Raw genomic sequence first — 60,000 nt, 5'->3', positions numbered from 1 at the left:
TATACATATATATATATATACATACTGTATAAACATATACATACACATATAGAGGACAAACTACTCCAACACAAAATACAAATAGCAAAGGACATAAAATAAACAAACTACTTTCCAGTCAAAAAAAAAAAAAAAAAAAAAAACATTCTAACGCCATCGCTGTGATCGAGCCCAAGAATAGGCTGTCGATTGACTACACTTCTTGCCCCTCCTGAGTTAGTAACGCAAAGAGTTTTATCGAAATGTGTATTTACTTAGACTTGGTTAAAAAAAAAATTTAGTCTGGAGGTTTGAGTTTTTACAAAACCTCTGACCCTCACCCAGCTGAAAACTTTTTAAGCCTCACTGACCCACTGCTGTTTCTGTCAGACTTTAAAGGCTGTCAGAAATTTCAGAGCAGTCATGGAAGCTTTTGCGGAGTCTGGCACTGCAGTAACCCATCCAAGAAGGCTGTGGTTGGTTGGTTTAGATTGTGCACGGTCCCAGCCTTAAGGCAGCATGAAAGTGTGGTAAAATGTGAAAGGAAGTGGCAGGGCTGTGTGGACATTCAAAACTCCGACCGACCAACAGCTAGGAATTATGTATCCAAGGCACTGGTCAAACACGTTGCTTTACTTCACTGACCGGCCTTTGGCTTTCATGTGACCATGATACTTGCAACCTGGCAGCTGAAGTCTTTCAATGTGTGTGTGTGTGTGTGTGAGTTGGAGGGGATGGATGGCCACTTTTAACCTTGGGTTTAACCCTCGTCACTTTCCTGGGGAACAATGAATTCCTCCACAGTATTACTATGAAAATAATTGCGATGATGATTCTAACTGTCAATGACGAAAACTCATTCATTAAATATAGAATATAACTTTATCTCTCGCAAAATATCTATCTAGTTTAGTTAAAAATTCTCGCGTCACTCACATTGTACGTTTACTTTTGTCCCCGACGCAATGTATACACATTTTCTATGTATTACATGTATTGTATCATAGAAAACGATCACTTTTCAAGTTATTGCTTCTCGATACTGAGACAGGAACCACATTGGGCTCGGCTGCAATTCACAGTTAAAAGTTTCTATCGAGAAGAAATAATATCTATATCATTCCGTACGTCTTATTCTGCATGAATAATGTTAATTATTTCACATCAAACAATAATCCATGACAACACATTCGTGGTAAGTTTATTTCCGATGTCGTTTATTTCCTAGTTTTTCTATCTTCCAGTTACTGTACTAGGGTCTGCTTAATTTCCAGTCCTGTTATGGACTATGACAAATAATGCATCACCAAATGGTACTATAGCCGGTACTGTCAAAGCTTTTACTTTTTAATTTATTTTTAATATTTACGACGCCGCTGTATTCCTCTATAACTAGGTCTGCACGATGAGCTCCGAATAATCGGTAAAACTGGGTGTATCCTTCAAGTTAGGCACGTCAGTCATTTACTTAGTTCGTTTCATCACTCGCGAATATACATACTTCATATTTTGATGAATATGATGTGTTACTGATTAAGCAAATGGTGAACAGCTACAAATTTCGACTTGATTTTTATGGGTGATAATCAATGCAGACAGGAAATAATAAAAAAAAAAAATAGTAAACTTAGCACACAGGACAACAATAATTTTTTGTCAAATTTACCTAACAATTGACATGTAATCAAGTAGGCTACAGAAAATAAAACCCGTCAAATTTACCACCGAACATAAGATCAGCAGCTCTCTCTCTCTCTCTCTCTCTCTCTCTCTCTCTCTCTCTCTCTCTCTCTCTCTCTCTCTCTCTCTCTCTCTCCGAGTTTAAATGAACCATCTAAGACATAAACGTATACTTAGTAAAGGTAAATTTTTGGTCACTGTTTATACTTTTATCAATGATTCCTTTGCTTTTAAATTAAATGTAAACAGAATTGAAAAATCCTATTTTGGAGCAGCATCGAGCAAGAAACCAGAAAGATGGAGTAATGAATGTTAGTTGGGATGGTGTAAAAATAGAGCTGGTTGATTAGTATGAGTATTTAAATGTAATAATGGATGGTTGCAGGAACGAGATAAGAAGTAAATCGCCAAGTAAATGGAGGAAGAGATATGCAATGGTTTGAAAGTGAAGACGCGTGTCTACGAAAACAAAAGCTGGAATAGATGAAGGAATTTATGAGCCCATTCTCCATCAAGGAAGTGAAATATGGATGTGAAAAGTGTTTACACGTTAAAAAGGTTCACATATGCAAAGATAAGTCAGCGCTTCTGGACAGGGTGGGGAGAATGGTTAGGCTACACCAGCACAATAATTTGGAATATTTGGAAGCAAAATGTATATGAAGGCCGAGAAAGTGTCATACACTTTGGAAATGCTGTGGTTAAACAGCAAAAGAATTGCACATGTTATTTCCGTGCATCACAGCCAGCTTAAAAGCGGATGGGAGACAAATTTTAACATGGATGCACCCTAACCTAACCTTCCCTTAGCCTAACCTTAACCTAAGGTCTTGTGTCCTAACCTGGTCATAGGGGGGGGGTGAAGGATGGAGGCGTTCCAATACCCCCTGGATCACCCCAACGAGACGCCATGCATAACAGTACAATATGTATGCAACTATTCAGCAATAATACAAATGATGGCCTTTAGTACACAGGAGGAGCGAGCGGCGTGCAAGAGAGATGGGAGTGTTGCAGTATGCGAAGGGGACATACACACTCCTGATCTTTCTTTCCAGTTATTTGGGATGGGATGCTATGGAAGCTTCTGCAAAGGGATTCATCCATGACTCAGGGTTTGAAGGATAGATGTGGCAGTGACTGCAGTCTCACTTTTTTCAGAGCCACATTCTTCTATGTGTAAGACACACAAACACTCTCTCTCACACACACACATACATATATTATATATATATATATATATATATATATATATATATATATATATATATATATAGAGAGAGAGAGAGAGAGAGAGAGAGAGAGAGAGAGAGAGAGAGAGAGAGAGAGAGAGAGAGAGAGAAACTACTGATCACTTTCACTAGATAAACCAGTACAGTATATGTATTTGCAACAACCACAGTGACCTCTTTCCTTCATGACCTACTCACATTTTTAACAATAGCTGATCACTGTAAGCCTTGGATCCAGACAGGAAACAAAGAAACTCTTTCCTTTTGTAGGGCACTTTACAACAGTCAAAAGTAACATACCTCTTCATTCACCCAGTTACAAAGTTTTTTCACTGATATACAGAAGATTCAAAGTAATGGGACTGGACAACACATCATATGTGGATAGTGAAAGAATGCAGTAGGTTAATTTATCAAAGATTCTGGGAGTACATATGACGGATGATGGTAGGATGAGAGAAGAGGTAAGTCACAGAATAGATGAAGCAAGAAAGGTTATATATTTGTAACGATCAATTTTCATATCTTGTCCTTAACTGAAGTGCATGCTTTTAAAAGGTCCCCAAGGGCAGCATTGTTAAAAATTATATTTTCATTCTATTACAGGGATCAAGATTATACTTGATAACTACTACGATTACCTGCTGATAATTCGGGAAGTTACAGCAGCAACAGATATTTTCCATTAGTTGAATTCTTACACAAAATTTACATTTATATATCAAGAAAATAATCTTATTATCTTTGCAGAAGGGCAGTTGTGAAATGCCCTTCTGCAGTAAATTAACCTATTGCATTCTTTCACCATCCACATATGATGTGTTGTGCAATCCCATAATTTTGAATCCACCATGATATATATATATATATATATATATATATATATATATATATATATATATATATATATATATATATATATATATATATGTACATATGCATATATATATATATATATATATTTCTTTCTCAATATATATATATGTGTGTGTGTATATATATATATATATTACACATATGTACACATATGCATAAATTGTTACTATTTTGACAACGTTGCCTGTGAATACTTATGTGGAAATTTCTTTCAATTCTTCATATATGTACATATATATAGGCCTATATATATATATATATCTATATATATATATATATATATATATATATATATATATATATATATATATCTATATATATATATCTATATCTATATATATATACATATACATATATATATGAATAACTGAATCACGAAAATATGGAACATGATGAATATATATAAATAAAGATATAAAACCCACAATATAGGAAAGAGAAACAATGGAGTGCAAGCATATATACATTCAACTTATAGTCCTGTACTTAGCAGTAAAGGACTCTAAGTCGAAAGGCCTTGCAGAACCCATTGTTTCTCTTTCCTTTGTGGATTTTGTCTATATATATATATATATATATATATATATATATATATATATATATATATATATATATGAGGAATTGCAAGAAATTTCCACCTAAGTATTCACAAACGTGTAATATATATATATATATATATATATATATATATATATATATATATATATATATATATATATATATACATAAATATATATATATATATATATATATATATATATATATATATATATGTATGTATATATATATATATGTATGTAATTTATATACATGCATACATTCATTTAATTGCCAGTTACATAAGCCCACGTACGTATTCAAAATACTAAGATCCACAAGCACAAAGCATTACCGACCCTGCCACTGTAGAAAACTCTTGCTCGCTACCCGCCGCCGGAAGCAAGCATGCTTTCATGCAAAATCTCTCGATGACAATGTAAATCACATTTTCACGTGATATGCTGCCAGATTTTAATTCTTATGTATTTTGGATACAGAAAACTGTTTCATAATTTACTTGCCAGTTACATTAACATCAATAACATATATATATATAAATATAATCAGCCATCCCAGTGTTGCCAAACGCTTGAGACGCAAACCTATTACAATTGCACATTATCACTCTTGGCATACGCCTAGGGTAAACGATCGTTACCAATACTCACGTTGACACCTTGCAACGTTGCTGATGAACACGTGGCGTCTTCCCACGTTCTCCCATGTTCCCTAAGTTTTGCAGGCTAGCCTGAGCTCAAATGGTGGACATTTTCTTGTGACTCATCAAAAACGAGGAATATTGATTTTTCAAAAGTCATAGGAGTATGGAGCCATTACCTTCCAGAATTAGCTTTGCATTACGTTCTTGAGGGATGGCCAATGTGAGAAATGAGCCCGCCTAGGGCTAGGTGTTGTTGTCAAGGTAGCCGTAGCCATCAGTCTTTGCTTTAAACACGAAATATGCCAACCCACAATAGCTAAAAGCAATTCATGGTCTTATTTCTTCTAATTCTTAATCATTAAAATATAGCTGAAATGTTTACGCACTTGATTCAATCTTGAATGGCTTCGTTTAGTTTAGACATTCGTTGGGACGAAACACTTTTACCATGGCTTTTATTCACATTATCTTCTGTTCAGCACTCGTTTCTTCATTCATAGGTTAGGCCTTGTGGCTGAACCATCAGTTTCTTCATTCATATATATGGAAGTCGTTGGGAAATGAGTACGACTGTGTAGGTTTGAAAATCATAAACCACCTTTAGGCTAACCGTGCTACCACCATGACGACCAGTTAGGCTACACCAATATGTCTTGTCTTTTTCGTTTGCTCATTTTCCACTTATAGCATGATAATTCCATAAACAACTGTTGGCCTTGGGCAAGAACATAAACCGATACACACGAGAAACTATGAAGCAGTACACGAGCAAGATTCGAAATACAACCTTTCTCGCACAAGTATCAGTTACAACTGATAGTGACAGTCAACGTATAAGTGACCGACCAAACGTTTTGATGCCAAGGTGTTCTTTAGTGAAAGCTATTTAATTGCCCACCCGCCCCAAAATGACAATAAATAATCGTCTTGTTTTTCCTTGAATTATCATAAATTAATTACGTTAATTTTTTATTCATAATGTAAATGACAATACATATTTCATATTTAAGAGCACGTTGTTTTCGCTCTAAGAAAGCGCCCTCTCGTTGAATTTGAGACGGTGTCAATAACCTATAAGTTTCAGCGCTAGTTTTAGTAACCATAAATCAGTCAGTCATTGAATCTGAGTTTCATTTCTATAGTATAAAATCGATTTCTTGAAGATTAATTCATTAGGAATTGCCCGTATGAGCAATTTTGAAATTCTAAAGTGATTCATTGTTGGTTTGGTAAGGAGATAAATGTTCTCTTGCTCGGAATTGTAATTTACATTGATCTTATCATCAGCCTACGTGTGCAGATAGATGATGAAGCCTGATAACATTCATACCTTCGAACCCCTCCTCATTAGTGGAAATATTTCGCACACACACACACACATACAAAGTTGCTATGACAGCCCTTCGACTAATTATCTCAAACTGAAATGTTGATGCAATTATCTGAATCCTTTTGGGGTTACATGGAATTCTAAGAGGTTCTGAGAGTTTGCGGCTAATGCAGCACAAGCATAGTATCTTTCATATTTCGGGAGACGATCAAAATTGTTCGAATGACAATATTGTTACATAAAAATTTTTTCATCACCAATATATGTTACGTTAAAAATCAAGTGAAACGTACAAGTCAACACTCTCGGATGCCAGAATTAACACCCCTTGGGAGAACCCATAAAATCCTTAGAAAATTCTTAGGATCTATAAACAGTAACAGTAAGTCTATTATAGAAAATTCTTAGGATCTATAAACAGTAACAGTAAGTCTATTATATATTAAGTGTTCGAAATACTATGTGCTGTTCATCACTCATTCACGCATGTGAATGTAATCTAACACTGAAGGACATTTACACATCACATTTTGTCCTTTGTTTACCGAGGTGTTTATTTGTATTTTCAGTTGCTCATACTTTAATCCATCATTCTCGAAACGATTGATAAGCAATAAATTCTGAACACTGTAATTAATAAACCGCTTATGTTTGTGTATACTTTCGTAGGCAATTTAAATGAGGAGAAATCTGTATAATTTATGGGCATTCCGTTTAGGTTGACGTGTAGACATATGTGATTATACACCAGTGCATAAGAATAAGGAACATCTCAGAATTGGCTACGTTATACCTAATACATATTGAGTTTTTGCCTGATAGCTGGTCTTCGGAAGTCACTCGAAAGCAAAGTAAAATGAATGAATATGCTATATTATTCTCTTTTAAATTATATGATCAAGCCTGTAAATAATAATAATAATAACAATAATAATAATAATAATAATAATAATAATAATAATAATAATAATAATAATAATAATAATAATAACATATTGTGATCAGAATCAAAGTGAATATTACGGGCAAATAGGCCAGCACTGACATAACATGATGTGAACTCTTAAAAGTGCTTGTCTAGCACTGACTCAAAATAATAATAATAATAATAATAATAATAATAATAATAATAATAATAATAATAATAATAACGTACTGTGATCAGAATCAAAGTGAATATTACGAGCAAATAGGCCAGCACTGACATAACAAGATGTGAACTCTTAAAAGCGCCTGTCTACCACTGACTCAAAACCTTCGTTCTGCGCAGTCTTTCCCTTGTCGCCTTGCGATGCCGATGGCTCCTGCCCAGCTAGACCTTCCTCTTGGGCAATCTTCCCAAGGAGATCCTGGGCCATATACATATATGTATATAAATATAAACAGACACACACACACACACACACACACACACATATATATATATATATATATATATATATATATATATATATATATATATATATATATATATATTATATATATACATATATATATATATATATATATATATATATATATATATATCTTTTAGAGAGATACGGAGTGTATAAAAAGTATTTCAGATACCGTTTAGCGATAGTTTCCAGATGATTTCCTGATTTATGAGAAAGGATTATACGGTACAATGTATAATTAAGGCCACCGAAAATAGATCTATCCTTCGGAGGTCTCGGTATAATGCTGTATAAGCCGCGAGCCATGAAAATTTAGCCACGGCACGGTGGTGACCTATCCTATATCGTTGCCAGAAGGACGATTATATCTAACTTTAACATTAAATAAAATATGTTCATAAGTATATGCATATACCGGTGTGTATATGTATATATGCATAGGTATAAGTATGTATGCATAAGTGTACATATGTGTATTTATGTATACACATATAAACTTTGTTTCCAAACAATGTTTCCTAGAGTGGAGAGGCCTCTGGAGCCACATCTGACAACATGTTACCTCGTTGATGGTCGAGGGATCACTGAGATTCTTGCTGACAATCTAATTTATCAGTCTCGGTTGCTGAGTTAATCTTATTAATATCAGGAATAGAGAACGTTCAGGTGTTTAGTGCGCGTCAGGTTGTGTTAAAAGAAAGTTATAGCATTATTTGTATGTTTAATTGGTATACACTCACGCACACACACACACACACACACACACACACACACATTATGCACGTGACTTCAGTTTAAAGCGAATCCCACAGGAAAAAGACAGGCAGAAGTTCAGTAGTACCAAGCGCTTTCACGTTTATTGACGCATCGTCGGGGTACGAATGAGACAAAATATGAAGAAGGTTACAAAGTAAACAGAAAAGAACAAGAATACCAGATGGTCAGTTGTCAAAGGGTAATAAACAGAAAGTTAATCCAGGATAATCCCGGATCGAGCTGTCACAAACTGAACCTAAGACCACACAAAAAGAAATACTAAAGTTTAGGCTTACAAAATCCAAAAACGTGCATAACCTTGAATACCAGATGGTTAATTGCCAGGGGTTAAACAGAAAAGGTTAATCCACGGTAAATCCGGGATCACGCTGTCAAAAACTAATCCAAATATATACTTAACAATAAGGCAAGCGACTTCTTACACATTCAAATTGCAGAAACATATATATTAATTTTGCTTATATTTATCAACAACTTTTTTAATTATTAAAGCATCAAGTTTAAATAAACCAAGACTTAAATTTAGAACACTTTCATTATTTGACTTAATAAGACAAGATTCGATGATATTCCTTTTAACCGTGTCATTGCACGGGACTAAAGGTCTTGCTTTACTCAAGTTAATAGGATGATCAAAATCTCTCATATGTATGAATTTATCGGCATTATGGTACACAGCTTTTATATGTATTGATACTTAAATAAATCCAATGCCACTAGCAGTATTTAATGAAAAATAAGATTAACTTATAAAGAATATTACTGCTTGGAAAAATGAAAGAAAATTGATGTTTTCGGTACATATTTGATAACAAGGCTTGCATTATGTATCATCATCACCTGAGGAATGAACAATGGAAGCAGTATGCAGTTTATCAGCGATATTATAATTTACCATTTCTGCTGTTGGCTCCCATTCAAAACATGGAGCGTTTCCTCCATTTTCTTTTGTTAATAGAAGTCCATTAATAGTAACCGTGTTTAGCCTGTTTCTTATTCTTGTTTTTATGAGATTGACTTTAGAAAAAATATGCTCAACTGCTGGTGCTGAATGAGGAAGGGTCAACAAGTTGATCATAAATTTTGAAACTAAAGGGAATACATAATTTCCATCTGCACTTTTCTCTCTTAACCTTAAAACCAAAACTCCACTGGGTCTTTTGAAAAGTCTAATTATAAAAAATGGCAGTGCCCTCCACTCATTAATGATGGCATCATAATCAGCATCATTCACTAAGTTTGGAAATTTTCTCATTCAAGGAATAAGATTTGTTATGACCTTGCCACAAGCAACTGATGGATTGCATGCCGTGAATAATGGCAAAATTTCACTAAATGAACTAAAGCGATTTTGCATTTGCGAACACAATTCAATATAAAAGTCCAAACATTTTTTCTTCAAGTATTTAAGTTCTTCCACAGAAATCCTCTTTTCCTCTCTCACTATAGCATCAAATTTGCTTCCAAAATACCACTGACTTTCATCTAAATGGGATGAAATATTAGCACAATCAATAGTAAATACATCAGAAGATGACAATATGACTTCAATTTTGATGAAATTCCCTAAAATTGTTTTGTAGTATCTACTTAGATTTTCATACAAGACATGAATCCTAACACTTTCACTTTGAAACTCTAAGTTCATTTTGGAAACAGTGGGAAGGATATAGCTTAGAAAACTTATATACAACTTGTATATGGGGTTACCAAGGGCATTAAGAATTGTTGAAGCTGACTGTATATGGTCTTCCAAAGAGGCAGCTTGGAAAAATAAAACGAGCTGGCCATTGTTCCAGAATTCTCTCCACAACATCTTGTTTGTGATGGGTGCAGTAACCTATGTGGCTCAACTTCTGCAAACTTTTGCATTTCCCTGAATTGTGAAATGCGTTTGGGGCTGTGAAATATATAATTGTATATATCTCGGCAAAGATTTATTGGAATTTTTAAACAAGCATTAGAAGAGCACAAGCGTAGGGAGTGACAAATACAACCCATTACAAATAGATTCGGAACTTTGTCCTCTAACTTTCTCTTCAGCCCACCAACATTTCCCATCATAACTGCACCATTATCTGCAGCGTAACCAATCATATTAGCAAAAGGTATATTATGTTTTGTAAAGAAATCAACCAGTGAATTATATATACCATCAGCTGTTGCATCAGTAACATCAATTAGTTGTAAAAATAAGTCCTTAACCTTTTGAATTTCCTCATCTACTGTTCTGACCACCACAGCTAGTTGTTTAGTAACAGAAACATCTGTGCTCTCGCCAAGGATCACGGAATATTTATTTGATCTTAAATGCTCAACAACTTGATTAAAATTCTCTAGGTCTATCTTTTTCGTAATAAGCTCAGTGCCGTTAGTTCTGCTGCAGTGAATTTCCTTTGCAATTTTTGAATCTGGAGCTACAGAAGCAATGAATTTTGGGAGAAGTTCATAATATATATATGTATATATATACATAGGCTATATACATGTATACATACATACATACGTCATTCATGCACGCAATCAACACATTCATGCAAACTGAACTTTACTAAAAATCTAAACTAGGCCTATTAGGAATACAGTAAACGAAAACTTATTTATTTTAACAAATTTAGGCCTATCACTGATCTTATTTTACTGTCATAAAAGGAAGCCTGGTTTACTTACCTTTTCCTTTCTTTAGCCAGTTCAGTACAGACATTTCAGCTTTATGAAGTAATCAACACAACCTGTTAACAACCTTGACTGTGAGTTGGAGTCTTAAAATTGATTTAATTTCTGTCACAAGTGACGACACCATCACATCACTACTAATTTCACGGAACCAATGAGTCCAATTTCAATACAAATTATAAAAGTCCCGTGACTTGTGAGGCCGTGACTGTCAAAAAGATTACAAACAAAGGCCACTGACGATCCATATCTGTAGAGACCGTACAGATATGTAATAAGTTTGAAACAGCTCTGCCTAATACTATCCAGAAACCGACCGTTACCATGTTCACAGTTCAAGTGACCATGTCAAATACTCAAAGCACAAAAAACTAACCCATATATTACCTCACCACAAAGACCAAAACTGCTTCTCATATCTCATACTGAGCATAGTAAGCGGGCAAGTCATGCCATTTAGTGCATTATGGTATAGTACCACAACGGCTATAATTGTAAAATAGTCCTCACTCAGAGAGAACTCTATCGGAATTTCGGAAACCGAAATGTTCAACTGACATGGATGATTCAGGTTAATGGACATTACTAAATACTGGCAGAATCTAACAGATACTAAAATACAGGCCTTGATTTTTTTTATAATTCAGTAAACAATTGCAAATTTTGATAGATTAACTTTGAAAACAAAATATTCAGAAAAAATATGTTATAAATATTTATTTTATGAAATACAGGAATGTATTTAGAAGAGACATTGCGTATGTACCAAGATGTACCAACTTTTCTTTAAATGTACCAAAAATCTGAAAGGCGTACCATGTACCAGAAAAAGGCAAATTGTACCAAAATGGTACAAATGTACCACCTCCGGCAACCCTGTCCCTGGCGACTCTGCCCGGCTCTCTCTCTCTCTCTCTCTCTCTCTCTCTCTCTCTCTCTCTCTCTCTCTCTCTCTCTCTCTCTCTCTCTTTGACTGTTGCAGTTTTACATAAGATTTCTACATATTTATAAATCTTTGACAGGTATGATTTTGTATTATGGCCATTCATGTTTGCTTATTTCCTGTATAGTCCAACAATAACTTTTCCGTTTCTTGATTTTCGTTATGCGACTAACTGGAAAGCATACATTATTATTATTATTATTATTATTATTATTATTATTATTATTATTATTATTATTATTATTATTATTATTATTCATGAGATGAACCTCATTCATATGGGACAGGCCCGCAGCGGTCACTGACTTGAAAATGAAGCTTCCAAAGGTGTTCAATTGAAAGAAGTAACAGAAAGTGGTGGGAAATAAAGAAAGAAGATCAGTCATTAGGAAAGATAAAATTAACAGGTTAATAACGACATGGCTAAAAAAAAATATCAGTAAATTATCCAAATGCAAGGGCAATTGTTTTAGGGTAGCAATGCGTTGCATCTTCGCTTGAACTTTTGAAGTTTCTACGGAGAGTGGTGGTAACAGAATTTTTCCAAATTTTGCAAAAAAAAAAAAGACTATTGACAGTTTTTTTTTTATAAAAACAATAGTACGTCTGATAAAACGACTAGCGGAACGAAACGGTGTAGACGAATTTATAGAAGGGAAACGAGCCAAAAACAAAATAAGGACAATGTGATGACGCCGTTAAAAGATATAAATGAAAATATCTTATTCGAATCTCTAATTTGAATGCCAAAAATTTAGGGTATTTCAGCAAAAAATTAACAATTTTAGCTCTTATCTTTTATTGGAAGCTGTCAAAGAATGTAGCTGCTAAGAGTTGTCAGATATAATTTAACACAATCATTATTTAGCTTTCACAAACTAAACTTTACAGCTAATGTGCTGTTACTTATTTGATAATTAATATTGCATACGAAAAACAGGACCTTCACACAGATCTGTTAAACTCGTAGGTAATATCTTACCTATTTGCAAATAGGTAAGATATACCTACAGGACATTGTCTGTTTAATTATTTTTCAATGGCTTGTCGGGTTTTACTCTATCCTCACGTTAACGTGTAAAATTCTTCTGACGTCTTGTATTACCAGACATTCTTAATAAAACACCTTTTAAGATTTCTTGCCTTAAATACAACACGCAATTACTAGTGTTTATTTGTACTTAATATTGATGTATGCTGAAATATAAAAAGTTTGTTGGCGTCTTTATGAAAATAAAATATTTTTATATCCAGAATTGAAAAAAAATAAGCAATAGTTGTTTTTTGGAAGCCATGTTGTGATAGATGCTTGTTAATGTTTATTAATAGATTTATTTCAGCATGTTTTTGATGACCAATACTTCTAATTTTTTAATTCAAGATAATATAAATTTACTTTATATTCATAATGCATATTAATTTTTATGAAATTTCGAATATCTTACATAAAATCAGAGCCTACATCCTCGTGTAAACAAAGGAAGTTGTTAGTTGATTTGAATTTTTCTAATAGTTACTTTACCTGTCAAAAGATGTCTATAGTAGCGGTTAATCGAAATGCCATAAGGATAACAAGCCAATATAGATATATATGGTAGCGTTGAGAAAAAGCCAAATATATTTAATAATTAATGCACTTAAATTTGAATATTTTATAGATAAAATTTAAATACATCATGTATGGGGTGCAGTATTTCAGAATGATGGGGATGCCTTTGCTGTAGTTTCTTTCTCATTTATTGATTGTCTAATTTGTCTGCTTGAAACGCAGAAGATTTGTGAGTTTTCAGCAAAATCTAACCTTATTTCTGCTAAAAGTTTGTGTGATATTTATCCTGCTGCAATCTAAGGTCACTATATGTTAATTTAAAGTTTGTTGTTTTTGCTTTGCTTGAAACGCAGAAGATTTGTGTTTTCAGCAAAATCTAACCTTATTTCTGCCAAAATTTTGTGTGATATTTAAAGTTTGTTGTTTTTGTTTTATTTTATTGGTTGACATATCAGCTGGTCACGAAGGGGGTTTCAGATATTCTTGCCGTACATGAACCATATCAACCCCTTAAAGCCAGCAACACAGAAAGAACAACTAATACCGTCTTGTCTGTGCTACATAGAAAAATTTTAATACCGTCAGGTCTTTCTATGGGATCTCTAAAATGCATTAAAATCACCGAGAAATTATCTGAAAGTGTTCCAATCTGTTGGGACGATATTGGAACTTGAGTCACGTCATTGACTTTCCTTGCTGATGTGATGACTGGTTAGTGAGATTGACTGTGGACCGAATCTGTGATAACCGATCCGTTTCCCCTAGTTACGTAAGACACCAGGTACGCTAAACGTATATTATCTCGTATATTGGCCAGATGAAAGTGTTAAATAAACTTAAAACGCAAGATCAAATGGGAAAGTGTAGGCAAGGCGCCTGACAACTTTGAACCCACTGTGGTAGGTCAATGTATTCGACTTGGGTATGTGGGTCAGTGGGTGTTAGTTTCTGTTTATACATGTGCCCATGGCTACAGCTTGCTGTTGACAGAAAAACGTGTCAGAAACACATTTCACCACAGGTATATCTTATCACAGCCGTCAGCTAACCCAAGGCGCCATGTCCTAATCTGGCCAGGGGACCAAAGGACGCCCCCACACCCATGCGGTGACTGTGAAATTATTAATGAAGGTGGTTGATGTATGGGAGTTTGCATTTGAACGAGTGAACTGGCCAAGGCTACCCCTTACCGACATATTTTCAAAGTCCAGGCAGCACTGTGATCTATCTGAAACAAAATGTGCAATCTTTATTCTGGTCTGACTTGAGACCGAGGCTGTGAGCTATCTCAGATATGGCCACAAGTGTCAAAGTTGGGGTAATTCTAAGCCGGCTGTCCGCGGTGAGCTAGACTATGGCAGTTGACGTTTTCCTATGTTATTTTACTTGTTTTACAAGAATTTAAAGTCATATTTCTAATTCTAAGCCGGCTGTCCGCGGTGAGCTAGACTGTGGCAATTGGAGTTTTCTATGTTATTTTACTTGCGTTACAAGAATTTAAAGTCATATTTTGTCGGCCGGTTGTAACTAAACTGTAATTGACCTTTGAAGACTACACGACTTGAATTACCTAATGCAGAGTAGGTCTAAGCCGGCATTCCGCGGCAAGCCCCCCCCACCTCCATAGCTAATACGGCAAAACTGTAACCAGTAAACACCTCTGGGGTACGTTATGTTGCTATTTTTGGGGTGTTTACTGGTTACAATTTTGCCAAATAGCTATGGAGGGGTGGGGGCTTGCCGAATGCTGGCTTAGACCTACCCTGCGTTAGGCAATTCAAGCCGCGTGTCTTCAAAGGTCAATGACAGCTTAGTTACAGCCGGCCGACAAAATATTACTTTAAATTCTTTGTAAAACAAGTAAAATAACATAGGAAAACGTCAACTGCCATAGTCTAGCTCACCGCGGACAGCCGGCTTAGAATTACCCCTCTAGGGTACATTATGTTGGTATTTTTTAGGGGTGTTCACTGGTTACAATTTTGCCCTATGAGCTATGGAGGGGTGGGGGGGCTTGCCGCGGAATGCCAGCTTAGACCTACCCTGCGTTAGGTAATTCAAGTTGTGTAGTCTTCAACTGTCAATTACAGTTTAGTTACAACCGGCCGACAAAATATTACTTTAAATTCTTGTAAAGCAAGTAAAATAACATAGAAAACGCCAATTGCCACAGTCTAGCTCACCATGCACAGCCTTAGAATTAGCAAATCGGTACAAAACATAGTCAAAGCCACACCTGGCCAAATTTATGTGCAGTGTCCTATGTTAGGTTAGGATGTGTTAGCCTAAGTTTGCAGGGCATTTTTAGCAAAAAATGCATACTTAGCCTATACCCCATTGTCTGCAGTTGCTCCCTAATTTGATGTTACGGTAATTCTAAGCTGGCTGTCCGCGGTGAGGTAGCCTGTGGCAGTTGACGTTTTTCTATAGAATTTTACCTGTTGAACAAGAATTTCAAGTAAAATTTTGTCGGTCGGCTGTAACTAAAGCACAATTGACCCTTGACTGCACGCCAGTACTGTGGGTCCCCTGCACTGGTGCATGCAGCTCAAGGGTAAGTTACAGTTTGGCTGCAGCCGACAGGCAAAATGTTACCCCAAACTCACGTAAAGCAAGCAAAACAACACTGAAAAACGTCAACTGATACAGGCTACCACATCTGTACACCAACCGTTGCTTGTGATCGGGGCGAAGAAACGTAAACGGTAAACAAAGCCGCCATATTGGGTTACGTAACCACTAGAGAGCCATATGTTCAGCAGGGGGAAGGTGGGGTACTGCACAAAAGGTACGAGTTGGTAAAGTGACGTAGGACTGTTATGTAGAAACATGGCGGTAAATAAGTTACCCAAAATATAATAACACTCCTACATGAAAAGCACTAAAACTCGATAACACCAAAACACAGGTGACCTAAGTAACTAATAATAAAGAAGGATTGTTTAGGAACCTTACCTTAAAGGGGTGGAGGGTACAATTCAGCTGCCGCCTTTACAAACGCTTGGAGCCTTGTCTTGGGTCATCAAAGTGTATTTGTTCGGACACAATATACAAACCCTCGGTCCTTTACATTAGGGATTACTTTCAGGCGTAGGCTGGAAGCAGCCATTGAACTTCAAACAAGGTGGTTAGGCAGTTAACTACTGTCCAGGAGGCGGGAGTACCGCCTGCCCAGACGTAAACATCCCAATTTGCTTTTGGCCGTCATGGAATGCGGACGTTGTTTCTTCGCTCTCTGCGTGACTGCCTTTTTTCTCCTTTTTGGTGGGAAATTTCCTTGTTTTTCTAGTATGAATGTGGATAAACCTTCTACGCCCTCCTGTCCCCAGCGTGTGTGTCCTGGGGTAGGAGGCAAGAAATGTAACTCCTTTAGATCCAGCATCGACATGGACCCACGTGCTCTCTGCCCATCTTGCAGGGGGTGTGTGCGCGTTCGCACGACACTCCTTGTTGTGAGTGTTGTTTTTGGTCTCCCGAGCAGTGGAAGAGGTTTGAAGGGAGGAGACGCTACTGTCGTAAGCTAGCCAAGGAATCGTCTGAGGGTAACACACCCCCGACAACTCCAGTGGTGGCTAATGTGTCGGGTTCGTTTCTCCCTCCCTGCGAACTTCCCCTGCTTCCTCCGTCTCCCTCGGGTGAGGACTCCCCCTCCCCTTCCTCATTTGTTTCATCGGTTGTGGAAGGGCGCAGGGGGGCGGTTTGACTGGGACATCCTCTCAGGGGTCTCTTCTCGTTCTGGGGGGGAGTTTTTTCCCCCTGGAACAAGCAGAGACTTCCCAGCCTAACCTGACTTTTTCCTCAGGTTTTGGGTTGGATAGCCAGGCGTCAGACCTATCCTTGGCCTGGCTACACCTGGGCCGTCCTGGCATTTCGTCACTGGAGGGTCTGGTATTGCATCTGTCTGGCACTCCAGTGACAACACGCGGCAGCCACAATCACCACCACCTCGGTTACCATGTCGGGATTTGCTAAGCTACCCGTGTCGGTGGCTTCTCATCTGGATACCTAGGTTTCGGCTGCCCCTGCCATACACCATTCAGTACCGCTGCCTCCTGGGTTCCTGGCCCCGTTCTCATGACCGGGTCCTTCCTACATGGTGACGTCTACAATGCCGTATGTAACTGTTCCTGCCCCTGTTGCTGACCCTGGCTCGATGATGACAATGATTCTGGCTCCTCGCTTCCCTGTCTCCCAGCCCGGCACATCATCTGACTCTCTCCCCATACCTTCAACCCTGGCTCAGCCCGGCGTGACTGCTGGCACCACCCGTGCCTGCATTCCTGGCCCCGCCTCTGTATGTTCCTGGCTGCTGTGCGGATGCTCCCGTCCCAGTAACTGCTGGCCCGAGCACCGCGTAGGCTGCCCGGGTTGCGCCTACTGCTGTGGCCCCCCTGGTTGCTCCTGCTTCATCGGCTGCGCCTGCATGGTTTGGGGACTTAACCGCGATCCTGAGGAAGATGGCGAAGAAGAAGTCTAAGAAGAGATCAAGAAAGGTGTCGTCGTCTTCGTCTTTGTCATCATCATCATCATCGTCTTCGTCTGCTACCTCTTCTTCTTCTCCTTCCGAGGCTTCGCGGCCAAAGAAGTAGTCTGCCTCTCCCCCCCTAAGAAGTCTCGCACCGAGACTTCTAAGGGACTGCCTCCTTCCACAGGGAAGGCAGTGGGATCTCTCGCTGGCTCTTCCCGATCCACGGATCAGGGAACCGCTGCTCTGACCCCTGGGTCAGTCGCATCGGGAGCCAAGGGCGTGCAGACCACGGTCCGCACCCCCCCACTGTGCCTAAGAAACCTGCTTCTAAGGCCAGCGGGTCCACGTCGGACACTCGTGCGCGAGTTGCTCCGAGTACCCGGGTTTTCAAGGAGACCCGGGTACCCCAGGCTGATACGGGAAAAACTCGCCGTACAGACCCGGGTGTGGGGCGAGAGAAAGAGTTTGGGCATGCAGGTGCCCCGACTCTTCCTGCTGGTATTTCTGCGAGTGCCAAGCCAGGTTCCCAGGAAAGTGCTTCAGTCCCTCGGGTCCGAACGCCAGGAGAAGCAGAGAAGAGGTCCCCAGCTCAGTCTTCCCGAGAGGCTACGGCCTCGAAGAAGACTGGGGCACGTCTAGAGGACAGCGTGGGCTCGCGCCAGTCAGCCGCGTGCTCAACTCCTCCCAGTCCCTGGCCATGTCCGCGCTGCCAGCCTGGCTCGGGGGAGGTGAGCACGCGGCTCAGCTCGCGCAAGCCACTCCGCTCTCCTCGGGAGACTGCTTCGCCTAGGCGAAAGCACTCTCCTCGACCCGGGCTGCCGTCACCACCGCGGGTTGGTGACCGCTCCCGGCCTGCTGCCCCTGTTGGTTCTGCCAGTAAGGGCAATGGGAGTGCCCGATCCTCCTCGCCTGTCCCCTCTACCTCTTGGGCTCCTTCCAAGGGGCACGAGTCGGACAGGAAGAATTCTGGCGAGTTTTCTCCCCAGAGTTCTACCTCGGGGGTGTATGAACCTGGCTCGGTCCTCGGCTTGACCAGGTCTTACGCCCACGTGGTGCAGGAAGGATCACAGGGGTCTGCCGAGGTTCTCCCTCCTGCAGGGAGAGTAGATCGGGAGGACCGCACACTGGAAGGACTTGAGGGTCCCCTTCCCCAGAATGCGGACACCCCTTAGATACAGAGGACGTTTGCAGAGGTTATGGCACTGATTTGTCAGCACAATGACCTCGGGGAAGGTACCACGGCCTCAACCGTGGATTGTCCGTTGCGCCTCGAATCCTTTTGCGGATCCAAGAAGGAACCCAAGGCTTCGGTGGGGCTGCCATGGTCCACACTTCCCGAAGGGGTCCTCGACCAGGTGAATAGTCTTTTGTCTAGGCAAGACAGTTCGCTTAGATCGAGCCGCTCTGATAAGCTTCTTCCCCCCCCCCCCCCTCTGCTTCATCAGAAACACTTCTACACTCCAGTGGAGAGGGCTTTGCCGACTAAACAGGTTGACCCAGACCTGGCACGTCTAGATCCGGGTCTTACGTTGCAGTAGCTTACTGCAGAGAGCATCTCCCTCTCTCAGTAAGAAGCCGCAACCCTGGAAGCCACCACCATGGCGACCTTCCAGGCAGTCTCCTGGCTCGATCTGTGGTCTTTCACAGTATCAAAGGTAGCTACTTCCTCGGGCGCTATCGTGCCTGGGGAGGACTCCGCCTTTGGGAAACTTTGCCAGTCTAGGGGTAGGGCTATTTCCTACCTCGCCCACCAGATGGCAAACCTGTGGGCAAGCCTGGTCCTGAAGTGGAGAGACGCTGTTCTCTCTCGCTTCTCCAGGTCTGTAGGACCTGAGTCGGCAATGACCCTAAGGAATGGACCGTTGCTGGGTTCCGCCTCTCTCTTCCCTAGGAAGTTGGTGGACGCTGCAGTAGACAAACGCCGAGCCCATGATAGCGACCGGTTTGTCCAACAGGCAGTGGCCAAGACCTCTGGGTCTTCGCATCCCACTGCGGCCAGGCCCTCGGGCCAGGCTGGCACTTCCTCGGTCCCTAAGAAGTCCCAGTCTTCGAAGGGGACCCATGGAAACACCCAGCCGCCGCCTTCCTCTAGAAAGGGTGGTCCTTTCCGCCCCTTTCAGCCCACTTTCCAATCCGGTAAAGGGGGCAAAGGGAAGAAGAAGGGGAAACGCTTGAGGCGGCGTTTCCCCCCAAAAGCTGCAGAAGGTTGGGGGGTGCCTGTCGAGCCATTGGGCAACATGGCAGCAACACGGAGCCGAGACCTGGGTAATGGTTGTCCTTCAGGAGGGATATCTACTACCCTTCGAGCCTCGGCCTCCCCTCACTTACACTTCGGTCCATCTCCGCACGTACGTCCAAGGATCTCCGAAGGACACCGCACTACAGCAAGAAGTGCAAGCCATGCTGAGCAAGGGTTCTGTAGAAGTCGTGTCGGACCAGTCTCCAGGCTTTTACAGCTGTGTCTTTCTCGTAGAGGAAGCCTCAGGGGGATGGAGACCAGTCATAGACCTCTCTCCTTTGAACCATTTCGTTCGCCAGACTCGATTCACGATGGAAACAGCGCAATCCGTGCTTGCTTCCATCAGGGAGAACGACTTCATGCTTACGGTGGACTTGAAGGATGCATATTTCCAAATACCCATTCATCCATCCTCACGCAAGTACCTCCGCTCTGTCCTCAGGGAGACGGTCTTCCAATTCAGGGCACTTTGTTTTGGGCTCTCTACCGCTCCCCAGGTGTTCATGAGTCTCCTCGCTCGTGTCAGCTTGGGCCCACTCGCACAGGATATGTCTACTGAGGTATCTCGACGACTGGCTGGTCCTGGCGAGCTCCCGCTCGCAGTTACTACAGGACAGGGATTGGCTTCTCGAGTTTTGCCGCGATCTTGGGATCGTGGTGAATCTCGAGAAGTCAGATTTCACCCCCAAGCAGAGGATAAAGTACCCAGGCATGCTGATAGACTCGGTGGCAGCAAAAGTCTTTCCCTCGGACTCTCGTATCAGCAGACTCAGGCAGGCAGCACAGCTGTTCCTGTCCGACAGGAGCAGCCAGCCCGGCAATGGCAAGTCGTCATCGGTCACCTGTCATCGCTGGAGAAGCTAGTACCTCATGGGCGTCTTCACCTGCGGTCTCTACAGTGGAGACTAAAGGAGTATTGGTCCCAGTCCCGAGACCCCCAGTCCTTCCCCATTCCTCTTTCTGAGGAGATGAGGGAGGACTTTAGCTGGTGGATGGACAAGAACCTCTTGATAGGAGTATCCCTGCATACTCCCCCTCCGGACATGCTACTGTTCTCAGATGCATCGACCGAGGGATGGGGTGCACACCTGGAGGTGTTGCTGACTTCGGGAGTGTGGCACCGAGACGACAAGCGCCTTCACATCAACATCCTGGAACTCAAGGCAGCCTTCCTGGCTCTCCAAGAGTTCCGGGATCGAGTGATGGGACACTCCGTGGTACTGATGAGCGATAATACCACGGTAGTGGTATACGTCAACAAGCAGGGGGGCCTAGTGTCCTTCTCGCTCCACCAGTTGACAGTGCAGGTGCATGAGTGGGCCATGGCTCACTCGGTAGAGCTCTCAGCCAGGTACATTCCAGGCAAGAGGAATGTCGTGGCAGACAAGCTCAGCCACCAGAATCAAGTGATAGGGACCGAATGGTCCCTCCACTTGGAAGTAACGGAAAGGCTGTTCAACCTGTGGGGGCATCCAGCCATCGATCTGTTCGCCACCCGGCACAACAGAAAACTCCAGGTCTTCTGTTTGGTCGTGCCAGACCCATGGGCCGCTGCGGAGGATGCGTTCCAGCACCTGTGGGACAACCTCGACGTATACTGAATCTCAGGATGATTCTGGTGGCACCCAAATGGCTACAGGCCATTTGGTATCTGGACCTGCTAGCTCTCGTCTCCGAGGCGCCGAGAGAGATCCCCCACTGGCCCAACCTGCTGTGTCAACCCCACGTAGAGCGGTACCACCAGGCAGTGCAGTCCCTGTGTCTTCACGGCTGGAGGTTATCCACCATCTCTTGCGAGCGCGAGGCTTTTTGCGTCGCGCAGCAACAGAGATGGCAGGATACCTCAGACAATCCTCTGCAGCGGTATACCAGGGAAAGTGGTATGTCTTCTGTGGTTGGTGTCGTCGAAAGGGTATCTCTCCGGTCGGAGCTAGTATTTGTTGTCTTCCTTCGCCAAGAGAAGCTCTCCGTTTCAGCTGTGAAAGGCTACTGCGCCTCACTCAGCCTAGTCTTACGGCTAAAAGGAGTAGACATCTCTTCCTCTTTCGAGATCTCTCTACTAATGAGAAGCTTCGAAAGGTCTTGCCCACCCAGGGATCTCAGGCCCCCTGCGTGGGATGTGACTCTCGTTCTAAGGAGCCTGACTTATGCACCGTGCGAGCCTTTACGAGAGTCGTCAGACAGGGATCTGACCCTCAAGACCATCTTCCTGCTGGCCCTGGCATCGGCAAAGAGAGTTGGCGAACTTCACGGACTTTCCTTCAATGTTAAACACTCGAGGGGATGGGGATCAGTTACGCTCGATTTCATCCTGGATTTCATAGTGAAGACTCAGAATCCTTCGGTCCCTGACGCACGGTTCGAGTCCTTCACGATCCCCTCCCTAGAAGACTTTGTAGGTAATGAACCAGACGAGATGCTACTGTGTCCTGTTAGAGTGCTACGGCGCTATCTGAAGAGGACTTGACGTCTCCGGCCTGAGTGTCGACGACTCTTCGTTAGTACTGGCTCGACCAAGAAAGAAGTGTCCAAGAACACCATCTCCTTCTGGCCTCTAACAGGACAGGTTGCATCTCGCCTAAGATGTACGGTTGTGATTGGGAGAATGAATGTGGAGTGACTGGCATCTCTTCTTTCTCCCCATCCTGGCAGTCGATGCAGGTAAACACCCAACGGGAGCTCCCGCTCTATTTTCCGTTCAGGTTGATAGCAGCAACCCCACTCCTTCCTCTTGCAAGGCAGGGAAGGAGACCATGACTATAAGACAAGCCCAATGCTTGTGATTGCCTTTATGTCATCTGACTCCAAGTTCTTCCTATCCTACTTTGCACGAACTGACGTTTCGTCTTTCTTGCAAAGGGACCCAGAAGTCTGACAACTGATCCCATGTTTCTTACAACCCGATCATTTTGTCAGAGGCATTTTTTCCCGTCCTCACACTCTCAGCCAGGAAGGGAAAACAAGGTGGTGAACTCCAGTCAGTTCATAGAGACTCGCTCAGATTCCTCCCTCCAACCAGTGAGTCTCCTAATATAGAGGACCGAGGGTTTGTATATTGTGTCGGAACAAATCACAGTTTTTTAAAGTAAATTGTATATTACAATACACTCCCTGAACACCTGAATTAGCCCTGGTCACCTACCAGCCCGAACTACATCCCCTTAGTTTTTACCCACTAAGTGGGTAATTAACTGTCAGCGTTACCAACGCTTACAGGAAATCTTGACAGATGAGTTACCTGAAGTACCGTTGGCAACAATGCTGCAAGTCCCGGCCGAGTGAGGCCGAGATCCCCAATTGCTTTTTGTTCGCCATGCTGTGTGGGTGTGTCCCACATCAGGCGAACTTTTGGTCATGTAGCCCGACCCCCATTCAAGATTTTGGACATCAGATCACGATTTGGACTGTTTTCAACGCATTTTCTCCTGGATGGATACTTTATTGATGGGATTTGGAACTTCTCTCCCTATTTTGACTGGACTCGTTTGGATAAGTCAAACAAGAAGACGTCGCTGTCTGCTAGCGCTGATGCTTCCACTTTGTTTACATCTTCGACGACAGAGCCTTTTTCTGCTGGAGATGCTGATGCTCATCAGCCCTACACGTCCTGCAAGCGTAGGATGAAGTACCCTCAAACACGATCGACATTCTGTTTGTGTTTTATGTAGGAAGATACAGTGTAGTATCAGTCAGATAGGCGGCAAGTCTTGGTCGGTAGATCAGCTGGAAGAATTATTCAGAAAGTTAGAGGACAAGTTACTAGCCGAGTATGTCTAGTCTATTTTTCTAGCTTTATGACTAAATTAACGGAACTAGAGATAAGGATAGTAGTAATAGTGTTGTAGATACTAATTGTTCTTTTACAGCCCCCCTGCCTGTTCCAGAACCAGCTCCCTAACGGTGCCGGGGTCATGGAGAATTGCAAACCTCGAAGGTAGGATCTGTCGCAGTGGAGCAGGCAGTGTTGGCAGCAGTTTTCCTTCCCTCTAAAAGTGTAAGTTCTAAGGTGAATTTAGAATTAGGAATCACTCAGAAGGGTAGGAATTCTAATTTAGGAAGTATTCAGAAAAAGTAGTTGAACATGGTCTTCTTTGCGTTTAGGTCTCTCATTTAGATCAATCGTCGGTTTTATTTCCTGCTTTGTGCTCTGTGCAACAAAGGTTTCCAAATCCGTGGAGGGTCATTCAGATTTGGTTTCTGAGGTATCTGGTTCTGAATTTTTGTTTTTCCTTGAATACTCCTTCGAAGGTTTCTTTTCCTTTGGGGGTTTAAAATTTCTTTCGTCTTGCGACGGTGGTAATTCTGGCGATTGAATTTTTCCAATATTCATGATCTTGTCTTATAGAATTTTCTCATTTGATAATGTTTATCAGGATTATCGGGGGCGGGGGGAACAGAACCAGTCTATTTTTTTTAAATCTATGGCCTCTTCGGCCTCTACGGAATTTACCTGTTTTTCCCCATTTTCTTCTAAGCCTTCTTCCATTGCCCTTCTCAATCTTCTTTTCAGTCCGCTCTTCGGAGGGCTCCTCGGGGTCTTTGTTGCTCATCCTGTTTTCTTGGCTTTTAACTCAGCAGAGCAAGGCTTTCTTACTTCAACCCTGTATATTAGAGCTTCACTGGCTCCCTCTCTCTCTTTGGGGTTAAAGGAAGGGGTACTTTTTACGGATCCGTCGTTTTTATCACCTTTTGCAAATCCTGTAGAGTCTCAGGCATCCAGTCTAGTTGCTCCTCAGGTGTTTGCGGAGGTGTCAGCAACTCCTTATTTCATTCTTTACGGGTTCCTAACCGTAATGTATCCTCCCCGATTCTTGCGAATGCTATGGCAGTCGGCGATTTGCCTGCGCCAGCGTTCAGTGTATCAGCGCCAATAGTTTCCGTAGCCTTTCCATTCTCCAGGATAGTTGGTAATTTACCTTCCTCTGTTACCTTCGGTTCGGTATCTCGTAACTTCCCCTTCGATACTCCTTTGAGTTCGGTCCAGTTGGGACCTTCTCCATCTGTCCAACATTGGCGTTGAGCGCTCTGGTGGTTACTCCGCGTGTGGCTTCTTCCTTGTTCCCTCCTTCGGCTTCTTCTTTCTCAACTTTCCAGTAGGTTTTCTCTGTCCCTCCGTCTAGGCATCCATGTTGGTTCGGGGGATTCCTGGTCTTCGGTTCCGGATTCCCATTCTCATGCGGTTTTGATACATCCAGATTTGAGTGGTTCGGGTGTTGCGGCCTCTTCGCTCTCAGGAGTGGGCGTGGTCCGCCCAGGTGTGGCTGGCCCAGGTATTGCGTCATCCCCGTTGGGTGGTGCGGGGTTTGCAACCTACTTTGGTGCCTCCAGTATGTTTCACGATTGATACGTCAGGTGTCTGTCTCACACACCCAGGTGTAGCAAGTTCCGGGGTTTCGAGTTCAGCATATTCTAGGGGTCGGCCTGCCTCTTTCCTCTTCCGGCTCGGTTGGACCAGTCCGACAATCCTCCGGCTCGGATGGACCAGTCCGACTGGATTGTTCATTTGAAGAAGAGGATCCGGCACCGGATATTAGTTCTCCTTCAGCCAATGAGAAGGAGTATAAGTGGATGGTAGACTTCATCCTCACTTATCCTCAATCCAAGGTTCCGGTGGAGCCTACACTACTGAATCAAACGATGTGCGAGTTGCTATATGCGACAGAACCGGTAGTTGCTTAATCATCAAAGAATCTGGTCTGCTTTGGCCTTGTCGGGCAGGCATTGAGGGAGGCAGACGTAGGTTAGTGGCTTTGATAGGGTCTAGTAAGCAGGATTCAACCGTGCTTCGTATTCAGGAGGGGTTTTAACAAGGTAGCGGTTAACCCTTCTGCGGGTGTCAGGGTTCCTCTCAATGTATCTGTTGAGGCTCTTCTCTCTCGGGTTCCTTCGTCAATTGTTTGGTCTCAGTTTCATCTAGGGAGGCTTGTATCTTGGAGGATACCTTTGCAGCCATTCGGAGGCCTTGTCCCACTCTATGTGGATGTGTCCGGGTTGATAGGGTTCTCTCAAACAAGATGGATATACCTCCTCCAGCCCAGTGCTGCCTGACACCTCATCACTTCGGTGTCAATAGAGCTGGCATACCAGGTTAACATGTCGCCTGACTGTACAACGTTCTTTGGCAGAAGAGAAGGGACTTCTTTTAAAGCTTCCGCCTCACTATCCGTCCATTCGGAGAGGGTTCTGTTGAGAGCGCCTTTTGCGCTCTGCAACAGTCCTCTAGGAAGGAGGATATCTCCTCCATGGTCAATTTCGTGTAGTTGTCGTCAGCAGTAAAGTCACAGCAAGCTATGAATAGTGTGGCTGCTCTGGGTTCAAGGGATGTGGCCAGTATAATGAACTTGTTGCTTCTAACTCATGTCTCCAGTGTCGGCAATTATGCATCGTTGAGGGTACAAAATGTCGAAGTAGAGGGTTCCTGTCTAACAGGGAACAGCCGGTACCCTCTTGAAGAAGCCTCTTAGGGAGAATGACATCTCTCTCTCTCTCTCTCTCTCTCTCTCTCTCTCTCTCTCTCTCTCTCTCTCTCTCTCTCTCTCTCTCTCTCTCTCTCTCTCTCTCTCTCTCTCCAGGGTCGGCATGCTTTCTCTTCAGGTATGTCTCAGGAATCGCTAGGACTTCCACATCGAGAATGTGCAGGTATAATCTGGAATGATTCTCGCTTGTCGGATCGTCTGTGATAGTCAGAAGAAGCGCATCTGACATCCGGAAGGTTTATAGTACCCCCCTCTTCCCGACGTTCATCTGTACTCAGATGCCTCATATCAAGGTTGGGGAGTAACCTTGGAGGAACCCAGGCTTCGGGTCTTTGGAGGGGTCGGGAACGAAAGGAGTCATAACCTTCGGGAACCTCAGGGCTGTAAAGGAAGCCCTCAGGTGTTTCTCAGTCCTAGTGCGCAACACAGTAGTGGGTCTGCTTTGCGACATCGTAACTGCCGTGTCGTATCTGAGCACTCGGGGGGGATAGATTAGCTCAGTGGTCTGGTTAAACTGCATACCATTAGTAATACTGATTATCCACCTTTCATCTCTCATTTAAGTAAAAATATTAATAATAATGGGTTTCTAGGTATTCATGCCTCTTAAGTCATAACTGGGAATCTGTTTGAACATGGTATCATTAATGTACATACAGTAATACTGTATGTACCCTCTCCATGGCTGAAAGAACTTTTCCTTTTTGTAAGTAAATAATGCTGCTAAACTACATATTGTATTCACATTATTATGATTATTTTTTTGCTATGCTACCATTTTATATAATACATTTTTAAAATAATTCTTTTAAATTGAATGTTGAATCTAAAGTACTGTACTGGTTACCTTAGGTTAGGAACTATTGTATGTAGAATTGCTGTTCTATACAAGATATCTAGAAAATATTAAGTGCGGGCTATACCATAGGATTTTCATTACTTCATATACTTTGCTACTTAACAGTAAGCCAGACCTCTAAAGTGTCTGTTAAGTTTAGGTGCCACCACTGGGAAATCCTTTGTACTGGTGTTACATCACTGAAGGAAAAGAAATAGGCATGAAGATAAATTTAAGGAAGGTAGAATAGCTAAGTTTAAAACTGTTACTGTAAGTTTGTTTCTTTATGTGAGTGTCTCTCTTCCAGGTGAACACATTTCTTGGTGCCAGGAAGCAGAAAAGCATCTGCAAACAATTGCTGAGAACAGAGTTTTGCTAATTTATCACCTACAGCAACCATTCATGAACAGTTACCTCAGTATGCATTATGAATACCACAGGTGAGGAATTTGAAATTTTATAATATTGTGAACGTGAGTGTGGAGGAACATGTTTTACAGTACTCTTTCTTGTGTTTCTTTATCACTTTTGGTATATGCTAGCTGATTTAAGACAAAACTTGTTTTTATCTATATTTTGCTCTGGTCTCAAAAATACAATTTTGAAGTTTCCTGATATTTTGGAAACTTTATATGACTGAGTTTCAGAAAGTGGGTCGGCTAATGCCTTTCTTTTTTGTTATCCAAGGAAGTAATCAAGATAATTAAGGAAAAGCTCTGAAGTGCTCTTGAAATTAGCTTGTTTGTTTTACAGAGATTTGTTAACTTTAGTGGAAGACCTCATTGAAATTCTCAGTAAAACTGAAGCCTACCTACAGTTGATAGAAAATCAAGTGCAAGACTCTGTGCTTCAGCAAGCAGTAAGTATTGCATATGCAGCATACTGGCATGTCTCTGTAGTTTATAAGTTGCAAATTGAATGACAACTAACTTAAAGGCTGTGTAGCTTGAGTAAGGTCTGTCTGTATCTTTTAGTATTTATTACCACTAAAGGCACCAAAATGTATGTTGTCATACTAACCATATTGTTTACTACCATAAAAGATCTTTTAATCTTTCATAAAGTTTATGACCTTAACACTCAACACAGAGGTTAATCAGACACATTCCAGGATGTTGGATGAATGACAGACGAGTTCGGTTTTGCATCCATGAATCAAGCCTGTTGCTTGCAACTTCCTGTCATTTTGCCTGATTTGCCAGGAGATCAACAATACCTCCAAACTAAGTTGGTTCTTACTTAGTCAAGAGTTGGTGTCTAGGAGCTCCATTTCTTTTGACTTGATGTTGTTACACCCTCTTGTGAGGAGTGAGGGTTGTAAGCAGTAGCTGCTGCTGCTGTAATTACCAGTTGATCCACAACCTGAGGGAGTATTATGTGAATCTTAAGACGGTTGCAGGATTCTGTGTCCAAATAGGCACTCCTTTGCTAGCAACAACACCAAGGTAGTGCCATGGTTACACTGTCCTCCTCCAGAGACTTTTCGTTCATAGGAACGTTGACCAGGATGGCAGTCTCCTACACTTCCTTTCTTGGGACTTAAACACAGTTCTTTTTAGACTTTCAGGAGACTCAAGATCTAAGATAGACACTCCTTGATGCGACAGCAACACCACAGTAGTGCCATGATCAACAAAAGGTCCTAGTGTCCTTTCATCTGCTCTGTTGCAGTGCAGATACATGAGCAGGCAGAAGAACAATCGGTGCAGTGGCCAACCATACATCCCAAGCAAGAAGGATGTCATTGCAACATTTATTCACTGAAGTCAGGACTTCCAGATTCATTCAACCTCTAAAGAAGCTTGATCATGGTCCTTCTTTCTCGACTTGCTGATGTTGGCACTATCCTGTTCTGTCTTCTTGCACCTTTGGTACCCATGTACATCTGGAAGCTTACGCCTTTCACCTTTCTACATGTTTTGATAGTGTTCAGTGAGATGGATCATTCCACTTCCTTGGTCCTGTGGTGCCAATGACAGTATAACATCTGTGTTGCCTCCATAAAGACTAGACTTTCAACCCAATTCTAATGACTCGTTTGTTACCTTGGAGTTGGCCGAGAAACGGTCTCCAAATTGTCATTTCTCTGATTACAGAGGTGATCAAATAGGTATACCCTGCAACTTCTTGGTGGACATCGTGCTTTTCAGACCAGATCTTTCGAGGCCAGGGGCATCAGTCTGTCCATCGCATTGAGGAAGAACCTGTCGGTCGAGTGCTAGGATGAAATGTAATTGTGCAGATCACATTCATCTCCTTTTACATTGGGATGTTGCCCATAGGCCCATAGACTCCTTTTCCTTGGATCCTATGGTGGATGCTCAACAAATCATTTAGTTCACCTAGCTCTTGAGGGACAGGTTGCATCTCGCCAAAGGTGTGCAGCTACTAGGAGAAGGTGTGTGTGGGACTGGCCTCTCTTTCTCCTGTCTTCCTTCCTCTTCCAGTGAGGAGAGGAACAGTGTGATGTAGATGACTGAGTATCATATCTATAATCTAACTATTTGGATCAGTAGATGCAAGTCCTTCCTTCTCTCTAGCAAGGGGAGAGAGGGGCTGACTATAAGCAAACCAAACCGAATGTATGCTGACTGGGTGGGCGGTGCTTCTGCCCCTACCATCAGTAACTGTTACCTTAACCAGCCTTGCAAAAGTTTAAGGGCTGGACTTCCAGCTTGCTGAAAGTTAATCCCACATCTAAAGACCTCAGGTTTGTATGTTAGGAAAAATACAAAGTACTTAAAAAATCTGTCATATTTGCTGTCATCTGAGGAATGTACGGGACACTTTTCTTACCTCCCTTCCCCTTAGTGCTTTCTATTTTTCCATATTTCATTACAAGGGCTGCAATTTCACATGGCTCTGATCAGAGTGCTTTCATTACATTTATCTCTCTTGACTTTGCTAATATGTCCGAAGGGATCTAGAAAACTATGAAATGCAGTTGAGGGTTTAGTCTTATGCTTAACTTATGATATGCCACTCCAAAACCCCAGCCTTGCCTAGCATTTTACACGCACACATACACACTTTGCCTCTATATCAATGAAAATAATAAGAATAATTCAGCATAATTCACTTACTTTAGGCTAGTTCATAGCCTAGGCCATCCCAGCTAGCCTGGGCTATTTTACCAAGTCTAGACTTGGTGGTATTTGTTTACTATAAGACTGATATGGTCTGCAACAGTGAAATATTATACTGTACATTGATTTAGCAAAGGATGTCTTTTGTATGTGGCAAGGTCAAATTTGTTTTGAAGTTTTTCACCAATGTAAACATTTTTCATGAGAAAGTCTTTGAGGAAGCTCTTCCAATACCCACTAGGAAGTGCATTTGGCCATTTGCTGCTGGTGTTCATCTGTTGATGAAGCATGTCTTGATATTTAGAGAAGTATTGTATGTGAATATTTTAACAGGAAGCTATACTACAAAGGAATAAAAACACCAAAATATTTTAGCAGGAAACTACACTACAAAGGAATAAAAATATAAATATTAAAACAGGAAACTATACAGTATGTACTAGAAAGGAATAAAAACATAAATATTTTAATAGGAAAATGAACTACAAAGGAATAAGGATATAAACACTTTAATAGGAAAACTATACTGTTGTACAAAGGAATAAAAATATACAGTAGAAAAGTATGCATTTAATTTATCTAAAGTTGATGGATGTCTATAGAAGGAGTAGGCTAGTCTATAAACTTGATTTTTAATAGCAAGTTGGTAGGCACCTAGCATAGTAGAATGATTATTTCACAGATCAAGTTACTAAAGTGATATGTATTAGCATATATAATGAATTGGAACAATTACTTGATGAATCAGGGAACTGTAGTGATGTTTTGCGACGTTTTGGCAGAAAACATCATGATTAATAATCTAGCATCATCAATTAACATTTGTTACACTTACAGGCAGTCCCCGGTTTACGACGGGTCCGGCTTACGACGTTCCGAGGTTACGACGCTTTTCAAATATATTCATCAGAAATTATTTCCCGGTTTATGACGCATGTTCCGGGGTTACGACGCGTCGTACGCCGATCCGACAGAAGAAATATGGCTCCAAAACGGCAGAATAATAATAATTTGGAGGTTTTTTTTTTATGAAAAACTCAATAAATATGCAGTTTACATTGTTTTCAATGCACCCAAAGCATTAAAAGTAAGGTTTTCTTATGATTTTTGACGATTTTCGATGATTTTTTGGTTTACGACGCGGCGTAAAAACGGAACCCCCGTCGTAAACCGGGGACTACCTGTATTAAGAAATGTATGTAATGCTGTAGTATACCGCATCTATTTTGTGAAATAAATATTCCAATTCATCGCATGATTTAGGAACAAGCTGAATGCCTAGGAGGGTTTACTCTTTCCACAAATATCTTTCACTTTAGGTTCAATGAAATTTACCTAATCATTTCTTTGGTTACTTTTGTTCTTTTATTTTGTCAAAATGACAGAAGGCTAGGCTAGGTGTGACAGCTTTGTCTGTCTCGCCTAGCTAACATAGCTTAGTCTACTTTAAATTCATAAGGTGCTTCTAGAGGCAAAGTCCATTTAGGGAAAAGCAGATAAGGGAGGTATTACTGTGCATCTCTTGAGTTCTGCATTTCTGTTTTTTCACATATTTATTGATATATATTCTGTGAGAGTTTGTTACCAAGTTAATGGACCTTTCTCTTGATCTGTATGTGCATTCACTCACCTAAAGTTTGCTGTGCACAGCACATTGTACAATATCTGGTACAGGTATTTAAAGTTCTTTTGTAGTGATACTTTGGCCATGAGCTGCATTGTTTTCATTTTCATATGTTCATTTTGGTCTCTTCCCACCTAGCTGTTCAGCTGCTTAAATTGTATCCTGTTTCAGTTTTTACTCCTCAATAACAAACCTTTAGGCCAGCAGTATGAATGTTAGTAAGTGGTCTTGTTAAACTTGAAAAGTTTCATTCCTGCCCCATGACTTGTCATTGGAGTTTGCAGTAGTTGTAACATTTTGGAATATCTTGTATGTTTGCTCACCCATTTTATTTGAGTAAAAGCTGGCTGGTATAGCTGCTAATTGTCTAACTGGTTAGGCAGTTATCTCTGATTTAGTTTTCTTTATTTAGCCCAATTCCCAAACAGCATTTTTCACTGAAAACATTTGTGAAAATGTCAATTATGTGAGGGGAAAAGTTATGTGTTGGTTCACTGTAATGGATACCAAAAATTTTCAATTTGGACAAAATTACAAGTGCATTAATAAAATCTCATTCAAAATATTTATGAAGACTGTTAAAAAATAATACCCTTTCACTTAATATCATATTTTCATTTAATATAATATCTTGTTTTTAATTATAGTGTTAAGTTTAGTACATAAATTGTATTATACAATTGTGTAACTGTTTATAAACACATTTCTACAACTCTTTTAGAGTATGAACTGCCTTGCCAGTAATCTGCGTACACATGATATGTTTTCAATTGCAGTTGCCAGTTCTGGATTACTTACTTCCAACTGCTTTTTATTTTTTAGTTTAAGATTTTTTCTCATTTACATTTTATTCTCTAGATGATTTATATCTGGAAAAGGAGAGGGAATGTTCCCTTTTGAAAGCTAGTAAAAGAATCTTCATTCTTGCAATTTTTTAGTGGGCTATCATTATTATTAAAAATACAAGAATTGTTTATCTTGTTGATATTTATTCTTAAGGTTAAATTTAACTTGATAAAATTAATTATAGACTTTTCATTAGAGCATTGAAAAGTAATTAATAGAGCATTTGGTTTTTTCCATTATCTCTAGAATTTTTGGTTCTTGACGTAAGATTTGATTTAAGCAAATTTTACTGTTGTCATCTCTGATTTTGGTATATTTCTTGAGGCCCCTGGAACAGTGCATTAAATTATGTCTTTAAACTAGAAAACTGTCTCACAGACTTATTTGAAACTCATTAGAATAAAAGTCCATAATGTAATTCATGTATTGAGGGTTGTCATGAATGTGAAGTCAACATCTCATACATTTACTAGTTTGTAAAGCAAACAGTTTGTTCTTTATTTCTCTGTGTAGTTCATTCCACTAATTACATTTTAGGATGTCATCATGAGTATTGCTCAGACAATGAGTGAACTGAAGAAGATCCTAGATAATGTTTTTGCTCTCAAGACTATCATATCAAAAATGATTGGAGATCAACATGCAGAGGATGTCTCCACAGAGTAGCAGTAGAAGAGGTAAAGTAAGAAATACATTTCATAGTTGAAATTGTGAAAACACAACATCAGGCTAAATACGTATGTGAGGTAGCAATTTACTGGTAATTTAATAAATTGAAATTTCAGTGCGATGTCAGTGATAAATTGTAGCATTAAATGTAGATATTTCGGTAAACTCATGAATAGCTGAGGTTTTGAATGTTATGAACATTATTTTGAAGAGGGAAACCATTGAAAGCAGGTCTGTACTAGGATTTTTACTGATACACAGAACAGACCGTAAACCTTCTCTAGGAATCCAGTTTTTCTTGAAATCAAGAATTTAGTGAATTATTTAATTTGTATGAATATAGCAGGTTAGAAATTCAAATCGTGAGAATTTATGTTTGAATAAATAATGTCCTTTGGAAATCATCCATTCCATCATAAACGTAAACCATTTTGTGAACAGGAAATTCAGTTTTTAAGGAAATTAGTTGGTGTTCAATTGAACAAGATGCTATTTGAAGTGAAAGTTTGATATTTGAAGTAATGGCATAGTATTTAAAGTAGTGAGTATATTTTAGTAAAAAAAGCAATCTTTACTGAAATAAGTTAGAAGTACAGCACTTTATTTGATATTTTAGGTGAGCTGGTATGTGATGAAAAGTTGACAAGTTAGATGAATGTATATTGAGTGCTGTGAGATATCATATAAATTAATGAGTTGGTATTTATGGTACTTAGCTGGTATCTGCATGCAAATAAAAAATTGTACGCTTGTTTGACATTCTCATTTTAATCTCATCTTATCATGTGCTTCAGAAAACAAGGCTGCTAATTAGAAGTAAACTCTGTTAAAACACATTTAGACCCTATAATATAGTATGCGCTCAAAGATTCAAGGATATCGAATAGCCAACAGTAATTCTATAGCATTCCTAGCCTAGGTTAAAGTACACTTTACACTTATTATTCACTTTGAGATTTTTCAGCAAAATACATAACTTCTAAAAGGTTTCCCTATTAGGAAACCTTCACAATACTATAGACAATTAAAAATCTTATAATTCAAGGTCTGATAAGCTAAGTTATTATCATTACTAAGGTTAAATAGAATAGCTGCACAAATTCAGTTAATTTTATATTGAGTCTTCTCAGTCCTCCTTATAATTGGACAATAATTGGCCAACGCTCATGTTTTGGTAGAGAAATACATTAGCAGCATATTAAAGCAGATCTTATTCTCTGTACAGTACAAGTGAAGGTAGTGAAATGGGATAAAACCTGTAAAGATCAACAGCAGGTTACTGGGAGAAGCTCTACTGATGTCATACTTCAGAAGAGAATTCAGCGCTGTTCTCGCCCGCTATGCTGGCCCTCTATGGATACTGTACCTCCATTCACACCCCTTGTCTCCAGAATTATCTCACGCATTCTGAAATTACCATCAGGCTAGTCGTAACATCAACAACAAATTTCTGAAGTATAACACCGGTATAACATCTCCCGGCAGCATATTCAGGAGGCATCTCATGGTAAACAGATGTTGAACTCTATGGGTTTATCCCTCATGTTTCACTGTCTTCTCTTGTACAGTGCTGTACTGCACTGGAGAAAATTGGCCAAGTATTATCCAGTACTGACAAGAAAGTCAAAAGAATTATAAGGAAGACTGAGAAGACTCAAAATGAAATTAACTCAAATTGTGCAGTCATTCTATTTAACAGGATTTGTTTTAAAAAAGGGGTCTACTTCATTATTATTATTATTATTATTATTATTATTATTATTATTATTATTATTATTATTATTATTATTATTATTATTATTATTATTATTATTATTAATCTCTTTTCAGAGCTGGCTTTTCCCCTTTTGAAAGGAAACCTGTCAAGTGGTATTTCTGCTTTTGATAATCTGCCTGGGAAAAAAATTAATATTAAAGTAAGTTTGTGTATTGCATGTGGGTCAACAAAAGGTATACAGTATAGTACTTAAAATATTCCTACTTCTAAAGAGTTTTCCAAGTATCCCATGAGTTTCACTAAGGTTTATTCAACTTGATATTTGCACTCAAAACTGTCCCGTACATTGGTTTTTCTATGCTTGAGGCATAGTAAAAGTTCCCTGCAGCATCCCTTCTGCAGTAGACTATGTTTCCTCTTATACTTTTTATTGTTATGTTTGGAGAACAAATCCTTTGGGCCAGTCCTTTAAGAGCCTAGGAACACTGCTCAAGAATGAGATGAAATTACTTTTGTTGTAATGATAGATTCAGTCTCTGTTTTTACTGGAGTAATATCCTTAAAATCTTATTTATTTATGACAGTATTCTTTTTCATTGCTTTTTAGTACTGTATTTCAGTAACAAGTCGAATATTATATGAAACGTGTGCCAAAATGTAAGTGAATTTAGTGTTTAAATAAAACATAAATTTGATATATATTGGAGGTTATGGTTGCATTAACCATAAATGCCAACTTCCAAAATGCTGTAATACAACACCACGTCCATTTAACTGCTAGCCAAGTTTCAGTTGTTATTACTCTTGGGCTGATTATAAAAAAAAAGTACAAGTTCAGTGATTACCCATGACTTTTCTTTTGACTCAGTAATTTCCTTATTTTCAATCCATGTTTCTGTATTGCAAACAAGAGCATTTTGTATTCTTTAAAATTCTGTTAATCTCGTAACTATCTGCTCTTTCTTCTATAATCTTTCAACCATCTTAAAGTCAGAAAATCATAAGATGAAATGTAAAGCAAGGAGCATCTGTAAGTATCCATAGTGAAGGTATAGTAATATTTTGAAAGGGTTGGTTATAGGAATAAATGAAGTTGGGGGGAAATTCCACATCTTGAATGTGCAGAGGAAGAAACGAGACTTGCTAATCTGTGGAGGCTGCTAATAGAACAGTCACAACCAAGCACTCAGGTGACAGCTAACTTTGAATCAGAACATGTTGGAGGAGTCTGGCGATGTACATATAGAGTACTGTATACTGTATATTTTTGTATTTAGCTGGATGTTTTCTGTATAAGACTGCAAAAAGTGAACTAGTGTCTGTATTTATTTGTTGGTGTATGTTATAGAACTATCTTTACAATAGGTCTTTAGCCTGATGGAAAATAAATCCAAAGTGGAGTACAATGCTTTCAAATTTCTCTAGTACCCTTATGTATTTCTTACATCCTTTCATATCTGTTCAGAAATAGTATATAATCTTTTTATTGTACTTATCCTCATTTTGAAAATTAACCATTTTGAATTAATACCTGGATTAAGGAGTTGGATTAGCAAGACCTAACTTTTGGTTTTTTAACATGTAAGCCCTTCTTTCCTTCCATATTCAAGGAACCTTCTCATGTTTTCAGTCCTTTGTAAAAACTTTTGAATTGAAATATATTTCTTTTCCTCCATCTCTTACCCTCCTTAGCTACCTATAGTGCCTTCATAATATCTTCCATAGACATTTAATTAATAACCTCTGAAAGATATTCCATTAATGCATTATTTATTTTTCATCCTCATGTATAACTTCATTCACAATGTAGTGTGTCCATTTTCATTGTTTATGTAAACATTAATGAAAGTTTCCTCAAGGCAGGATCCATGATAGAGTATGTGCTCATCTGAGAAACAAATTTAACCCCTTGGACGTAGTGAAACATATTTCATTTGTAAGACATTTACATACATTAAGTATAAGTACAGTATAGTATTACATTAAATATTCAAACAAAGCAGATTTTTCATTTCTGATTTAAATCAGAAGTATTGTATTTTTATACCTTTCTTGTCATCACTCTCACTCATATGAAAATCTGTAGATTTTTCTGCAAAAATATTCACACAAAATATTAATTATTTGACCTCTTGTGTGTGTTATGTTCTGTTTATTGAAGGCTACAATTATAGTTTTTATTTTGCCATTATAGTAGTTTTATAAATAAATACATGTGCTGTATATGTGAATATCGTTTGGGGTTGTTTTGCTGGAAATAGACTTGGAAAAATTTGCTTAAACCTCTGGGTTATTAAATACCTGAAATTAATTCTGCTACTACTAATATCAGTGTACACTACTCACTGGACAGTGCTCGGTGTCTGATTCAAACCGTCTAAACAGATTGTAACGCTCACTAATTATGATGGCAGAAAAATAAAATAGAAAGACAGTGTCTATTACTACACCGAGGACTAGACCTAATCTATCCAAGTTCATGGCCGAAAGTTTCACAGATCTCCTGTCAGGTTTAAGTGCCATTTCCACGTCATCTTCCCAAGCACTACGAAGAGGCAGCTGGACCTCTCCTTTCATAGAACCTTTAAGATTCTTTGTGTTTGCATATGAAAGTGACAATTTTCTCTTAAACTCCAGAAATTCATGATTCTTTTGGTTGCTTTCTTCAAGTTTTTTCCTTTTTTTGTATGCAATGACTAGAACTGAGTGAATAATGAAGATCATGAACAGACGAGCAATGTAAAAGAAGAAAAAGATGTCCACCAACTTCGGGGATGCTGAGTTTGGAGTTACGGAGGTGGTTGTTGAAAATAGCGATGCTATCACAATTAGGCATGTGAGTGTCACCATGATCCGGTCACTGATCAAAGAAGAAAAACCTTTTAGTGATGATAATGATGTAATCAAAATAATGAAATCCTAATTGCTTATTTATCATAGTTTTCTTTTCCTTTATTTTCAAAGGGATGATTTGTCTTACTTGTCTACTGCTTCTTGGTTTAAACAATAAATTCATACCCTTTAAAAAGTTACTAGGTAAAATTTGTTCTCATTGGAAATTTTACTTATGAGAAACCAGTACTAAATTTTTGTGTTCCAACACAGTGACTTCTAACCTGAAAGCCTTTTCATCGAGTGTGTGAGTGAAGCAGCCAATAATGCCTAGGATCATAGAGGGTAAAAAGGTCGTCAGAATGAAGGCACCAGCATTCCTCGATACCATGAACTGAAAGAGAGGAGCTGATTACTAAGGTAATTTTATGATATTTTTCTTCAATGTTTAAGAAGCATTTTTGAATTATTCTTGTTTGAATTATGATGTCATCATGTTTGCAAATGGAAATTGCTATTTTTTGTTTTATATTTTAAGAAATATTATTTAGTGTTGGCGACTACTCTTGAAGTATTTCAATATCAAATAACAATAATTCAGCACTTTCAACATCACTTCACCATGTAGTAATATATTCTGCTGGTACGGTATAATTTTCTTAAGCAACACTTAGAGTGTACTACTTCCATGAAAGAAATATCTCTAGGTTTTACCTTCATTAGTTTTTACCTTCATTACTATCCTGGATACATAAGTCTCATTCACAACTGAGCAGAGTTTTAGCTTAGAGACATAGAAGAGTGTGGTTGGTGATTCTGCCGATTCTATCTGAAGCCTCTGAGAAAATAAAGATTTGAGGAAAGAAGTGTACTGGAAATATAACGACTGGAGAAACAAATCCTCACTTATGTAGGGGTACAAATATTTAAAAATAAATCTCTACAGAGAGCTTTCGGGAATCTGTTCGATTCCGCTTTTGAAAAGGGGAATCAAACAGATTCCCAAAAGCTCTCTGTAGAGATTTACCTTTAAATATATGTACCCATACATAACTATGGATTTTTTTCTCTATTTCAGTACTCATGCTACTATGAGTATTTTTTAACATAGGACTATGATAACAAGAGAGATATGAGTCACTTAGTATAGTATTTATAGTAATGATTAGGTGTGGCAAAAATGATTCATATAAGTATCTTAGTAATAATTAATTTAGGTAATAATTATTAAAATATGAATCAAGACTTAGTAATGATTCATTCAGGCAGCGATGATTAAAATAGGAATCTTATTACTGTAATGGGCTAAGGCAGTAACCATGAAAATAGGAATCTTAGAAATGATTTGCTTAAGAGATTGACTAGTCTTTAAAGAGCCATAACAAATAGGGTTGTCAAAGAAACTAAATCTAAAGAATTCACAATTACCAACATTGATAACTAAGAACAGGCAGATTTGTAAAGATATCTTTGCAATCTGTTACCATTACTTAATCTGAGGTTACAACAACTCTGTAAAAGCAGAAACCTTACATCCATGTCAAAATGGGAAGTGAAGGAACCATGATTAACGATGACTATTTCAATGTAGCACTCGTGGCAGTCGAAGGGAAAGTAGTCCAGTTCAAAATCACACAGATAACTGACTAGAAAGTCGTCATCCTTCTCTAATTCAGCGTCTTTGCCCCCATTGTATTCATACACTGAAAGATCAGGATGTTAATGTTTCTCTCTCTCTCTCTCTCTCTCTCTCTCTCTCTCTCTCTCTCTCTCTCTCTCTCTCTCTCTCTCTCTCTCTCTCTCTCTCTCTCTCTCTCTCTCTTTCCTTCCTGATGCTTAGGACTAGCAGAGAAGTTGATAAGCTAGAAAAAAATATAAAAGCAAAAATTCTGGGCTATTATTTGTCTATATTTGTGAGTTTAAGTATTTAGTGAATACTGTGTATGAGGAAATTAATGAAAACCTTATAGGATTACACTTTTCAGGTTATACAGCCAGTGACCAGATAAATAATTTAGGAGGTCAATTAGTAAATGTAAAATAAAATGAATACAGTATGTAAATAAGCTCTTGAAGTTACAAAAGCACCCTCATTTTTGTGTCCATTATGAACATTGAACATACCAATAAGTTAGATTATTAATGTGATAAATTGATTGTGCAAATAAAGTTAAAAAAAAGAAACTTTACCCTCATATCCATTGTGGATGTCAAACTCGCCATTTCTCAGACGATGGATGAATACAGTGGATCTCAGATTCAGGTCGTTTCGATAGTTTTCGTCATCTTTGAAAAGAGCATTAGGGAGCGAGTACTTCGGTAGCCAGATTCTGTCAGGATTCCTGATGATATTATCCCTGGCTATGTCACTCAGGTGAGTGAATTTCAATCTGCTGTCTTGCCATTTGGTGATTGTCTGTCAGACCAGTAGCAAAAATGTCATAATTGCCATAATATATCCAGCAGTAAATTTGAGTTATGTGAAGCAAGTGGTGGCAGTGATCACTATAACACCAGTGAAAGAGTCTGTGATTCCTATCAGTAAGTGCTAAGATAGCAAGCAGTGGTGGTGTTTTCTGAAAATCTTAGAAAAAAATTATTTTTTTTATATGAGTGTCAAGAAGTAATATATGAAGGGTTGTTATGTAGGAGCACCTGAGGAAACCAAGAAAAAAGGAAGAAATGAAAACGAGAAATAGTGGAAAAAAATAGCCATGAAGACTTGCTGATTGAAAAAGAAATATTAAAGAATGAAAAGTGAGATGGCTGTAAACAAGGGAGAAGTAGAGTGATTATATTGATTGCTGTTTATGAATTTTTGCTCCAACCAATATTAATAAGAAGAATGTTTTTGTGCTTTCAAGTAGTACAGCACTAACAAGAGGCTCAAGTACTCTTGATGTTTCTTACCCGGAGCCAAATCTGCACAAGTCCCTCTTCAACACTGACTTCGTGGACCCGCACCATCTTGACAGAAATGACCAAGGGTGTGTGGGTCATTGGAGGTCTGTCTTTGTTATAAGATTCAGGAGGTTTGTGGACATTGTCACAGTGGGTTTCATCAGAGTCATCACCCTCTGCAGGACAATCGTTCACCCCATTGCACCGAAGGTCAAGGTGGATGCAGCTTCCATTATCACATGTAAATTCATTCTGTGCAGAAAACTAGATACAGTATTTGTAAAAAGAAGGATATACAGTACTGCAATGGTGTGCTAGCATATATCTAAACAGATCCAGCTTTTAATTTAAAATAGATGGAAAAATGTGATAAACTTTACCTCAGTGTTGACTGAAAGAAAGATGAACAATCAGTTTTCTCTTGATGATGATTACAAATGGACACTGCCCTTGACAATATAGATCTATATTTACAGAAGTGGAAAGTTCAGTACATACACTGATACACGACAGCTGATATCATTCTCCAAATAGTGTACATAGACAGAGATACTCCCAGATAAGCTCTTCAGCAGATATGAAAAAATTACATGAGATTGTCCATACCTGAACATAAGTGTGAAGAAACTCAAACACTTTACCTCATTGCAGGTAGAAAGAGTGATTGTGGAAGTAGTGTTTGATTTCCTGTTCACCAGATTTACCATACGACCAAGATGAACGTAGTCCGCTTCATAAATATCCTCATGTATTCGAATAGTGTGTGAATCTATCAGAACAGCATTGTCATATGAAATGAAGTATATGGCTGACTCGTCACCAACCAGTTGGAGGTAAATTACATCCTTTAGGTTCCTCCAGCGAAGTTGGAATTTTTTGTTCCAGTCCAGCTGAAAAGTTGTTCACAGGTTAGCTTAATATTTTTTAGTTTTTGTTTCAGTGTATTATGTTATTTTTTATATATATTGTTTTTATAATTGTTTCTTTTTGGACTATACCTGATTTTGCCAACTAAGGATTAAACCACTGGCCATCTTTTTTTTTTAGTTTTAATTAAAAGTCTCTTTCAAACCTGCGTGTAAACCCTGATTTTAATGGAGAGTAAACAGAATTAGTGAAATGTATTTGAGTTACCCTTTTAAGAACATTTCTGTAGACCTCCTGTAATGCCTTCCATAAATTATTTTTAGGGAAAGATCTGTATTACAATGTGTAGTTTCGTACTACTGTACAGGATTCACTATGTAAAGGTATGGTCTTTCATGTACTTTGCATTCAGATTCTTCCTTTTCTAAACTTACACTGTTCATCCAATGTCATTCCTTCTGTCATCTGCCTAACTTTCTCAAAAAATCGTACCATACACCTTCCCTAGTTTACTAAGTAATATGCCAGAGTAGTTGTTAAGTACTACTCGTATCACCTTTACCTTTATACAGTGAAATATACAGTATGCAGTATATTCCTCTTCCCTATCCCTTGGGAAAGTTTCCTTCACCCAGTAATACCTTCCACAACCTTGTCAACCACTGTTACACTATCACCACTACATACCATATCCCAGGTTTTGCATGTAATCCAGCCAACTACCTAGTAACTGTCTCTTGCATCTTCCACAGTCATTCCACAAGCACCCTCCAACTTACACTAACCTGTTTTACTGTCACATATTCATTTCAGCCTCTCTTCTGTTGCACACAGCCAAAAATCTGTGAAATATGCACTCCATTGACTTTAGATGTATATATATATATATATATATATATATATATATATATATATATATATATATATATATATATATATATATATATATATATATATATATATATATATATATATATATATATATATATACAGTAAACCCACTTTTTGTATTCTATGATCTCATGATTCATAGGACTCACCTATTTGAGGATTTCTCTGTGGAACGTTTATATACATATTATTCGCGGAAAATGCGCCCATTCGTAGTATTTTTCACTGAGAAATATTCACTGATTACTGTAGTTTCATATCATTTTCATAACTAAATGCACTTTTTGTGATAAAACTATTAAAATACTCAGGTATAAGCATTTTTAGAGTTTTTTATTCCGGAGGGTAACTTTTTTTTTAACTATCAAAATAGGCAGTTCTAAGTGTTTTTAGAGGGGTTTTAAGTATTCACGGATTTTAGCTATTCGCGGAGGGGGGTGTGGTACACATCCCCCGCAAAGATGGGGGTTTACTGTATATTATATATATGTATATGTTTATGTATGTATGGATATACCGGGTGTTTCGAAATTAGAGCCCCCCCTCCACAGAACAAATGGAAAGTTATGAAGTTTTCTCCTATAGCCTATCTCCAAGTACATTATTTTAAGTTTCTATTAAGCTGGTTTTCATTTTACATTTCTTGTATTTTCAGACTGAATGACGGAGTTAGATACATCCATGGCTAACGACTCGGAGGAAATCAGATGGATTGACCGAATCCAGGCTATAACCTTCAGAGAGGCCAGGGATGCTGGCACATCCTTCATTTCACGTTCCTGGATAGGTAAATACATTAAAAGAGATGAATCCTTTGTTAAAAGAAACTGGAACAAAAATCCATATGACTGTCATAGCGAAAAGAGTGAGAATCTTTGAAGGCCTGAAGTCCTTTCTCAGGAGTCAAAAGACATCATAGCTGAGGCAGTGGGTACACCAAGAAAGTCTTTATGTAAATTGGCACTTGAACTAGAAACAAAAAGGGGAAAGAAGAGAAGTTATAGTGCTGTACATCGTGAGTTGAAAAAATCTGGTATCAAGCCATTTCATGTTATCAGCAAGCCCAACATCACTCAGCAACAGAGAGAAGACCGTGCATGGTTTTGTGGTTCATTTCTTAAAGATTGGGATGAAGCTGACTTTCTCCATGTTGCCGCATCAGATGAATTCTTCATTTACACAAGCAGGAAGCCAAATCATAAAAATGACATCATTTGGGCTGCAAAGTTGGATGATATCAGTGGTGACGTGCTCTATCGCCAAGTTGTGAAATTTCCTGAATGTTTGGGAATTTTTCTCTGTTTCACAGCCAAACGGTTAATGTGGATCATCAAAGAAAAAGGACAGTCATGGAATGGTGAATACTTCAGAGAAACTGTGCTTACTGGTGGAGTATTTCCTTTCCTTAAAGATCCTGAAAATGTGTTATCTGTTGAAGAAGGCACATTTTTGCATGATAAGGCACCATGTTTCAAGGCTCTTCAGACACAGGAGCTGCTTCCTTAAACAGTGGTATCGATTTCTTCTCGTCAAGTGAATTTCCAGGTAGCTCCCTGACCTTAATGTGTAGAAAACATTGGTAGGATCTTAAAGGATCGTGTTGAAGTGCACACAGTGAACTATGATGGTATACCAAGCCTCGACGACCTGCGAAGAGAGGTGACCGAAGTGCTCAGGGAAATGGAGTTTGAGTCTCGCTTTTTTGCGATTTGCTGAAATCATATCCTCAAGAATGCAGGCTTTGGTACAGGCAGATGAAGGCCACACAAAATATTAAATACTCAGAGAGAAACTTAAATAAATACCTGTTCTGAATTACTTTTGTTTTTGTCCATATCAATTTTAGTTTATGCTGTAGAGGGGGAGTTCTAATTTCAAAACACCCTGTGTGTGTGTATATATATATATATATATATATATATATATATATATATATATATATATATATATATATATATATAATATATATATATATATATATATATATATATATATATATATATATATATATATATATATATATAGATAGATAGATATAGATATAGATATGTGTGTGTGTGTGTGTGTGTGTGTGTGTGTGTGTATAATAGTTTAATAGCTGTCAGTCTATTTTTTGTAGGTAAAAAATCAATCAATGCACAAAATTCGTATAGAAGTACTTATGTTTCAATTTCTCAGGTGATTAATTCTAGGGACTTTTAGAACAGAGAAAAGAAGCTCCTCAGTGAACTATTTTTTGTGAGAATTACTGTGTTTTTTAATGATAACCTTACTGAAGTAAGTGGAGATTTGAAACACCAAGCACATGATTGATGTACAGAAAACGAGTGTAACAGAGAGAAAAGTAATATGGTGTATGAATGTATAAACATTTTATGTTGTAATTACCGATAGTATGTATGATAAATCCTGTTTACAATAATTACAGATAGTATGTATGATAAATCCTGTTTACAATATTTATCATGGCCTACAATTAAAATATGTACATGCAGTTACCGTGATAATACCACTTGTCCTAATTCAGTGGCAGTCTCCTTACCTCACACAACACGTAGAATGAGGTGTTGCTGCACGAAACATTTGCAGGAAGCCCATTCTTCATTACAACACACTGGCCTGGTGCCTCAGATTTTATCCACGGCACCCCGTTAGCTATTAGCGATGTCTAGGGGAAAACCAAGCGAAATCTATGAAAATTTTATACCGTGAGAAACGTACAGTAGATAGTGAGGAAGGACTCAAAAGAAACACGGTTTAAGCATTTAGGTCATGAAACTGACAATCTAGATTTACTACATTTATGCAAGACCAATAAGAACTTAATAGGTAAATACATCACGTATGGAAAGAAAAGTGATTTTGATTATATTTTCTAACATTCGTCTGGAATTAAAATTGGCAACACAATGTGTGTGATACATTGTCCACAAAAAAAAAAAAATAATATTTTGGTGCAATTAGTAAACGTGAGTTTTAGATATATCTGCATTATACTCGCACTTTCTCTGTAGCAAGGTATGTTACTTGCTGTGTTAATGTTTTTACAGCAATGGTTTGACATCACATTTACAGATTGCTGAAGGAACTCGTATATGGCTAGCTTTTTCTGAAACCAGATGTTTTGAGCTCTTTTGTTAAGCTCTAAGTCTCAGTTTTTATATGCAGTGGCTACTGCCTAGAAATTACATTTTAGTTCATTGGGTAGATTTTTAGTTGTCTGTAAAAGGAAACTATTGTGATGGCTTTTTCTGTCCGTCCACACTTTTCCTGTCCGGCCTCAGACCTTAAAAACTGCTGAGGCTAGAGGGCTGCAAACTGGTATGTTGATCATCCACCCCAAGGTCTAAGAAGGAAGGTCTGTTCATAATTAACCCAAAATTCTACCATTTTCGCACATGATGTCACGCGGCAAGCAGATGGGCTATTTACGTCAGTCAGGTTAAAGAAGTATAGCAGAAAGGAGGAGGTGTAAATGCGACTGTGATTTTATATTGTGTATTCACGTGTATTTTGGTCATTGTCACTGTAGAACTATGCTTAATATTTGTGCACTGTATGGATGTAACTCCAATTAAGATCGAAATACTGATCTTACTTTTCATAAATTTCCTAAAAATGAAGAAATACGAAAGAAATGGATTCATCTGTGCAATAGAAAAGACAATTTAATGCGGATTCTTTGAGGATTTGTGGCTTGCATTTTGAATCAACTGATTATGCAAGGAACCTTAAATATGAATTATTTGGAATCTCAATACCAAGGCATCTTGTACAATTAAAGAATGATGCAGTACCAACAGTGCATCTTCCAATACATTTTAAAAATCAAACTATTCCAATTTGCTTAATCACATTTTTGCAAAAATACTAGGTAAATCCCGTTATTAAAATTAGAATCTTATGGTTTCTAAACATATCTAAGAAACTTTCTCTACCCACTCTGCGTGGCATAGGTGTAGCTCCTCCCACCTGTGCGTGATCAGACCTCCTCTTTCCTAGACCATGATCCACCCTCCAATCATCAGACATAACAAATTGCAACCCTCTAGTTTTAATTTTATTTAAGGTTAAAGTTATCCATAATCATACTTCTGGCACCGACATAGGTACCAACAACACAGGCCACCACCAGACCGTGGCCGAGTTTTATAGACAACGGCTAAGAATTTCATGGGCTGTGGCTGAGGCCACCACCAGACCGTGGCTGAGTTTCATGGGCTGCAGCTGAAAGTTTCATATAGTATTATACACCGTACATAGGCTTGCCAACTACCTGGTCTAGAAATCCAGTAGATTGCGCGCGCGCATGCACACACTCACCCACACAGACACCAAAATGCATTTTTATTTATGCTTACCAACTTCCTTAGTGCTACTGGTGTTTCTCTTGTTTGTTTGTTTCTAGTTAGTGTACTGAATATTGCAAATGTCAAAAAAAAAAAATGAAATAAATTAAAATAGAAGACATCATCCACTTGAAAATAAGGTGCCGAGTTTTTTCTTCATTAAATAAAACAAAAATTTTTAACTTAGAAACAATACAGTGAGAAGAAATGAAATTAATATATACATTATACACATATAATATATATATATATATATATATATATATATATATATATATATATATATATATATATATATATATATATATATATATATATATATATATATATATATATATATATATATATATATATATATATATATATATATATATATATATATATATAAAGAAGAGAGAGAGAGAGAGAGAGAGAAGAAGAGAGAGTAAACCCCTCCAGTAAAGAAAAATGATTCACGGACTCATGCATTCAATAAAAGCTCTGTGGAACATATCTAGCCATTGTTCAAAAGAAAATTCGCCCATTTGCAGTATTTTCACTAAGAAATATTCACTAATTACTGTATTTTCATATAATTTTCATGAATAAATGCACTTTTTGTGATAAAACTATTAAAATACTCAGGTATATGCATTTTTACAGGGTTTTTCTGTGTTTAAACTATCAAAATGGGCAGTTCTAAGTGTTTTTAGAGGGTTTTAAGTATTCATGGTTTTAGCTATTTGCAGGGGTGTGGGGCAAATCCCCCCAGATGCTGCATATTTGGGTTCACTATGTATGTATGTATGTATATATATATATATAATATATATATATATATATATATATATATATATATATATATATATATATATATATATATATATATATATATATATATATATATATATATATATATATATATATATATATATATATAACACTTTTTCTGTGGCCCACTGCTAACAGTTTCTTAAAATATGGAAATTCCATTTTACTTAACACAATGTTTTTCTAAAATTCCGGGAGGTTTTGAAGCCATTTCGGGAGACGGGAGAATATACAGGAATACGGGAGAATCCCAGCGAATCCAGGAGGGTTGGCAAGCCTAACTGTACAGAAAACTAGATTAAGAAATTTCAGGGCATTTTTTACCTGTTGTTTATTGGATACAATTTTGTTTCAAGGCTGGACCACTGCTTAAAAAATGTGAGACCGGAAACTGAAACAAATTACTGATTCATATTAATCAATGTATTTGAGCTTGACTTGTCATAAATTAACAGATACTTGATAGGCCATGTTACCCCCTTTATTTATATTTTTACATTCGTTACAATGCTTACAGATGGCACTAGTATGAGTAGCTCTAGCGGATGATTGGCTGTTGCCCTGGATATATACAGTATTTATTAAGTCAGTAATCCTGAAAATGAATACTGTAGTACTCTAGCCCCATTATGCTCATTTACAGAAATGTTCTAAATCTCTACATTTATAGTTACTGTGTTGTAGGTGACTGTGCATGTTGAGAAGGGACGGTAAAGATTACAAAGAAAAGAAAATAATTAAAGAAATGACATGCAGTTACTCTCTATATATATGATATATATTGTGGTAATTATTGTACACTGGGGACACTAAGCGTAACTGTTTTCATGCTTGTCATCACTGTATGCAGTTAGTTACTAGTGTAGGCGTGTAGTTCCCTCTTGCAGTTCCTCTGTTGATATGTAAATTTACGTGTGTTTATTTTGTTCTGTTATGTTTGTCATAAGTTGTTTATGTTGTATGTGTCGTATGACTAACGCTAGATATTTTGTCTGTTTATGTTATAGATCTGAGAGCCGGTATTTTGTTGAATAAAGCTTGTAGTTTGCTACCAAGTGTTTCAGTCTTATAACATATATATATATATATATATATTGTTACGTGTGAGAGTCTTGGTTGATCATGTATTATTCAATTTACGTAATTTTTACGGCCCTGCAAACCAAGATTACACGTAACCTGTCACTTGAAGCCAAAAGTTAACCTCAAAGACAGACGTTAATTAGCCAAAGGTCGCCAGTTAAACCTAACGAATTTGATTTTAAACGCATACAGTTCTTCCAAACATTCGGACGCGAGGCATACAAAAGCATCGAGATTTAACCTGATTTTGCTTACCCTAAATCCTAGGTATTTTACTGGAATAACGGGGTTGAAGCTAACAACATAATAATTTGGCTTAATCTAGACTTCCTAAAACACATATACCCTAAGTGGTGGCTGAAGGAAGAAAACAAAGGAAAAAATGTGAAATACAGAAAAGTACTAGTCAATCGACGAAGCTTCAACAAGAATCGGACTTACCGTGAATGTCGAGTCGCTGCGCAAACGAGGACCTCAGGAGTCGTATTCTGGCAGTCTTCCCAATTCACTAATTAAGATAGATGTAGGAGAAAAGTAATAAAGAACAAAGAATATCGTTCGGACACGCACGCAGTGTCACCCTCGTTTAGTGACCGCTGGAATCTCTGACTGACCCGACCTCGCTTCGTTCCCGCCAGAGGAGGGCTTATACCGCCCGGGCAATCCGACCTTGACAAAGGCATCGTCGAATGCATAGAATAAAGCTTAAGGGCCACCATAACTAGGGGTCATTGAGCGTAAACCCTCTCTGAGGCTTAGGTCCCTAATGCCCTAGCATATTTTGTTTACAAACTTTCCAGCCTATGGGGTTAAATGCCTAAATGCTACCTATTCCTTTCTCAACGGATGTTAAAGTTTGAACTGAAGACGCTTCTAGCGTGGGACAAAGCAATTTCCTGTCTCAGTCAGGCTGATATTTCTATCCCTAAATGCTCGAGGGCGAACAGCGTAAATATTTATAAAAGCTCCCCCTTTAAGAGGGCCTTCACTCCCTTTTCGGGCGTGAAGGTCTATACTAAACAAGCTGTTCGCCTCTCGTGAGGTTACTCTCCTTCCCTGAGCAGATTAGTCCTGGTTAGCCTACCTAGCTACAGAACTACCTAACCCTAGATAGGACATGAGCTATAATCACTACTTAACCTAATTCTAATAGTACTAGAAGGTGCTCACGGTTTTTATAGGCTACCTCCTACAATCAAGATGTGTTTTAGACCTAGCCTAGTGGTACATTCTATGATATTCCCTAGCCTAACCTATCCTAACCCGACCGTAGCACCAACATAAGAGTTAATATTCTAACTAAATTACAACATGGTTTATGTTTAATACAATTAAAATTTACTAGTTAATTCATGAGGTTGCCTCATATGATAAATGGGTGCCTCACTGAGGTCTTAGGCCATGCGTGTCACGAGCATCGTGGCTCGTTTCACAATAGTTAAGATTACTGAAATTAGTTATGCTACTTACATGATTACTGCGGCTCGGTGGTAAGTGGAAAGAACAAGGCTACTAAATTGATGTACTGTACTTTAAGGTGGCCTAGGCTAGGTACAAATAAAAGGAAGAGATCACACTGGCTACCTCCTCTGGGCAAGGGGCCAGGATCACTCTTAGATGTTAGGGCACTGTGCCGAGAGGGCACTAGTGCCAGGATGAGCTTATAGCTCGGCAACTACTGGGCTCTCTTCCGCCCCTTCTTCTTCTTCTTCGGTTTCCTCCAAGGCCTATCAGTAGCTGGCCTAGCAGGTGATGAGAGCACCGACTCGGGGACAGGCCAGAAGGGCTAGCGGGGCGCGAAGTCAAGGGGCAACTGCAAAAAGCTGCGGGGAGGACTCCCTACTCCGTCTGCCGCGACAACCGGGCGAGAGCGATCTCGACTTCTGCGTCCGAGGATGCCAGTTCCTGGTCTTCCAAGGGAGGGGTACCATTTCGATCCTCCAGGGTTCATCCCTGGATTTAAATTTTGCAAAGAAGAATCTTGCAAAGAAGAAGTTTCGGTGCTGGAGGCTCTCCAGTCGCGATGATCAACTGCATGGGGAATCCTAAATCTCCCGGAGGAGGATTCACCTCATTATTTAGACCGGCATAGGGGCCTTTTCCATTGGTAGCTCAACGCCCGTGGCGGACGGAGTCTGGCACTGCTCAGTGCTCGCAAGGTGGCACTGGCAGCAGTTGAGGTCAGGCATGCCTGACAAGGGGTCCGGAGGTGCAATACCTCTCGGACGACTTGGGTTTGGCTGCGGCAGAGATTCCTGCCCCAGCAGGAGATCGTAGCCTCCCTAGAGTTTTGTTCGGGGCGTCCGCTGGGCGTTGCTTGCTTGGGCAGCCCTCCCAATTTGTGGAGTGGTCTGCCCGCTTGCACGCCCTGCAGCGGTACTGCTCCTCCTGAATCTCTCTTCGCGGAGGAGGACCTCTTGGTGGGCCAGCCCTTCGCGATTGGAGAGGGCTAGGCCTGAAATAGGTTGGGTGGTGCCCCTTCCAAGGACCACTTTGGTGGGCGGAAGGTGGAGGTTTGTCATGGTTGAGAGTTTTAGATGGGGCCTCCGTGGAGGAGGTAACGTGGCTGCGGGTGGCGTTGGTGACGGGCTTCGCAGAGAAGATCCCGACCCAACAAGAAGGCCACTCCGGGCCGAATTCCACCTACCACGCCGAGGCGGTGGGGCATCGTGCCCCAAGGTGTCATAACCTGGAGTTGGACAGTAGGAACGGTGATGGTGTGGCCCTCTATCCACTTCATTTCCCACCGCGTTTCTTCGTCAACCACAGCACCGGCTGGCACTTGGCCCTAGTGATCAGGCTAATGTCTGCCGCAGTGTCTACTGTGACCGGGAGGGTCACGGGCAGGCTAGTGCTCTGAAGAGGGCCACCGAGATGAACTGGGTTTCCAGTCTCTCGGGGTAAAGGATCCGTGCGGACCAGCAGCAGAAAATGAAGTGCTGATTAGGTTGACAAATTTGGTGGTGGGGACATGATGTGGACAGGCGGAGATCCAGCATTGTAGTGGCTAGCAGCCCCACAGGATCTGCACGGGCCTTTTGGATGGGCTCGGTGGCCTGCAGTAACTGTTGGAGGAGAGGGCTGAGCGGATGAATCGGGAGCGGAGTTCTGGCTGGTAGGGTTAGGCTGCTTATTAGTGCCGAGTTTGTATCGGCACTCAGCTTCAGCGTGGCCCCCTTCTTGCAATAGTTGCACAGGGTCTTGCTAGGCAGTCCACTCTTCGGGCGAGTGGAGTTCGAGAGGTAGGCCGGAGGGATGATTAAGCTTCTGAGAGGTGCTATGCGACTGATTGAAGGTTTCCCACGAATCAGCCATGCGACAAGCTTCCATAAGTGTGGAGGCTGTTTATTGTTAAGATATACTGCAAGGGCCCTGGCACACATTGGAAAAGGTCTTCTAGCATGGTCGATTGAAAGATCCTCAAACGTCGTACAGGCCAAGGAGTCGAACCAGCGCGTACCGGACTGGGTTTTGTGACATGCCCATTCCGTCCAAGACCAGCCAACTTCCTTGGCAAGACCTCAGAACCGTTGTCTCCATTTTCTGGGGTTATCTCGTAGGCCTTTGTAATGACTCTACGAACTTCCGCCATGTTGCCTCTCTGGCTCTTCTCCAGTGAGCGAAGCGCTGCCTTGGCTTTTCCCTCCATATGCTTGGCTGGTATTAAGGCTCTCTCCGTCTCCGTGGTGCTGTAGTTATCGAAAAGAGCCTCGATCTCCTCCAGCCATGCTTCTGGCTCGTCCTCAGTCCACTTGGGGACTAGGGAATTGATGCTCGAAATTGGAGCGTTTGATGCAGCAGGTGTAGGACTGGAGGCTTGATGGCTAGCCATAGCTTCGGCATTCTCCATTTCGCTCTCTCAAGCTCAAGCTCCTTCTCCTTTAGGGCTAACTCAGTTTCCTTGCAGGCTAACTCATGCTGTCTCCTTCTTTCTTCTCTTTCCTCTTCATATTGCCTTTGCTCGGCGTCATACACCCCTTCGTTCTTCTTCATACTTCCTCTGCTCGAGTCTTTCTTCCTTCTACCGCTTGGCCAAGTCGTCCACTTGCTCCTTAACCCAGGTGGTAAGTTCCGAGCCGGTGAGACCTGCCACCGTCCCCAGCCCCAGGAAAGTTTTATAATGCTCTGCTGCCATGGTTCTGGTGGGGAAGGGCGTCTAACCGGGTCGACTGGGCGTACTTGGGCAGCGAGGAAGTGTCTCTTCAATGACGTGGCACCCTTTCAAAAGGTGGCACTGTAGTTTGGGTGTGCCGTGTACAGGTCACACTGGTGGCACTCAGTATCCCTAGGCACTGGTGCAGGTTAGGTTCAGAAGAACTTTCTCTTCTGTGTTCCCTTTTGGTTTTGTTTTATTTATTTTCTGGATTCTTGCTTGGTGGCACTTATGGTGCCAATGTGTTCCTAGGACCCTCTACTGGAGTCCAACTAGGCTATATGGGAGGAAAGGCACTCTACACCCCCTGCAGAGTGCAACAATCGAATGAGAGAGAAAGGGAAGGTAAAAGGTAAAGAGAGAGAGAGAGAGAGAGAGTAAGCTATTCAAGTGATGAGTGCTGCAAATTATTGGCACTGTGGAATAAAGTGAATTTGGGTTTTTTTTTTTTTTTTTCTAAAGATCCTCGTGAGTGGCTGGTCCCAGTACCGGCCCCAGTGCTGGCCCCATCTTTTTTTCAGAGGGTGAAAACTACTGTTGGCTTCGGTCTGGATAGCAGGCCTCACTCGTGACCGACAGTTTATCACTGTATTGTAATTACTCTTAACTTGTCCTCATCTATTGTGGGACAGAGGTGTTTTCTTTTAATTGGTTTAAGTATTCGAATTAATTAGCCTAGTGTCGGCCGTTCTTTCTTTGAAGAGGGTCACGTACACTTAGGTTAGGAATGCTTACTTGAATGACGAGAGAGAGAGAGAGAGAGAGAGAGAGAGAGAGAGAGAGAGAGAGAGGAGATTTTCAGTCAATCAGCTAATTTCTTGCTGCTTGAGAACATGTAAACAAAGATTTTATACATGCACAATGGCATGGATCTTAATAAAATGATATAGATGCGTCGTCTTGGCTTCCTTTAGGGATTACTTTATTATCTTAATTTTCCCGGGAGCCGACGTCACAAAAAGTTTATCGTAAAATTTTAAATTTTCTTTATATGATTTTATAGCAGGTGTTCGTAGGAACTTGTTATTACTCCTAACTAAGGCCTATCTTTCCCTGCCTAAATTATCTTTTGGTTTTTTTTTTTGTCTTTTTTTTTTCTAGCTAAGATATTGCGAGGTGGGTTCGCTCTGAAGGAAAAAAAAAGAATGCCCCCCAGAGTGTCTCGGGCAGAGGTCACAATAACAAAGTCTTAAGATGGCGGCCAGGTCCCGTTAGGCCTAAATTTCAAAACAACCTCATGGCGAAGGAACCCCAAATGGCGGTTCCTCTCACAAACAGTTCAACAATTCTGAATACCCGCGCAACACAGCGGAGGAATCAAAATGGCTGTTATTTTCTTTTTGCAACAAATTCAAAACAACGAACGAAACAAATGCAGGTATCAGATTTTTACTTTAAATATACCAATCATGCATAGCGTTTTACGTTACGGATGGAAAACTAAATTACCAAACAACTTTGTGTCTTTTGTTATCGTATTCCTCACCCGGCGATTAAACAAAAGAATGAAAAGAGATGCTGGCTTGCCTGCGTAAATTTACGTTGTTGAACGGTACCTTTATTGTAAAATTACTATTTCAGTTCGTTTTGCTACTTCACTGACACGGTTTTTGAATGATTCCCGCTATATGCAAACAATAACGATCGGAATTGCCGGCGCGATTACTACATTACTTTGTGTACATGAAATGGGCTCCGCTTTTTCAGTCTTACGATTCGTTACTGAACGACTTCTCGAACGCCAGTAGCGGTAAAATGCCCTTGTCTTAACCGTTATAAATTGTGACTTCGCTCTGTTCTCGAGTTGCACCCTTTCCTCGCTAATTCTCGCTACACTTGTTATACTATTCTCTTTACTGCTTATTATTATGCCTGGTTCCTTGTTTGGAAGAATGAAATGGAGTTCGATATCTGACTTTTATTTTTGGAATTAATGTAATTTTAATTTCCTTTTCTCCAGATTCTTTCTCTAAAATGTACTTTAGATTCTACGCAAGGTCGCCAATGTTACGTGTGAGTCTTGGTTGATCATGTATTATTCAATTTACGTAATTTTTACGGCCCTGCAAACCAAGATTACACGTAACCTGTCACTTGAAGCCAAAAGTTAACCTCAAAGACAGACGTTAATTAGCCAAAGGTCGCCAGTTAAGGGTTATTAACCTTAACAAAGAATATTTGAGATGAATTTGATTTTAAACGCCACAGTTCTTCCAAACATTCGACGCGAGGCATACAAAAGCATCGAGATTTAACCTGATTTTGCTTACCCTAAATCCTAGGTATTTTACTGGAATAACGGGGTTGAAGCTAACAACATAATAATTTGGCTTAATCTAGACTTTTGTAAACACATATACCTAAGTGGTGGCTGAAGGAAAAAACAAAGGAAAAATGTGAAATACAGAAAAGTACTAGTCAATCGACGAAGCTTCAACAAGAATCGGACTTACCGTGAATGTCGAGTCGCTGCGCAAACGAGGGACCTCAGGAGTCGTATTCTGGCAGTCTTCCCAATTCACTAATTAAGATAGACGTAGGAGAGAAAGTAATAAAGAACAAAGAATATCGTTCGGACACGCACGCAGCGTCACCCTCGTTTAGTGACCGCTGGAATCTCTCTGACTGACCCGACCTCGCTTCGTTCCGCCAGAGGAGGGCTTATACTGCCCGGCAATCCGACCTTGACAAAGGCATCGTCGAATGCATAGAATAAAGCTTAAGGGCACCATAACTAGGGGTCATTGAGCGTAAACCCTCTCTGAGGCTTAGGTCCCTAATGCCCTAGCATATTTTGTTTACAAACTTTCCAGCCTATGGTTAAATGCCTAAATGCTACCTATTCCTTTCTCAACGGATGTTAAAGTTTGAACTGAAGACGCTTCTAGCGTGGGACAAAGCAATTTCCTGTCTCAGTCAGGCTGATATTTCTATCCCTAAATGCTCGAGGGCGAACAGCGTAAATATTTATAAATATATATATATATATATATATATATATATATATATATATATATATATATATATATATATATATATATATATATATATATATATTACTATGATATTATAGTTAAATAGTTATTAAAAACTGTGAGCTTTCACCTCTACTGCAAGCCTCTAAGTAAACTCAAGCTGAATGTAATTTACTCACACAAATTAAATATGACATTAAATTCAAACCACTGAAACTGTATGTTATAAATATGAGTGTTTATGCAATTGCTGTGCTGGTATTCGGGAGTATTAGCACAAAAAATTGCAATCATACTCGTAGCTTGTAACATGAAATTTTAATGGTTTCAAGTTGTTGCCGTATTTAACGTCATGTGAAGAGTATTTTAGTATTAATCTTTGAAGAGGCCTCCACTGGATATGAGAACTCGTTAAAATACAAAGAATATATATATTCTTTGTATATATATATATATATATATATATATATATATATATATATATATATATATATATATATATATATATATATATATATATATATATATATATATATATAATATATATATATACAGATACATACATACTAGCTGACCGACCAGCGCTGCCGGGAAAACTCTGAATGACAGTTGATAAACTCTCTCTCTCTCCTGTTAAGTTATTTGCTTCAGTTACGTTGCCCAGAATTTTTGACATGTTAAATTTCACCCCTTCTCACCCTCCAATGCTATTGGGGCTGAACTTGGACTTAAAGGGATCGGGAGTGTCACTATTCGTTTCAGCGACCTCGAAAACTATGGCTTAGACACAAATATCTGTCATTTTTTACATTTTATTTTTCATCTTTTCTCACCACCCCCTTCCTATCGGGGCTGAACTTGGACTGAAAGGGCAGTGGGAGTCTCATAATTCATCTCAGCGACCTCAAAAACTATGGATTAGACACTAATATCTCTGATTTTTGGTTATTTTTACATGTCACCCCCTTCCCACCCCCACCCCCTTTGGTGCCACTGATGTCTTGCCTCCACAGTATTCTTTTCCAAATAGTAAGTCATATGTATACCAAAATGAGGTATGATAAACCTGCAGAGTTTATATAGTTGATAAGTCTACGGGCAGAACCAGCCCCGTTTCAGGGAAGCCCTTCCTACTCCAACCCCTTCAGTGCCCTTTGGTCCTAGTGATGCCTTACCCCCACAGTCCCCAGTATTCTTTTCCAAATAGTAAGTCATATGTATACCAAGTGCATACACACAAACACACATACACATACATTCATTTATATACAATTATATGTATATATATATATAGCATATTTGTTATATGATAAACTCCGACACCAGTGTAATGTGGTGACATACACACACATACTGTACATGAAATATTGTACATATATACATGCCTATACATATATGTGTATTATACATATATATATATATATATATATATATATATATATATATATATATATATATATATATATATATATATATATATATATATATATATATATATATATATACACACACACACACATACGTATGTATTTCACATAGATACCTTGAAAAACATGCTATGAAATCCTCCTTTTGTCAGGTCCATAGAACATACTTACCATACCTGGCGTATACTCAGCCACACGAGCATCATACTTGGCGCATACATCACCAGCCTCTCTGGAGGTGAATTTCTTCACCTGCTGTTGCAAGAAGTAGCTTTTGGGCAAGAATGGTCCGCAAATTTCATTCCTAAATCTTTTACCCATGCAAGCTAGTCCAGTTATCGGACAGTCGTTCCCAGAGTCCATATAGTGCCTGTGAGGACCCCGTTTGCATTCGTGGCTGGCGTCACCATCTTTCTCCTCTGATGAGTCATTATTAATGGCTAGCTCGCCACTCTGACCACCTGGCGGAGGAGTAGACTAGACAATACATGCTTCAAGATTAACAGATTTTATGATTATGTAAATACGTTAATGCATGCTCAGTTGTTTAGATACATATATATATATATATATATATATATATATATATATATATATATATATATATATATATATATATATATATATATATATATATATATATATATATATATATATATATATATATATATATATATATATATATATTATATATAATATATATATTCTGGTATATATATGTAGGTATGTATGTATGTACAGGCAGTAACCAGATTTTCAGCGACAGTTAACGATTTTCTGGTTTTACAGGGCTTGGTTAACTATGTCATTAACCAGATTTTCAGCGACGGTAAGCGATTTTCGGCATTGGGAAATGCTTTACTGGCATTGATAAACGATTTATCGGCGTTGGTAAACAGTTTGTTGGTGCCAATAAGCGATTTTTGGTTAACGGCAATTTTCTTTAGTGCCGCTCGGCTGGGAACAGAACCCCCGCCGTTAACCGGGGACTACCTGTATTATATATATATATATATGTATATATATATATATATATATATATATATATATATATATATATATATATATATATATAAAGATAAAATCCACGAAGGAAACAGAAACACTGGAGTGCTGCGAGGCCTTTCAACACTAGGTCCTTTACTTAGCAGACTGAAGAAATATAAAAGTATGTTTACAAAGAAAGCTCATATAAGTGACAGATGGGATCCAACACAATTGAAGAATTAGTAGAACTGCCAAAACAGGATTAAATATTTAAGAGGTTTTTACAAAGGATTAGGATCAACCGTTCAGAAGCAGGGACAGGACAATTAAAAGATTATACAGGGTCGTGACTGACCACCTAAAAATTTTTAGTACAACAAAATAATAATTCTTTTTTTTATACAATAATAACTTTTTGCAAGATGAACATTTTTACAAATAAAAAATTATATTAAACATACGGATATATAGAAAATATATATCAAGTAACTAACTTGTAAATAAGTCAGTGATTTTATCTTTTAGGTCATTCTTGAACATTTTTCTAATACAGGGGTCCAAATAATACATGCCAGGGCTAAGATTAAAATTACAACTGGAAGTAAGCTGGATAATAACGGACTCAATAGATCTCTTGAGGAGAAATCTTTCGATCTGGCGATCACCAAACTTTCAGTCAATTTATCCTGTGAGTTTTTTCACTTAAATGAATGAATATAGCATTGGATGCTTGTCAGTTTTGACAGAATACTGATGTTGCTTAATACGTATATTTAAATCTTTGCTAGATTGGCCAATATAAAAGAGGGGCAGTCAAACATGGAATTTTATATATTATGTTGTTGTTTTCTTTAGAGCTATTTTTATTAACATTCTTTTGAGTGTGTTATTATAAGAAAAAACGAGGTTTACATTAAAAGGTTTTAACAATGATTTTATGGTTCTGTTTCCTTCATGGATTTTATCTTTATATATTCATCACGTTCCATATTTTCGTGATTCAGTTATACATTATATATATATATATATATATATATATATATATATATATATATATATATATATATATATATATATATATATATATATATATATATATATATATATATATATAATGTCATC

The 60,000-nt window shown here is 39.1% G+C and overlaps 1 protein-coding gene and 1 long non-coding RNA gene across 2 annotated transcripts; one reads left to right on the top strand and one right to left on the bottom strand.

Annotated features, from left to right (window-relative positions):
* The first annotated feature begins 14,344 nt into the window (after positions 1 to 14,344).
* Positions 14,345 to 38,535, top strand: LOC136832990 (uncharacterized). The gene is made up of 6 exons (XM_067094640.1): positions 14,345 to 14,351; positions 14,544 to 14,771; positions 27,969 to 28,101; positions 28,415 to 28,520; positions 33,755 to 33,894; positions 35,717 to 38,535. The coding sequence occupies exons 1-5, from the start codon at positions 14,345 to 14,347 to the stop codon at positions 33,881 to 33,883; spliced, it is 603 nt and encodes a 200-aa protein (XP_066950741.1). The 3' UTR covers positions 33,884 to 33,894; positions 35,717 to 38,535.
* Positions 38,536 to 38,871: 336 nt separating this feature from the next.
* On the bottom strand, positions 38,872 to 40,962 carry LOC136833225 (uncharacterized). Its single transcript, XR_010851383.1, has 3 exons — positions 40,626 to 40,962; positions 39,969 to 40,138; positions 38,872 to 39,273 (listed from the first exon to the last, which is right to left on the bottom strand). It is a non-coding gene; the product is annotated as an uncharacterized lncRNA (long non-coding RNA).
* Positions 40,963 to 60,000: the final 19,038 nt, after the last annotated feature.

This window comes from Macrobrachium rosenbergii, chromosome 51, assembly GCF_040412425.1.
Source record: "Macrobrachium rosenbergii isolate ZJJX-2024 chromosome 51, ASM4041242v1, whole genome shotgun sequence".
In the NCBI taxonomy this organism is placed as follows: domain Eukaryota; kingdom Metazoa; phylum Arthropoda; class Malacostraca; order Decapoda; family Palaemonidae; genus Macrobrachium; species Macrobrachium rosenbergii.
The sequence above is the reverse complement of the archived record's forward strand: the minus strand, read 5'-3'. Positions and strand labels throughout refer to the sequence as shown.

Excerpts from the sequence above, each read along its gene's own strand:
- LOC136832990 (XM_067094640.1), top strand. Across the intron at positions 14,772-27,968 it reads CTGTGAAATTATTAATGAAG|GTGAACACATTTCTTGGTGC; the intron begins GTGGTTGATGTA and ends TCTCTCTTCCAG. Across the intron at positions 28,102-28,414 it reads ATGCATTATGAATACCACAG|AGATTTGTTAACTTTAGTGG; the intron begins GTGAGGAATTTG and ends TTTGTTTTACAG.